The 72,089-nt window shown below is 45.2% G+C and overlaps 1 protein-coding gene across 1 annotated transcript; it reads right to left on the bottom strand.

Moving 5' to 3' along the window:
• Nucleotides 1–12,065: 12,065 nt before the first annotated feature.
• LOC109773689 (very-long-chain 3-oxoacyl-CoA reductase-like protein At1g24470) lies at nt 12,066–16,387 on the bottom strand. Its single transcript, XM_020332396.4, has 3 exons — nt 15,524–16,387; nt 12,842–12,911; nt 12,066–12,491 (listed from the first exon to the last, which is right to left on the bottom strand). Exons 1-3 carry the CDS (start codon nt 16,192–16,194, stop codon nt 12,234–12,236), a joined length of 999 nt encoding a protein of 332 aa, XP_020187985.1. The 5' UTR covers nt 16,195–16,387; the 3' UTR covers nt 12,066–12,233.
• Nucleotides 16,388–72,089: the final 55,702 nt, after the last annotated feature.

The raw sequence follows: 72,089 nt of genomic DNA, 5'->3' as shown, positions 1-72,089 counted from the left end.
CGCACACTTGACGTTCGCTTTACCGGAAACAAGTATGAAACTAGAAGTACTTTGTAGGTGTTTTTGGATAGGTTTGCAAGATAATAAAAAGCGTGTAAATAAAAAGTAGGGGCTATTTAGATAAAGACACAACTAAATTAGTTTCAGTAGAGAGCTTTTTGTTACGAGAAACTTATTTGTCCCTAGGCAATCGATAACTAGACCGGTAATCACTATTGCAATTTTATTTGAGGGAGAGGCATAAGCTAACATACTTTCTCTACTTGGATCATATGCACTTATGATTGGAACTCTAGCAAGCATCCGCAACTACCAAAGATCATTAAGGTAAAACCCAACCATAGCATTAAAGTATCAAGTCCTCTTTATTCCCATACGCAAACAACCTACTTACTCGGGTATATGCTTCTGTCACTCACGCCACCCACCATAAGCAAATCATGAACATATTGCAAACCCTACAGTGGGAATCCCTCACGCTTGCGCGACACAGAGAGCACCATAGGACAACACCAATAATAAAACATGCAACTCAAACCAATCACGATCATCAAAAAACCCATAGGACAAAACGGATCTACTGAAACATCATAGGATAGCCATACATCATTGGGAAATAATATATAGCGTTGAACACCATGTTTAAGTAGAGATTACGGCGGGTAAAAGAGGGATTACACCGCTGCATAGAGGGGGGAAGAGTTGGTGATGATGGCGGTGAAGTTGTTGGTGAAGATTGCGGTGATGATGATGGCCCCCGGTGGCACTTCGGCGCCACCTGAAGCGAGGGGGAGAGAGCCCCCCTCCTCCTTCTTCTTCTTCTTCCTTGGCCTTCTCCCTAGGTGGGAGAAGGGTTCTCCCTCTGGTCCTTGGTCTCCATGGCGTGGGAGGGGCGAGAGCCCCTCCGAGATTGGATCTGTCTCTCTCTCTCTGGTTCTGCGCTCTCGTATTCTGCCCTTTCACCGTTTCTTATATATCTGGAGATCCGTAACTCCGATTGGATTGAAACCTTCACCAAGATTTTTTTCTCTGGAAATTAGCTTTCTTGCGGCCAAAGAAGAGCAGCAAGCTCCTTACGGGGTGTCCACGAGGGTCAGGGGCGCGCCCCCTGCCTCGTGGCCCCTTCGGGCACCATCTCGCGTTGATTCATCTTCCCATATTTCACAAATATTTCAAAAATATTCTTTGTCCGTTTTTACCCCGTTTGGACTCCGTTTGATATGGGTTTTCTGCGAAACATAAAACATGCAACAAACAGGAACTGGCACTGGGCATTGGATCAATATGTTAGTCCCAAAAAATAATATAAAAAGTTGCCAAAAGTATATGAAAGTTGTATAATATTGGCATGGAACAATAAAAAATTATAGATATGACGGAGACGTATCAATGATCATCATCATTAGCTTCCTCACTAATTGGTGTAGGAGTCACAGGAACAGATTTCTGTGATGAACTACTTTCCAATAAGGGAGTAGGTACAGTTACCTCATCAAGTTCTACTTTCCTCCCACTCACTTCTTTCGAGAGAAACTCCTTCTCTAGAAAGGATCCATTCTTAGCAACGAATGTCTTGCCTTTGGATCTGTGATAGAAGGTGTACGCAACAGTCTCCTTTGGGTATCCTATGAAGACACATTTCTCCGATTTGGGTTCAATCTTATCAGGTTGAAGCTTTTTCACATAAGCATCGCAGCCCCAAACTTTAAGAAACGACAACTTTGGTTTCTTGCCAAACCACAGTTCATAAGGCGTCGTTTCAACGGATTTAGATGGTGCCCTATTTAACGTGAATGCAACCGTCTCTAAAGCATAACCCCAAAACGATAGCGGTAAATTAGTAAGAGACATCATAGATCGCACCATATCTAGTAAAGTACGATTACGACGTTCGGACACACCATTACGCTGTGGTGTTCTGGGTGGCGTGAGTTGCGAAACTATTCCGCATTGTTTCAAATGAAGACCAAACTCGTAACTCAAATATTCTCCTCCACGATCAGATCGTAGAAATTTTATTTTCTTGTTACGATGATTTTCCACTTCACTCTGAAATTCTTTGAACTTTTCAAATGTTTCAGACTTATGTTTCATTAAGTAGATATAACCATATCTTCTCAAATCATCTGTGAAGGTGAGAAAATAATGATATCCGCCGCGAGCCTCAATATTCATCGGACCACATACATCAGTATGTATGATTTCCCACAAATCTGTTGCTCGCCCCATTGTTCCGGGGAACGGCGTTTTAGTCATCTTGCCCATGAGGCATGGTTCGCAAGTACCAAGTTATTCATAATCAAGTGATTTCAAAAGTCCATCAGAATGGAGTTTCTTCATGCGCTTTACACCAATATGACCCAAACGGCAGTGCCACAAATAAGTTGCACTATCATTATCAACTCTGCATTTTTTGGCTTCAACATTATGAATATGTGTATCACTACTATCGAGATTCATAAAAAATAGACCACTCTTTAAGGGTGCATGACCGTAAAAGATATTACTCATATAAATAGAACAACCATTATTCTTAGATTTAAATGAGTAATCGTCTCGCATCAAACAAGATCCAGATATAATGTTCATGCTCAATGCTGGCTCCAAATAACAATTATTCAGGTCTAAGATTAATCCCGAAGGTAGATGTAGAGGTAGCGTGCCGACGGCGATCACATTGACTTTGGAACCATTTCCCATGCGCATCGTCACCTCATCCTTAGCCAATCTTCGCTTAATCCATAGTCCCTGTTTCAAGTTGCAAATATTAGCAACAGAACCAGTATCAAATACCTAGGTGCTACTGCGAGCTTTAGTAAGGTACACATCAATAACATGTATATCACATATACCTTTGCTCATCTTGCCATCCTTCTTATCCGCCAAATACTTGGGGCAGTTCCGCTTCCAGTGGCCAGTCCCTTTGCAGTAGAAGCACTCAGTCTCAGACTTAGGTCCAGAATTGGGTTTCTTCTCCTGAGCAGCAACTTGTTTGCCGTTCTTCTTGAAGTTCCCCTTCATCTTCCCTTTACCCTTTTTCTTGAAACTGGTGGTCTTGTTAACCATCAACACTTGATGCTCCTTTTTGATTTCTACCTCCGCAGCCTTTAGTATTGCGAAGAGCTCGGGAATTGTCTTATCCATCCCTTGCATGTTATAGTTCATCACGAAGCTTTTGTAGCTTGGTGGCAGTGATTGAAGAATTCTGTCAATGACACTATCATCCGGAAGATTAACTCCTAGTAGAATCAAGTGATTATTATACCCAAACATTTTGAGAATATGCTCACTGACAGAACTATTCTCCTCCACCTTGTAGCTGTAGAACTTATTGGAGACTTCATATCTCTCAATCCGGGCATTTGATTGAAATATTAACTTCAACTCCTGGAACATCTCATATGCTCCATGACGTTCAAAACGTCGTTGAAGTCCCGGTTCTAAGCCGTAAAGCATGGTACACTCAACTATCGAGTAGTCATCAGCTTTGCTCTGCCAGATGTTCATACCATCTGGCATTGCTCCTGCAGCGGGTTTGGAACCCAGCGGTGCTTCCAGGACGTAATTCTTCTGTGCAGCAATGAGGACAATCCTCAAGTTACGGACCCAGACCGTGTAATTGCTACCATCATCTTTCAACTTTGCTTTCTCAAGGAACGCATTAAAATTCAACGGAACAATAGCACGGGCCATCTATCTACAACAATATAGACATGCAAAATACTATCAGGTACTAAGTTCATGATAAATTGAAGTTCAATTAATCAAATTACTTAAGAACTCCCACTTAGATAGACATCCCTCTAATCATCTAAGTGATCATGTGATCCATATCAACTAAACCATGTCCGATCATCACGTGAGATGGAGTAGTTTTCAATGGTGAACATCACTATGTTGATCATATCTACTATATGATTCACGCTCGACCTTTCGGTCTCAGTGTTCCGAGACCATATCTGCATATGCTAGGCTCGTCAAGTTTAACCCGAGTATTTCTGCGTGTGCAAAACTGGCTTGCACCCGTTGTATATGAACGTAGAGCTTATCACACCCGATCATCACGTGGTGTCTCGGCACGACGAACTTTGGCAACAGTGCATACTCAGGGAGAACACTTGTACCTTGAAATTTAGTGAGAGATCATCTTATAATGCTACCGTCAATCAAAGCAGAATAAGATGCATAAAAGATAAACATCACATGCAATCAATATAAGTGATATGATATGGCCATCATCATCTTGTGCCTTTGATCTCCATCTCCAAAGCACCGTCATGATCACCATCGTCACCGGCGCGACACCTTGATCTCTATCGTAGCATCATTGTCGTCTCGCCAACTATTGCTTCTACGACTATCGCTACCAGTTAGTGATAAAGTAAAGCAATTACATGACGATTGCATTTCATACAATAAAGCGACAACCATATGGCTCCCGCCAGTTGCCGATAACTCGGTTACAAAACATGATCATCTCATACAATAAAATTTAGCATCATGTCTTGACTATATCACATCACAACATGCCGTGCAAAAACAAGTTAGACGTCCTCTACTTTGTTGTTGCAAGTTTTACGTGGCTGGTACGGTCTGAGCGAGAACTGTTCTTACCTACGCATCAAAACCACAACGATATTTCGTCAAGTTAGTGCTATTTTAACCTTCACAAGGACCGGGCGTAGCCACACTCGATTCAACTAAAGTTGGAGAAACTGACACCCACCAGCCACCTGTGTGCGAAGCACGTCGGTAGAACTAGTCTCGCGTAAGCGTACGCGTAATGTCGGTCCGGGCCGCTCCATCCAACAATACTGCCGAATCAAAGTACGACATGCTGGTAAGCAACATGACTTGTATCGCCCACAGCTCACTTGTGTTCTACTCGTGCATATAACATCTACGCATAAACCTGGCTCTAATACCACTGTTTGGGAACATCGTAATTTCAAAAAAATTCACGCACACGCAAGATCATGGTAATGCATAGCAACAAGAGGGGAGAGTGTCGTCCACGTACCCTCATAGACCGAAAGCGGAAGCGTTATGACAACGCGGTTGATGTAGTCGTACGTCTTCACGATCCGAGCGATTCAAGTACCGAACGTACGACACCTACGAGTTCAGCAGACGTTCAGCTCGATGACGTCCCACGAACTCCGATCCAGCAGAGCTTCACGGGAGAGTTCCCTCACCACGACGGCGTGATGATGTTGTTACCAACGCAGGGCTTCGCCTAAGCACCACTACGATATGACCGAGGTGGATTATGGTGGAGGCGGGCACCGCACACGGCTTGGAACAATCAACTTGTGTATCCTCGGGTGCCCCATGCCCTCGTATATAAAGGAGCAAGGGGGAGGGCCGGCCGGCCCTTGCAGGGTGCGCCAGGAGGAGTCCTCCTCCTAGTGGGAGTAGGACTCCCCTTTCCTAGTCCCACTAGGAGGGGGAAGGAAGGAGTGGGAGAGAGGAAAGGCAAGGGGGGCGCCGCCCCCCTTCCTTGTCCTATTTGGAATCAAGGGGAGGGGGCGCGCGGCCTGCCCTGGCCGGCCCCTCTCTCTCTCCACTAGGGCCCAACAAGGCCCATTTGTCCCCGGGGGGGGCGGGGGTGGTTCCGGTAACCCTTCGGCACTCCGGTTTTCTCCGAGATCGCCCGGAACACTTCCGGTGTCCGAATATAGCCGTCCAATATATCAATCTTTATGTCTCGACCATTTTGAGACTGCTTGTCATGTCCGTGATCACATCCGGGACTCCGAACTACCTTCGTTACATCAAAACACATAAACTCGTAATACCGATCGTTAAGCGTGCGGACCCTACGGGTTCGAGAACTATGTAGACATGACCGAGACACGTCCCCGGTCAATAACCAATAGCGGAACCTGGATGCTCATATTGGCTCCTACATATTCTATGAAGATCTTTATCGGTCAAACCGCATAACAACATACGTTGTTCCCTTTGTCATCGGTATGTTACTTGCCCGAGATTCGATCGTCGGTATCTCAATACCTAGCTCAATCTCGTTACCGGCAAGGCTCTTTACTCGTTCCGTAATGCATCATCCCACAACTAACTCATTAGTGTAATTGCTTGCAAGGCTTAGAGTGATGTGCATTACCGAGAGGTCCCAGAGATACCTCTCCGACAATCGGAGTGACAAATCCTAATCTCGATCTATGCCAACTCAACAAGTACCATCAGAGACACCTGTAGAGCACCTTTATAATCACCCAGTTACGTTGTGACGTTTGGTAGCACACAAAGTGTTCCTCCGATAATCGGGAGTTGCATAATCTCATAGTCATAGGAACATGTATAAGTCATGAAGAAAGCAATAGCAGTAAACTAAAATGATCAAGTGCTAAGCTAACGGAATGGGTCAAGTCAATCACATCATTCTCCTAATGATGTGATCCCGTTTATCAAATGATAACTCATGTCTATGGCTAGGAAACATAACCATCTTTAATCAACGAGCTAGTCAAGTAGAGGCATACTAGTGACACTCTGTTTGTCTATGTATTCACACATGTATTATGTTTCCGGTTAATACAATTCTAGCATGAATAATAAACATTTATCATGAAATAAGGAAATAAATAATAACTTTGTTATTGCCTCTAGGGCATATTTTCTTCAGCCGACCCCCCTTTCCTTCTCCCCCTCTTCCTCTTTCCTTCCCCTCCTAGTTGGACTAGGAAAGGGGGGAACCTACTCCTTGTAGGGGTAGGATTCCCCCCTTGGGGCGCGCCCCATGGGGCCGGCCGGCCCCCTCCTCCACTCCTTTATCTACGGGGGAGGGGGGCACCGCATAGACACACAAATTGATTTCTTAGCCGTGTGCGGTGTCCCCCTCCACAAATTTCTACCTCGGTCATATCGTCGTACTGCTTAGGCGAAGCCCTGCGCCGTTAACTTCATCATCACCGTCACCATGCCGTCGTGCTGATGGGACTCTCCCTCGGCCTCAGTTGGATCTAGAGTTCGAGGGACGTCACCGAGCTGAACGTGTGCAGATCGCGGAGGTGCCGTGCGTTCGGTACTTGATCGGTTGGATCGCGAAGACGTTCGACTACATAAACCGCGTTACTTAACGCTTCCGCTTTCGGTCTACGAGGGTAGGTGGACACACTCTCCCCGCTCGTTGCTATGCTTCTCCTAGATAGATCTTTCGTGATCGTAGGATTTTTTTGAATTACTACGTTCCCCAACAAAAGGAATTGGCGCCTTCAACGCTAAATATGAATTGGCCTCACTGAAAGAACATGCGGTGCCCCCATGTTTGGTTTTGGTAATTGATGACAATCTCTATGGACTAATGATTGCCTTGAGTTATATTTGAAGGATTTATCCATAGGTTTTTCTTGAAGTCCATTTGTTGGTTTCAAGGAGTTTATGAGTTGACCATGGTGCTATTAAGGAATTATCCAAAGATTGGTCATGTGAGTGTTGAGCTTATTGCAAGCATGTCTTGAAGAAGAAGATTGTGTGAGCATTCATGTTTACCTTCAAGACATCATCTTAATGGAGAAAGTTGGAAAGATTCAAGGTTGATCAAGACTACGTACAAAGAGTGATCCAAGTTGATCAACACACAAAGCGTAGAAGATGTACCGAGAGGGATCAAGCGATCCCATGGTATGATAAGCATTGTCAATTACACTTTGTGTACTAACCCATGGTCTTCGTGAGAGTTCCTTGTGCGGTTAGGTTGTGGTGTGCAAATTCAAGTGGAGCATCATGAAGATATCATGCTTGAAGCTTGCCGTCCATTGTGGCGACAATGGACTTGTGAAGATGTGCCAAAGGGTGGCTCACCCATAGTGGATTATGGGGGAGCAATCAACTAGTCTTCACCGAGCCAACGCAATCAAGAAAGGTGGTCCAACTTGAGGGAGTCAAGATCGTCATCATCTAGCTCAAGTGGACTATGTGCAAGGCAAAGGTTTGCCCTTGATAGGTTTTCTATTTTACCGGTCCCATGGTGGTAGTTGGGAGACCGAGTTATAGGATCGATTGTCATACCATCAAGGGGGGCTATCGATGAGTAGCTTGATCGTATCGTTCATTGATAGCTCAAACCATTGCATCCTTGCATCATCTATATTGGTTCTTGTTTGGTTCTTCTCCTTGTGAGATTTGGAGCTTATGGTCATCTTGATGACAAGCTCGAGTTCATCGAAAACGGAGTTCACATGCATCTTCTATGATGTTTTCGATGTTGGAGGTTATGCCAGTTCTTCTCTATTGGAAGTTTCACTCCTCTGTCGTTGTTGGATAGTATTTGTCATCTTCTATCCAACAAGCTTGAGTTTGCTCCATTCGGAGCTCATTTGCAGAAGTTGTGGCAGTTCTGGTTTTCCCGTGCTTATGTTTTTCTTGGAAGTAGCTTAAGGGACGCGCCAACGGTAGTACCGCTGGGCCGGAGCGGCAGTACCGCTTATAGCCACAAGCGGTAGTACGGCTCCGGTTCCGCGCTGGTACCGCCTCGACTCAAGACCTACGTGTCTCGTGTCGGGTTTAGCGGCAGTAACAGCGGCAGTAGGAGTGGTAGTACCGCCCATACCACCGCTGCTAGTGCCGCTTAGTGGCCCTCTCCTCTGTTCCTTCTCCCTTAGGCGTTGTGCGAGGTAGTACCGCTGGACCGAGTGGCAGTACCGCTGCGCCCAGCGGTAGTACTGCTCCCTAGAGCGGTAGTATCGCTCGCTGTGGGCTGAGAATGGGGATAACAGTTGGATTTCTCCCCCCTATAAAAGGGGGTCTTCTTCCCCATTGAGCCTTATCCTTTGAGCTCGTGTTCTCCCCCCATTGTTGACCTTCTTCGAGCTTGCTATTTCTCAATCCTCCATGGATTCTTGCTAGTTTTGGGGGGAAAAGAGAGAGGAGATCTGGATCCACATTTCCACCAATCACTTTCTCCTCTATGTGAGGGGAACCCCTTGGATCTAGATCTTGGAGTTCTTCGTGTTCTCTTCTTGTTCTTCCTCTCATTTTCCTCCCTAGCATTAGTTGCTTTGGTGGGATTTGGGAGAGAAGGACTTGGGCACTCTGTGTGCCCTTGCCATTGCATTTGGTGCATAAGTTTGAGTTCTCCACGTGATACGTGGAAGTTACAAGTTGAGAAGCTTATTACTCTTAGGTGCTTGGTACCCTTGAGCTTGTTCCTCTTGGGTGCTTGGGCGCCCTAGATGGTTGGTGGTGCTCGGAGCTCAATCATTGCGGTGTAAAGCTCCGGGCAAGCGTCGGGGTCTCCAATTAGGTTGTGGAGATCGCCCCGAGCAATTTGACGGGTACCGGTGACCGCCCCCAAGGGTTGCCAAAGTGTACGGGTTCGGTGACCGCCCCCAAGGGTTGCCATTTGTACGGGTTCGGTGACCGCCCTCAAGGGTCCCTTAGTGGAATCACGACATCTTGCATTGTGCGAGGGCGTGAGGAGATTACGGTGGCCCTAGTGGCTTCGTGGGGAGCATTGTGCCTCCACACCGCTCCAAACGGAGATTAGCATCCGCAAGGGTGTGAACTTCGGGATACATCGTCGTCTCCGCGTGCCTTGGTTATCTCTTACCCGAGCCCTTTACTTATGCACTTTACTTTATGATAGCCATATTGTTTCTTGCTATATATCTTGCTATCACCTAGTTGTTTATCTTGCTTAGCATAAGTTGTTGGTGCACATAGGTGAGCCTAGTTGTTGTAGGTTTTGTGCTTGACAAATTAACCGCTAGGTTTATTCCGCATTTGTTCAAGCCTAAACCGTAATTATTTTAAAGCGCCTATTCACGCCCCCCTCTAGGCGACATCCTCGATCTTTCACTCACAACACTAGTCGCGCCCGCTAAGCATACACACGCCTCCCATTTTTTTGCCTTTTGTTTTTTGGAGAAATTTCCTATTTTTTGCTAGTTGCAACCAATTGTTGTTAAAACCGAACAAAAGCGTCTATGGGCCGGCCCACTTTGAATGACTCGACGTAGCTAGCCACTTCTATCTTTTTTTATGTGGTCTCCTATTTGCATAGGACGCCTGCGAGAGCACGCATTCCTCCAGTGTGTTCGATCAGTGTTTGGGCTGGCCCATTTTAGGGTGTATTCCAAACCTTCCCTGGACCATTTTGTTTTTGTTTTTTCTTTAATTTTCTTTTACGTTTCGTCTCTTTTTTATTTACTTTTTCCTTAGTTTTCTATTTCTCTTTTCCTTCTTAGTTTTATTGGAAACATATTTCAAAATTTTGAATTTTTTTTCAGAAATCGCGAACATTTTTCAACTTTGTGAACATTTATTTTTTGAAATAATGTACATCTTTGAAATTTGTGAACTTTTTTTTTAAAATCATGAATATTTTCTAAATTTTTGAACATTTGTTTTTGATATTTTAAAACTCATGAGCAGTTTTAAGAAATTGTGAACATTTTTACGAACTCATGAACATCTTTTTAATCATAAACATTTCTAAAATCTTGCACAATTTTACTTAAACCATGAAATATTTTTTCTAATTCATGAATATTTTATGAAATTGCGAAAAATATTAAAATTGTGAATATTTTTTGAATTGGTGGAAAGTTATTGCATTTTGGAAGTTTTTTGAAATTCACGAAGATTTTTTTTATGAACAATGTTTTTCAAATGCATGAACATTTTTCTAACTGATGAAGTATTTTTCATGGGAACAATTTTGGAAATCTGCAAACATTTTTTCGTTCTCATGGACATTTAAAAAAAATCATGAACATTATTTGAATTCGTGAAATTTTGGTCAAATTGATGAACATTTTTTGAGTACGTGAACATTGTTCAAGATCTTGAACATTTTCTAAATCCGCAACCTAGAGGAGGCGGCCCCGCTCGACCGCTACTCGGGAGATGCTTGTGGGGAGAACGCTCTCGACAGAGGAGGGTGGTCGCCGGTGGAGTGGTTCCGTGATGGGGCCGGTAAGAGCCGGTGGCGTGGTTCGTGACCTCGGCGGCTGTGATGTGGGATGTTTGCGGTCGGCGGCGGCAGTCGTGGGGGTGGAGGGCAGTCTACAACAGGTGGGGTGGTTGGGGGCAGCGGGGTTGCGGTGGTGTGCGGCAATGGCAGTAGTGGTAGGGGTGGAGGGTGATCGGCGGCGGATGAGATCTCCTGAATGGGGTTGGTTCGGGGATGAAGTTGATTGAGGTCAGCTTCGTCCGTTCCTTTTTCGGGCCAAAAATTTGATACCTCATGAGTTTACCCCTCTCGTTAGTGCGCGCTTAGGCCTGATACTATTTACATCTCGCGTCAGATACAATCCTCGACAGATATTAAGGAGTGGTTAAGTTCTCCCAGCAGATAGTGGGCCCTAAAGGTTGGCCGTTATTACTAACAGTATGTGTGCCCTCGTTTCTACAGTTCTATCGGCACTTATCGTGCTGTTAGGTACTTGTATCGGCAGTTAAAAATGCCCTGACAGATTTTTTTAAACCTTTTTCAGGTATTTTTACCAGTAGTTAATTACCCCCAATTAAGTGTTGTGGCGTAGTGCACCCGCTTCCACGACGGCAACGGCAACCCAAGTGACCCCAATCCAGCTCGTCAACATTTTGACCCTAACACCGCCATGCTACCACAACCATCCCATGGTCAGTGGCGAATCTACAAAGAAAATGGAGGGTGGGCTGGGCTGCCTATGTCATGTGAATATACGTTGTGTTGGACCAACAAATGGCTGGATTGAGCCTTTAAACTAGTAGTAAAAACTATTTTACAAAGCTGGGGGGGGGGGGGGGCCCTTAAGCCTGTTAAAGCCCTCCTAGTAGATTCGCCACTGCCCATGGTTGTTGATGCTTCTCCATCTCCCTCTCACTCTGGGTTTGGGAACAAATAAGGGGAATGAGAGGAATCGCTTGGCGAGTGGGTGAGGGTCGTTGGGTGAACACATCAATGTTCACATGGTTCGCTTTGAGCAAACGGTTCCACACGTGTGTTGTGGCGCCAACCCTGCGCCGACATCCATGCCGCGCGATCAGACGGAGTATGTTGTAATCTTACAAAAATTCAATCACGGAAAATCTTCATCCAACATCACCCAACAAAGAAATTACACTTTTCATGAAAACATTGACAAGAGAACAAACGTTAATTACATACGATAGAAAACTCTGGAATAATCAACTTCTCGAACAAGCCTAAACATAAACCAAATGCCTATTCGAATCATTCTCCACAAAAATAAACAGATCGGTTTCTTTTCACACCCATAGGCTGTTCAGCTGAGTTCCTTCTCTCCGAGCAGAGCTCTCATCTCATTTCTCTTCCGGATACCAACCCGGAGACGCCACAGATTGAGAGCAGAGTCTGGCGCCAGAGACGCCAAGAACCACTGGACGGAGTGGCGCCAGTAGGGGACGCATCTCGGCTCGTAGCCAATGCAGCGAATGACAGCTTTGACGTACTCCTCGGGTGATGGTATGAACGGAGAGTCGCCCTTAACAGGCGACATCTTGGTGGCCACGTACAAAGGAATCTGCAGTGCACCACAGTAATCCATTACTAGGATATTTCAACTCAATTCCAAAGTACGTTGTTTGTCCTGTCTTCTGTGACACCGAGTACAAAATTACATGGAGATCCATGAAGTTTGTGTGCATTTCACTAGCAGACGCAAACTATTTTTGGGTTGGCCGGTGGTACCCATGTCATGTGGGTTGGGTTGTATCAGTTTTAGCCCGGTTTTTTCGACAATTGCATGGGCAATTCTCTTCTTCTTAATCAATGTAAATGGGAAATCTTTTGTCTTGTTACAAAAAAAAACCCAGCAGGCACAAACTATTTCTGGTTTTCTATGTAAAGATGAAGAGGAAACTGCATGCATACCTGGCATTGGACATCCACTCCGTAGTGTTTGTATTCCACGCTAAGACTCCGAGACAGTTGATCAATATACCTGTCAGGGTGACCAAATGTAGAAATTAGAAATAGCAACAGGTAATGCTCAAACTCATCTTCCTTGTACTAAAAACAAAGTTCATATTAGAGGCGTATCCAATAAAAACGGTGTGCATCACCATTGATTGTTCAACATCATCTGTTACCGATGCAGAGGCCGAAAGATTATCCTACATTTAAAGATAATTACTGTATGGAAATTCTCGATTTTGGAACTATGAGTTCAGAGTATTTATTTCAGGAGCGAGAAACTGGATTTACTGTATGGAAATGATAGTATTTAATTCGAATACTATTTTTATCCTTTTGCTCCACTGATTAGCGGTGCGTTATTTATTGAAAGAACCATAATCTTCCCATCATCCATGGCCATATTAGGCATGCATTAATATGCGTTGTGTGCTTGGACCCGGTGGTAGATGTAGCAAACATTGTACTTTAAAAAAAATCCATACATAGTACTATTGGCTGATTCACTATTATCCAAGCTGCTTTTATTCGACTAATCGGTAGTGCAAATAGGATGGTACTATGTTTAGCATAGGACTACCATGCACTGAACCCTTTTTTCTTTTTTCTTTTTTCTCGGAGAGCCCCAAACTTGACTTAGTTTCACCAAAGGTTACCAGCACACAAAAGAATGTAGTTTAAAAGGTGTCTACCAAACAATGTATTCCTTCCGTTTCTAAATATAAGTCTGTTTAGAGATTTCAATATAGACTACATACAGAGCAAAATGAGTGAATCTACACTCTAAAATAGGTCTATAGACACAGATATGTAGTCTGTATTGAAATCTATAAAAAAAACTTATATTTAAAAACGGAGGGAGTAGATTTGAAGGAAACATGTGTGGTACGTAAGACAAAAAATACCGAAGTCCAGGAAGTTGATTTTTTTTGAAACAAAATGAAACAATCGTAATTCACACATGTATCAATAAAAGCACAATTTAAGTTATGCAAAAATAGTGACATGTATATAATCTACATATAAAGATAGGAGAAACAGTGGAGATTCATCATAATATTTTAAAAAAATAAAGTTATGGTTTTTCGAAGTCTCAATCGACTGAGATTTTCTTCTCAATCAATTTAATAAAAATGCAACTCCACTAAACTGAATTTGTGTTTTTCTAAATCAATCGAGACTTCAGAAATTCTCAACAAAGACATAGACTTGCAAAGTTAATCAATAAGATATTTTACTGGTGTTATGAACAGTTGTCATTTAATATGATTTGATTACTTGAAGTATTTTTAAAACTAATGATCAGATGAACTGTAGAAATGGAATTAATTGATTCCGTCGATTAAGTAGGCCACGTGGACAGAAGATTAGAGACCCAAAAAACAAAACAAAATGGGGACGCATGTTGGAGCCCTGTAGCCGGAAACATATTCAACATGGCATTATACTGACAACAAACAGTATCCAAGCATTTTGTAAAACGAAAACACTAACCAAGCAATACTGTTCGGACATGATGGTGGCTACCGTACAGCCTGCATGGAAGTTTTTACTAATATATCATTAAAACTGAGATCACAAGAGCAACTCCAACGGTGTGCATCAAAACGCCTCTAAACCTCCTGATCTTACTGGTTGGGACACTTTTTGCCCTTTAACGCTTTGCATCAAACGTCTGCAGATCGGTTCGGACACCCGAATTTTCACAAATCTGAACTAAACCTGAGGAACTTTGGGGTGTCTAGACAATCCGCTTGACTCATTATCAGTTGGACCATGGGGCTGTTTGGTTTTCAGCCACATATTGCCACACTTTGTCACACCTCATCTTAGGCAAGTTTGATCAAATTAGATGTGGGTGTTTGGTTCTAGCCACACCTAAGGCAAGAAAATTTTTATGAGCAGTGAACTACATATGTCCTCACAATTTGTTTTTTTAGCTCTGTCCGACTCACCCTACTATTGGGATTTGATGCCTATTTAATGTGTTCAGCTGGATGACCCTATCATATCACACATATACTGTACATCCTTCTACTTCTCTGCTGCCTCAAAATTTTATCAAAAATGCTACACCTACGGGGACTATTTTGCGGATCGCCGGCTACGGACAGACGTGGGCTAATCACATTAACCTCCCCCTGATTTCAAGTGGTGGGGACTATACCTGGCCATGGGCCGGGCAGGGCCGGGCCTTAAAAAGCCCACGGCAGAAAACTGAGACCCAGGCCCTACCATCCTCGTAGGCCCGATGGTAGGGCCTGGGAGGGCCTGGGCCCCAGTTTTCTGCCATGGGCTTTTTAGGCCCTGCCCAAGCCCGGCCCATGGCCAGGTATAGTGGGGACCCCTCCTAATTCAATCAGATAAGCCCACCTTGGATCCGTAGCTGCATTCCGTAAGTTGCTCCCGTAAGTGTAGCAAAACTGATATTTTATATGTCTCGTCGGAATGGCACACTACAGTGCCGAGCAATTGTAGCCGGCAAGGCAACGGTTGAACGGAGGGGCAGCGCAAGCACGATCGGGGCCTCGCAGGCCGCCGTCGCCAAGTGGAGAGGTAGAGGTATCACCACCACACACATGTGTGGATCCAAAACCTATACTACGCAAGATGTATGCATGAGTCATACGTAGTACTTACGCTTTGCTTGCCGCGTACACGGCGTAGAGCGGGAACGCCGGCACCACCACGGACGAACCGGACCCGACGTTGACGATGGCGCCCCTCCCCTTTCCAGCCATCGCGGGCACGACGGCGCGCGAGATCCGCGTGGCCGCCTCCACGTTCACCCGCACCACGGCCTCCCACACCGGGGTCTCCACCTCGTGGAAGTAGGCCGCGCAAGGGTACGTCGCGCCGGCGTTGTTCACCAGGAGGCCCACGTCGAGCCCCTTCACGGCCGCCGCCACCCTCGCCGCGCCCAGCGACAGCTCCGTCGCGTCACCGGCGAGGTCGAACACCACGCTCTTCACCATGCAGGACGGCGCCGCATCCTTGGCCTCCTTGCTGACGCGGGACAGCTTGGCGGGGTTCCGGCCGACGAGGACGAGGTCTAGCCCCCTGCGCGCGAGCTCGAGCGCCAGAGCGCGGCCGATGCCGTCGGTGGCGCCGGTGACCACAGCCCACGCGCCGTAGCGCAGGCCCAGGTCCTGGCCCCGCCGGAGGAATGCGCGGTACAGCCACGCGAGGAAGGTCGCGGCGGATACAACAACGGCGTGGAGGCCGAGGGCGAGGAAGACCAGAAACCACAGCGGCGGTGGTGGCGAGCCTGCCCCGCCGGCCGTCGAGACAATCTCTTCCAACTGAGGCATGGACTCGGGTAGCTCGCGAGCAGATCGAAGCACAAGAAAGGAACAAAGATGCAGTACTAAGCCAGTTGTGCTGCCATTAACTACAAGCCCGCAACAGCTAAGCCCCTGCTCGAGTCGGGAGACAGATCAGGCAGCCATGAAGCACTAGCTCGGGGCTTGTACCGACCCGGCTTTGCTATTTTCAGAGCATACCATAGCACGTAGGTAGGACCTTTAAATGGCTCGATTGAATGCAAAGGCGCCGTGGTGCCCAGCAGAGCCCACGAAGCGGTTGGGCATTATCGCCGCTGTGGAGAAGTCAGGAATTTTGCATGCATGGATGCTTGTACACTTGTCAAGCAACAGTATAATGGAGCTGGCGACGAGATGAGACGATCCGGCGGATCCATCTGACCACCCCACCGCGGTCAACAAGCACTGAGCTCTCAAACCCTGAAAACTCCACTAACCTTAGAGCATCTACAGCTGGACTTCGCAAATCCGCTCCCCTATATGTCCACAGACGCGTCCGGGCATGCCCACAAACGCATCCGGACGGACACTCATATTTCGCTCTTGGCATCCACATATCTCAAATCTGAACTCTCAAATCCACGAACATCGATCATATAGGCCATTGTTACACTTAAAGGCAAATGTTTGGTGCCGAACATAAATAGTGTTTACAAAAAATATATTTTAAGTGCAAAACTCAAACATCAGTTTTTTGGTTTCCATTGTGGGTCCATATATGCTTCGCAAGATTACTGAGTAGTTGCACGTGCACCTGATGATCTCGAAGGTTCTGATGCATCTGCAGAAAGTTCATGAGCTGAGTTGCATCTTGATCTTCTGGGATTTCAACTTGTTCTGCTGGTGTTTCGAAATCATTGGTTTGGGCTACACCATCACCCTCATCCTCGACAATCATATTGTGCAAAATAACACAACAAGTCATGAGTTACCACAAAGTCTCCGATTCCCACGTCATTGCAGCGCCACGAACAATTCCCCAACGAGTTTGAAGCACAACAAATGCCCTCTCCACATCCTTCCTAGCAGCTTCCTGCATTGTTGCAAAGTGGCTCTGTTTATTGCCACGCGGTTCGGATATGGTCTTCACAAACACCGCCCATTGAGGATAGATGCCGTCGGCAAGATAGTATCCCATGTTGTAGTTCTGGCCGTTGACGGTGTAGTTGCATGGCGATGATTCCCCATTGCAAAGTCACCTGAACATCGGAGATCGTTGAAGCACGTTGATGAGAACCTGACATTCCAAAGAAAGCATGCCAAATCGATAAGTCATGTGATGCCACTGCTTCTATTATGATGGTGGCCTCTTTGGTGTGACCTTGATACATTCCCTGCAAACTTTTGGGGCAGTTCTTTCATTGCCAATGCATGCAATCAATTGATCTGAGCATTTCTGGAAACCCCGTGGCCTCTCCAATAGCCAACAACTTCTCCGTGTCCTGCACATTTGGTTCGCTGAGATACTCAGCTCCAAACACCTCCACCACGACGCGAGCAAACTTGATAGTAGTCTTCAGGAACGTGCTCTCCCCCATCCTGACCATCTCACCAACGACATCTGTGAAATTGTAACTAATCCCCGGGTGGTTTTGGTAATTCATAACAACAAATAGCTCATTGAACTAATGTCTATTCAAGATAAATATTTCAGGATGTTCAATGATTAGCATGGCAAGGACTAGAGATGTGGACCCCTCAAAATGCTAAGGAAATAGATTGGCAAAAAGCTCAAGACTCTTTATTTTTGTTTAAGTGATCCAAGATCACATTGAGTCAATAGGAAAGCCAATACTATTAAAAGGGATGAGGTATTGCTTAATGATCTTGTTGCTCAAGTGCTTAGTCGTCGTGGATTTGTCACAACAGATGTCCTAGTGTGACGACTTAGTCGTGAGGCCAACGCATCTATGTGGTAGCTTGAGAGGGATTGATCGGGATGAGAGACGCGAGGCAGATCAACACACAAGACAAAGATTTAGACAGCTTCGGGCCCCGGGAAACATCATCCGGAAATAGCCCTACATGCTGTTTGTGGCTAGGTCTTATTATGCTCATGAGGGAGTCGCCGCATAAACCGACTCTCCTGATTGTGTCTAACCTTCAAGATTATCTCTCTTTCGGGGTGCCCTGCCCCTCCTTATATAAGTTGAAGGGACGGGTTACATGTAGAGTCTTAATCGGATTAAGACTTAAACTATTCTGACTTCTCATCACGGGCTTCTCTCCATGGGCTTCTTAACGTCTCGGGCTTATTAACCCCAGGCGACTCTGTCTGTCGGTTTATAACTATTTGCCGGCTTACCACTGTCTGCCGGCTCACCACTATCTGCCGGCTTATCTCTATCTGCCGGCTTACCATTGTCTGCCGGCTTACCACTGTCTGTCGGCTTATCACTGTCTGCCGGCTCACCAATGGGTAACCAGGCTCGGCCGGGTCATCAGTGAATTGTCAGTCCTCGGGCGGTTTACCAATGAAATACCAAGTCCCGGCCGGGTCATACCGCGGGGTATATCCCCGACATTAGCCCCCAGTTTAATTTGGATTTATCCATGTCAAACTGATCCTGTAAAACAAACACAAGAACAAATTTGACAGATTGTGCTCCGGGTTAAGAATTCTTGTAAGCCGGCACCTGATCATCCTTAATTCATTGTCATTTCCTTCTTCTAGAAAATCTGGGTCAATAGGCCAGCTTCATACTCAATTTGCTGATGTTGGTTTCTCACAGAAATATTGTGAAGAATAATTCATTTGACTCAGCTCCCAATGATTAACAAAAATATTGGTCATTGAAATACTCATCTGATCTTCAGCCGACTTGAAGATGTAAAACTTGCCGGTTTATCCAAAATTGCCGGCTTGTAAATATTGATGGCACCGGTCATAATTGTTGCTAATCATCAAGATTGAAAATATACCTCCCTTATATGCATATCACTTGTAGCCCCCAAGTCTTAAGAAGGGAGCGTAGTAACCGCTTAAGACTTGCTTCAATATAAATGTTACAACCTTGAAGAAATTCAAGTTGTTCATCTCAGTCACTAGTCAAAACTGAATATTCCACATATGTAGCCCCCAAGTGCCGGGTTGTCATACTTGCAGCAACCTGGGACTTGTAATTGCCTTATGCTCATAAAAACTTCAACCAGTGTAGCCCCCAAGGGTCGGGTCATTATGCAATAATGAGCAGGGACTTCGTAGATATGATTATTGAAAATAACATCATATGATGTAGCCTTCATCGCAGGGCTTGAACCCACGTCCACAAGGTTAAGAGCCTTGTGCTTTACCAACTGAGCAATGGGCCCTTCAATATAATAGATTTAACTTGTGTACCTTGAATTTTTAACAGGAGCAATTGGTAGCCCCCAAGGGTCGGCTCATTACGATGTGATGAGTCGGGTCTTCAATAAGGCAAGTAAAAATGACTTTGCATTAGCCCCCAAGTGCCATGGTGCATGCTGGCATTGACATGGGACTTGCATATTTGATGTAATCTCAACTTGAATAATGTAGCCCCCAAGTGCCGGGTCGTAAGCCTACAGCGACTCGGGACTATTCCTTATATTGTAGAATAAATCATATCCATTGATAAAATAATAGCCAGTGCGCTAAAGCGACTTTGAAAACCTCAATCATAATACTGGTTATTGATAACCATAATAAAAATCCAGCCATGTTGGCTATTCAAGATTTGAATAATATAACCCGTTGCGGGTATTGACTCGTAGGCATGCAATATCATGATTTTGATTGCTCAAGGCAAAGATATCCTGGTAACTTAACGCCCTCTATCAGGACGGGTTATCAAAACCCCAAATATGCTCAAATATGAGTAATAAAGATTAAGGCTACATGGCCTGAATTGTTTTACACCATATGTTAATATGGAACAAGGATATGAATCAAAACAATGTTCAGAGAAAATAACAAATCAGAAAAAACAAGGCTTTCATAGGCCGCCAAGCCGAAATTTCAAGTGCTTTCATGGGCCGCAGATCCACTGAGTTAATCCTTCATTCAAACCCTGTAAGCCGGGCCTCACATGACCAATCGCTGTTTTAACTTTGACAAGTTCAGGGTCTTTATAAGATTGACTGTCAAAAGTACAGCGGGTCATTCCAGGATTACCTGGGCGGAGTGGCAGACATACAAAGGCAGGATAACCCGGATTTTTTGATGAATACACCTGGCATTCCAAGCCAATTAAAAGGTTATGTCCTCTTTGGTGAATACACCTATGTTTGAACAAGATAACCCGGAAACTTTGGTGAATACACCTGGTGTTCCAAGCCAATTAAAAGGTTATGTCCTCTTTGATGAATACACCTGGTGTTCCAAGCCTATCAAGAGGGTAGTAACGCTATGTTCTCTTTGGTGAATACACCTATGTTTGAACAGGAAGCCCCCAAGTGATTTTTACAGCCCAGCCTATAAGCCAGATCAAAGGGCAGTCATAGCTATGCTCAGTGAGCAGGAAGCTCCCATGTAATTTGTAACAGGGTGTATAAGCCAATAAGGCAGGATAACCATGTTTGAACCGCGCATCATGGCAGCAAGTTCTCTTTGCCAACCTTTATTTTTTCTGAGAACTCGAACTTGCGAGAGATGGATTCTTTTGAGCCAGAATTTTAAACCGGATATTGAAAGCTTCAAAGCTTCGTGAGAGACAGATTTTAAACCGGAATCCTTCATTTTAAGCCGGAAATTTTCTGACGGCCTTCAAATTTTCATCAATATAATAGCAGTCTCCGGGACCGGGTTATCTTTCCCTCCAATGACCCGGAGTTATTGAACTCACTGAAACTGGCCAATCCAGCCGAGTCATGTCATTGTAGCCCCCGAGTCTTAAGACGACTCGAGGAGTTGGCTTGAGACTCTCCATACTTGACCGTCATATGAATCGACATATAGTTGAACAACGGATTGCTGGAATATGTTGAACCTCGACGGGTTATAAATGACCCTGTCCATTAATCCATCCGGTGTAAGCAAGGGCCATAGCTTGATGGTCGCTTTTGTAATGATGAATTGTTCTGCATAAGAAATTTCACAGACGAGAGTAATTTGTTCTCAAATAAAAATATATCAATAGAAACTTGACAGGATGGATTTCACCTGATATATTTTATCAAGAATTATCAGCCGTAGGGTTCCAGCAATGATGACAGAGGTGGCAGCTTTAAGTGCGGCACCGGGCAACTCAGAAGGGATCCTCCGGATCATGTTTGACCGTTGTTTTTTAAAATCTCCTTTACATCTTCTTTGTCTTTCTTTCGTCCGGCTGAGCTGCAGGGGCACAGGAGGCCGACCGCAGTACAGAATGAGGTGAGGCGCGAGGGAGGCCAGGCGGCTCACGACACGGGAAGGCTCTCGGACGACGGCTCAACGTGGGGCGCCCCGGAGGCGCGAGCTACCGGGCGGCTGATGGCGCGGGCGACTCTCCACAAGGCAGCTTAGCACGGCCACAGATGGCGACTTAGGCGGGCGGCAGCTCGGCCCCGTTGCGTTTGAGATGGATGGGTAGCTGAAGACAGTGAGGGTGATCTGCCGTGGTGGTGATGTCTACTACACAACCTTCTTCTTGTAGACGTTGTTGGGCCTCCAAGTGCAGAGGTTTGTAGGACAGTAGCAAATTTCCCTAAAGTGGATGGCCTAAGGTTTATCAATCCATGGGAGGCGTAGGATGAAGATGATCTCTCTCAAACAACCCTGCAACCAAATAACAAAGAGTCTCTTGTGTCCCCAACACACCCAATACAATGGTAAATTATATAGGTGCACTAGTTCGGCGAAGAGATGGTGATACAAGTGCAATATGGATGGTAGATATGGGTATTTGTAATCTGAAAATATAAAAACAGCAAGGTAGCAAGCGATAAAAGTGAGCAGAAACGGTATTGCAAAGCTTCGAAACAAGGCCTAGGATTCATACTTTCACTAGTGCAAGTTCTCTCAACAATGATAACATAATTAGATCATATAACAATCCCTCAACATGCAACAAAGAGTCACTCCAAAGTCACTAATAGCGGAGAACAAATGAATAGATTATTGTAGGGTACGAAACCACCTCAAAGTTATTCTTTCCGATCAATCCATTGGGCTATTCCTATAAGTGTCACAAACAGCCCTAGAGTTCGTAGTAAAATAACACCTTAAGACACACATAAACCAAAACCCTAATGTCATCTAGACACTCCAATGTCACCTCAAGTATCCGTGGATATGATTATATGATATGCATCACACAATCTCAGATTCATCTATTCAACCAACACAAAGAACTTCAAAGAGTGCCCCAAAGTTTCTACCGGAGAGTCAAGACGAAAACGTGTGCCAACCCCTATGCATAGATTCCCAAGGTCACGGAACCCGCAAGTTGATCACCAAAACATACATCAAGGGGATCAATAGAATACCCTATTGTCACCACGGGTATCCCACGCAAGACATACGTCAAGTGTTCTCAAGTCCTTAAAAGACTCAATCCGATAAGATAACTTCAAAGGGAAAACCCAATCCATTATAAGAAGATAGAGGGGGAGAAACATCATAAGATCCAACTATAGTAGCAAAGCTCGCGGTACATCAAGATCGTGACAAATCAAGAACACGAGAGAGAGAGAGAGATCAAACACATAGCTACTGGTACATACCCTCAGCCCCGAGGGTGAACTACTCCCTCCTCGTCATGGAGAGCGCCGGGATGATGAAAATGGCCACCGGTGATGATTCCCCCCTCCGGCAGGGCGCCGGAACAGTGTCCCAATTGGTTTTTGGTGGCTACAGAGGCTTGCGGCGGCGGAACTCCCGATCTAGGTTTCTTTCTGGGGGTTTCTGTATTTATAAGAATTTTTGGCGTCGGTCTCATGTTAGGGGGGGTCTCCGAGTCATCCACGAGATAGGGGGCGCGCCCAGGGGGGTAGGGCGCGCCCTCTACCCTCGTAGATGGCTCGGGACTCTTCTGGCCGAACTCTTTTTACTCCGGGGGCTTCTTTTGGTCCATAAAAAATCATCAAAAATTGGCACGTCAATTGGACTCCGTTTGGTATTCCTTTTCTGTAGAACTCAAAAACAAGGAAAAAAACAGAAACTGGCACTGGGCTCTAGGTTAATAGGCTAGTCCCAAAAATCATATAAAACATCCAAGATGGATAATATAATAGCATGGAACAATAAAATTATAGATACGTTGGAGACGTATCAGGTGGCTCTCGCAGAGACGAGGCAGTACGCGCGGGCGGGTCATTGGGCGTCGGCGACTCAGCAAAACAGCGATGACGAGGCGGCTCAGCGGCGAGCTGAGGCAGGCAGGCGGAGGCAGCGGCTTCGAGGTCGGGGCAAGGTGCAGCGGCCTGAGGCGGAGGCGGATCCGCCGTGGCACGGCGGCCGAAAGCAGAGGCGGATCCCGGGTGCGGGTGGCTTATGGTGGCGGCTTAGCGTGGTGTGAAGGCGGCGGGTGGCGACTTGTGAGGCCGTGGCAGCGCTGCGGAAGACGAAGAGCGAGGCGGCTGGCGGCTTGCGAGGAGGGCCGTAGTAGCGAGCCGACGATGGTGGTTCGAAAGCAGGGGAGTAAGCCAGCAGCGGGTTGAAGCATCGGAGTCCGCAACAGCAGGGGCAGTTCACTACAAGGCCGCAGAAACAAAGTCGCGGCCGAGGCGGCTTGGCGCAGGCAGGTCGTGGCACTCAGCGGTGTGCGGAGGCGGAGGAGCCAGCAGTCGATGCAGGGTGGTTTGAGCAAGGGATGCGTGACGACGGCTTGGTAGCTCGAGGCGACGAGGCGCAAGGCGGGTCTCGGTAGTAGTCGTGTGTTTGAGTTGGCGGGCGGCTAAAGCGAAGCCGCAGCCGCGGGGCCCAGCGGAGTCCGTGCGATGAAGGCCGGAGGTGGTGGGGAGGCGGGTCGAGGCCCGGAGCAGAGGCGGCTCATGTAGGCAGCGGGGTGTATGCCACGACAACGGAGTCTGGGCGGTCGATGCGGCGCCAGTGGGTCGAAGTAGCGGCGAGTTAAAGTGAGGGCACGACCGGCCCATCCTCGACGCGGCGGGTCAAGTGCAACACGGCGGGTCAAGCCCGAGGCGGCTCAGATGCAAGACGGCGGCGATTTGCAAGGGCACAAGGCCGGCTTGGGGTTATCACCGCTGCAGTAGACTTAGTCAGCGGCTGATTAGGTCCTGGCGATGGCGGAGGTGACTCGCCAGCGACGGCGACTTGCGGAAACCGCGGCAGAAGCGGCGCGAGGCCGTGGCGGGTTACCGCAGGCCACAGAGGCGAGTGACGGCCGCAGTGGGGCGATTTATAGTAGAGCAGAGGCGAGGGCGCAACGCTCGTGTCCAACTCTGAGGCGGGTCCTTCCTCCGCGGCGGCTCGAGGTGGGAAGGCCCGGAGGCGCGGGGCGGCTCTCTGCAGCGTGGTGAGACCCGGAGGTGAGAGACAAAAGGCGCGAGCAGCGGTGATACGTCTCCAACGTATCTATAATTTTTGATTGTTCCATGCTATTATATTATCTGTTTTGGATGTTTAATGGGCTTTAATATGCTCTTTTAAATTATTTTTGGGACTAACCTATTAACCGGAGGCCTAGTGACAGTTTCTGTTTTTTTGCCTATTTTAGAGTTTTGCAGAAAAGGAATACCAAACGGAGTCCAAATGGAATGAAACCTTCACGATGATCTTTCTTGGACTGAAAGCAATCCAGAAGACTTGGAGTCGCAGTCTGGAACTCCACGAGGAGGCCACGAGGCAGGAGGGCGTGCCCAGGGGGTAGGTGCGCCCCCACCCTCGTGGGCCCCTCGTAGCTTCACCGACGTACTTCTTTCGCCTATATATGTACTCTTTTACCCTAGAAACATCAGGGAGAGCCACGAAACCACTTTTCCACCGTCGCAACCTTCTGTACCCATGAGATCCCATCTTGGGGCCTTTTTCGGCGATCTGCCCGAGGGGGAATCGATCACGGAGGGCTTCTACATCAACACCATTGCCTCTCCGATGAAGCGTGAGTAGTTTACCATAGACCTTCGGGTCCATAGTTATTATCTAGATGGCTTCTTCTCTCTCTTTGATTCTCAATACAAAGTTCTCCTCGATGTTCTTGGAGATCTATTCGATGTAATACTCTTTTGCGGTGTGTTTGCCGAGATCCGATGAATTGTGGATTTATGAACAAGATTATCTATGAATATTATTTGGTTCTTCTCTGAATTCTTATATGCATGATTTGATATCTTTGCAAGTCTCTTCGAATTATCGGTTTAGTTTGGCCTACTAGATTGATCTTTCTTGCAATGGGAGAAGTGCTTAGCTTTGGGTTCAATCTTGCGGTGTCCTTTCCCAGCGACAGTAGGGGCAGCAAGGCACGTATTGTATTGTTGCCATCGAGGATAAAAAGATGGGGTTTATATCATATTGCTTGAGTTTATTCCTCTACATCATGTCATCTTGCTTAATGCGTTACTTCGTTCTTATGAACTTAATACTCTATATGCATGCTGGATAGCGGTCGATGTGTGGAGTAATAGTAGTAGATGCAGAATCATTTCGGTCTACTTGACATAGACGTGATGCCTATATTCATGATCATTGCCTTAGATATCTTCATAACTATGCGCTTTTCTATCAATTGCTCGGCAGTAATTTGTTCACCCACCGTAATACATGCTATCTTGAGAGAAGCCACTAGTGAAACCTATGGCCCCCAGGTCTCTTTCCTATTATATTGAATCTCTTTTATTTACATTGCATCTCGTTTACTATTTTGCAATCTTTACTTTCCAATCTATACAACAAAAATACTAAAAATATTTACTTTACTATCTCCATTAGATCTCACTTTTGCGAGTGACCGTGAAGGGATTGACAACCCCTTTATCGCGTTGGTTGCAAGGTTCTTGATTGTTTGTGCAGGTACTAGGTGACTTGTGCGTTGTCTCCTACTGGATTGATACCTTGGTTCTTAAAACTGAGGGAAATACTTACGCTACTTTGCTGCATCACCCTTTCCTCTTCAAGGGAAAACCAACGCATGCTCAAGAGGTAGTAGGCGGCCAGCGCACGGGAGAAGAACCGGAACAACGGCTTGCTGGTGGCGAGGCGGGGATAGAGGCAACCTGGTAGGGCGCACAGCCGGCTTGCGGGAGCAGCGGCGGCGACTCTGAACGAGGCAGTAGCGGAGGCTGCTTGATGACCCCGGGGATGCAGGACCTCAACGACGGTGGAAACGGCAGACCGACGCAAGGTACAGCGACGGCGGGTCGGTGAGGTACATCCGTGCCGACTTAGCGTCAGACGTCGGTGATACGTCTCCAACGTATCTATAATTTATGAAGAATTCATGCCATGTTTACAATAGTTTTATATGATTTTGGTATGATTTGATTAGAACTAACCCGGATTGACGCTGTTTTCAGCAGAACTACCGTGGTGTTGTTTTTGTGCAGAAATAAAAGTTCTCGGAATGCGCTGAAAATCAACGGAGATTTTTTCTGGAAAATATAAAAAATACTGGAACGAAGAGTTACCGGAGGGGAGTCCCGTGGGCCCCAGGAGGGTGGAGGGCGCGCCCCTGTGCCTTGTGGACTCCTCGTGGGGCCCCCTGACTTGTTCTCGACGCCAACCTCTCCTATAAATCCCCAAACCTCCAGAAAATAACCTAGATCGGAAGTTCCGCCGCCGCAAGCCTCTGTAGCCACGAGAAATCAATCTAGGCCCTCTCTAGCACCCTGCCGGAGGGGGCCATCATCACCAGAGTCCATGGAGGAGGATCCAGGAGGGGCCATCATCGCCATGAAGGCCAAGGACCAGAGGAAGAACCTCTCCCCATCTAGGGGGGAGGCCATGGAGGAGGAAGCACAAGGGGGAGAACCTCTCCTCCTCTCTCTCGATGGCGCCGGAGTGCCATCGGGAGGGGAATCATCGCAGCGGTGATCGTCTTCATCAACATCACCATTCTCATCTCTTTTATGTGGTCCACTCTCCCGCACCCCGCTGTAATCCCTACTTGAACATGGTGCTTTATGCCACATATTATGATCCAATGATGTGTTGCCATCCTATGATGTTTTGAGTAGATATCCTTTGTCTTTGGGTTGATTGATGATCTAGATTGGTATGAGTTGTATGTTTTATTTTGGTGCTGTCCTATTGTGCCCTCCGTGTCGTGCAAGCATGAGGGATTCCCGCTGTAGGGTGTTGCAATACGTTCATGATTCGCTTATAGTGGGTTGCTTGAGTGACAGAAGCATAAACCCGAGTAAGGGGGTTGTTGCGTATGGGATAAAGGGGACTTGATGCTTTAATGCTATGGTTGGGTTTTACCTTAATGATCTTTAGTAGTTGCGGATGCTTGCTAGAGTTCCAATCATAAGTGCGTATGATCCAAGAACAGAAAGTATGTTAGCTTATGCCTCTCCCTCATATGAAATTGCAATGACGACTACCGGTCTTGTTAACGATTGCCTAGGATAATTCCGCACACCGATCCATCATTATTCCACACTCGATATTTATAATATTTAGTAATATATTCTAACTTTATGATAACAGCACCTACTTTTATGTTTTAGCTCTCCGATATCATGCAAAGTTATCCTCTTCATACCCACAACGTAGTTTTATTTCTCGTTTCAAGTTGGAAGGGAACGTTCGGTGCACGTAGAGTCGTATCAGTGGCAGATAGGACTTGATAGAATATTGATCTTACCTTTAGCTGCTTGTGGGTGCGACACTCCATACTTATCACTTCCACCATTGGGAATTGCTACGATGATTCCCTGCACTTGGGGATTATCAAGCTCTTTTCTGGCGCCGTTGCCGGGGAGCAATAGCGTGGGGTTGATATTTCCGTGTGTGCTTGTTTGCTTTATTCATTAAGTAGATTTTGTTTTTCCTTTTTGTTTCTGTTTAGTTGTGGGTGAAACATACAATTTTTTTAAAAGAATGAAAATGCAAAAAAAAAATACTTGCCTCTCATGCCTAAAAAGTTTTCCAATAAGAGAAGTGATTGGAAGGTTATGCATTGGAGAAGTGAGGATCGACCTTGAAAACTTGTGTTTATGCTCATGGAAACAATGTAAAACATTTCATGGAATCTTCTCTGAAAATAATTATCCCCTTGTATATATCATTGTATTATAAAAATAATGTGCCAAGCTTTGGTTTTAGGATGATTAGATTGCTTGTTTACTTTGTGCAGTACAAAAACAGAAACTTTGGCTGTAGCGCATGAATTTACATTTTTTTACTGGAAACTCAATCGGTCTGAAACTTTTTGCACATTACTTCTGTACAAATTGTTTAAATTTTCATATATTTTTAGAATTTTTTGGAGTTACAGAAATTTATTAAATTTCCAGATTACTACAGACTGTCCTGTTTTTGACAGATTCTGTTTTCTATGTGTTGATCGCTTATTTTGATGAATCTATGGGTAGTATCGGGGGGTATGAACCATGGTGAAGTTAGAATACAGTAGATAAAGTGCTAATATGAAATTGGAATGAGTTTGCAACAGTACCTAAAGGTAGAGATTTGCTTTAGTATACTAACGGATCTCACAAAGTATTTGTTAAGTTTTTGTGGATGAAGTGTTCGAAGAACGAGGAGTTACCGATGTGAGAAGAATAAAGAGAGGCAAGAGTTCAAGCTTGGGGATGCCCAAGGCACCCCAAGTAAATATTCCAAGGATACTCAAGCATCTAAGCTTGGGGATGCCCCGGTTGGCATCCCATCTTTCTTCTTCAACAATTATCGGTATACCTCGGTTTTGTTTTGTTCACATGATTTGTGTCCTTTGTGTTTTTCTTTTACTTTAAGAACCATGCTAGTATGAGATATACCTTCATCGATTTATAGAATGCTTCATGTGCTTCACGTATATCTTTTGAGTATGACCTTATAGAATGCTCTTTGTGCTTCTCTTAAATCTTTTTGAGTATGGTTTTATAGAATGCTTCGTGTGCTTCACTTATATATTTTGAGCTTGGATATTGGTTAGTCTTTATTAATTGTAGAATGCTCCATAAACTTCACTTATATCTTTTGGAGTATGAATAATACTATCATCTAAAGTGGATTTGGAAGAGTGTCGACTTTAGTTAGTAATGATTCCACTATTTCGGAAGAGGTTCCAATTAATTATGAGAACAAAGTTGCTATCTAGGATAATTATTGTGATGACATGTATGCTATAAAGAATAATTCTAACCATGAAACTTGTCATCATGATTTTAATTTTCAATTGGATTATGCCTCACATGATAGTTATTTTGTTGAGTTTGCTCCCACTATTCTGAATGAGAAGAATTTTGCTTGTGTGGAGAGTAGTAAAATTTCTATGCTTGTAGATCATGAAAAGAATGCTTTATGTGTGGTTATATTGTTGAACTCATTCATGATGCTACTGAAAATTATATTGAGGGAGGAATTAATACATGCTTGTAGGGATTGCAATAATATCAAGTTTCCTCTATATGTGCTTACAGTTTTGAAGTTATACTTGTTTTGTCTTGCTATGCTAGTTGATTCTTGTTCCTATAAATTATGTGCTCAAAAAATCCCTAGGCATAGGAAGTGGGTTATATTTAAATGTGCTAGTCATATTCATCATGATGCTCTCTTATGTTTCAATTCTTATCTTTTATGTGAGCATCATTGAAATCATCATGCCTAGCTAAAAGGCACTAAAGAAAAGCGCTTGTTGGGACACAACCCAATATTTACCCTTACTGTTTTTGTGCATTTACATGATTAAGCTACTATAGTAATCATGTTCTATAGCTTTAGTTTCAATAAAGTGCCAAGTAAGACCTTTGGGAAGACTTGGGTGAAAGTTAATGTGATCTTGCTGTAAAAAACAGAAACCTTGCGCTCACGAGATTAGCTGTCATTTTTTACAGAAGAGTTATTTTGAGTTAATTATTTTTTCAGAATATTAATAGACAAATTCCTCACGTCCACCAATTTATTTCATAATTTTTGGAGTAGTAGAAGTATGGTTGCTGTTCAGATCATTACAGACTGTTCTGTTTCGGACAGATTCTGTTTTCATTGCATAGTTTGCTTGTTTTCTAGTTTCTATGGCTTATATTTCTCAATATAAATTGTAGAAATGATATGGTACAGTAGGCATTGTGTGAGAACAATTATGAACCTTGTCTTTGACAGTACCAAAGTGAATGGTTTACTCTTTATCATACTAACCTATCTCACGAAGTTCCGTTAAGTTTTGTGTGATTGAAGTTTTCAAGCTTTGGGTGAGATATCAATATGAGGAGAATAAGGAGTGGAAAGGCCCTAAGCTTGGGGATGCCCAAGGCACCCCAAGGTAATATTCAAGGAAGACTCAAGCGCCTAAGCTTGGGGATGCCCCGGGAGGCATCCCCTCTTTCGTCTTCAAAACTATCGGTATACCTTACTCTGAGCTATATTTTTATTCGTCACATGATATGTGTTTTGCTTGGAGCGTATTTTCAATTTTACTTGCTGTTTTGAATAAAATCATTGGATCTGAAATCTTGAATGAAAAAGAACCCTCCCATGGCTAGTTAATTATTTGACTACTCAGTGTTCTTCACAGTTTGTCATTTACTCATGTGCTTCAAATATATCCTATGAGTAAATGGTTGAATGAATTGAATATCATAAATCTAAATTTATATATGTTTCATATGCTTATACCATGGGGAGTAATGACTTCACACATAATAAGTATAGGTGTTAAATTTATTGAAAGTTAGGAAACACAGAATTGGTCACTTGAACAATTCATGAAATAATATTAAAGGAAGAGAGATTTCACATATAAATACACTATCTTGGACATCTTTTGTAATTGTGAGCACTCATTAAAATATGACATGCTAAAAGGTTGATGTTGGACAAGGAAGACAACTTAATGGGTTATGTTTTCCTATATCCGAAACATCATATTGTCTTGGATCATCCAACATGTTGAGCTTGCCTTTCCCTCTCATGCTAGCCAAATTCTTTGCACCAAGTAGAAATACTACTTGTGCTTCCAAACATCCCTTAAACCAGTTTTGCCATGAGAGTCCACCATACCTACCTATTGATTGAATAAGATCCTTCAAGTAAGTTGTCATCGGTGCATGCAATAAAAAATTGCTCTCTAAATATGTATGATCTATTAGTGCGAAGAAAATAAGCTTTATATGAACTTGTGATAGGGAAGAAATAAAAGTGACGAACTGCATAATAAAGGTCTTTATCACAAGCGGCAATATAAAGTGACGTTCTTTTGCATTAAGATTTTGTGCATCCAACCATAAAAGCGCATGACAACCTCTACTTCCCTCTGTGAAGGGCCTATCTTTTACTTTTATCTTCTACCCTTATACAAGAGTCATGGTGATCATCACTTTTCCCTTTTACACTTTTTTCTTTGGCAAGCACTTTGTGTTGGAGTGATCCGGATATATATATATATATATACATATATATATATATATCCACTTGGATGTAGGTTTTCATAAAGTACTATTGTTGACATTACCCTTTAGGTAAAAGGTTGGGAGGCGAAACTATAAGCCCCTATCTTTCTCTATGTCCGATTAAAACTTTGAACCCACAAATATCATGTGAGTGTTAGCAATTGTGAAAGATTAAATGATAGTTGAGTATGTGGAGTTTGCTGAATCAAAGCTCTTACATAGACCCTTCCCGAAAATAAGATGAATTGCAATTGTTTGATGACTAAGAGCACGATTTGTTAGTTTTCAAGAAATTTTATGATCTATGAATAGCTTGTTACTTGATCATGAGAAGTTTTATGAGTTGAGCTACTGTTATGATATATAATGATGCTAGAAAAAGTGATTGAAACTATCATTGATCAAACTTAAGCACTTGCTAGCATTCACACTTCATAAATTATTTCTTTTATCATTTACCTACTCGAGGACGAGCAGGAATTAAGCTTGGGGATGCTGATACGTCTCCAACGTATCTATAATTTACGAAATATTCATGCCATGTTTACAATAGTTTTATATGATTTTGGTATGATTTGATTAGAACTAACCCGGACCGACGCTGTTTTCGGCAGAACTACCGTGGTGTTGTTTTTGTGCAGAAACAAAAGTTCTCGGAATGCGCTAAAAATCAGCGGAGATTTTTTCTGGAAAATATAAGAAATACTGGAATGAAGAGTTACTGGAGGGGAGTCCCGTGGGCCCCATGAGGGTGGAGGGTCCTTGTGGACTCCCCGTGGGGCCCCCTGACATGTTCTCGACCCAACCTCTCCTATAAATCCCCAAACCTCCAGAAAATAACCTAGATCGGAAGTTCTGCCGCCGCAAGCCTCTGTAGCCATGAGAAATCAATCTAGGCCCTCTCTGGCACCCTGCCGAAGGGGGCCATCATCACCGGAGGCCATGGAGGAGTATCCAGGAGGGGCCATCATCGCCATGAAGGCCAAGGACCAGAGGGAGAACCTCTCCCCATCTAGGGGGAGGCCATGGAGGAGGAAGCACAAGGGGGAGAACCTCTCCTCCTCTCTCTCGGTGGCGCTGGAGTGCCATCGGGAGGGGAATCATCACCGCGGTGATCGTCTTCATCAACATCACCATCATCATCACCATCCTCATCTCTTTTACGCGGTCCACTCTCCCGCACCCCGCTGTAATCCCTACTTGAACATGGTGCTTTATGCCACATATTATGATCCAACGATGTGTTGCCATCCTATGATGTTTTGAGTAGATATCCTTTGTCTTTGGGTTGATTGATGATCTATATTGGTATGAGTTGTATGTTTTATTTTGGTTCTATCCTATTGTGCCCTCCGTGTCGCGCAAGCGTGAGGGATTCCCATTGTAGGGTGTTGCAATACATTCATGATTCGCTTATAGTGGGTTGCTTGAGTGATAGAAGCATAAACCCGAGTAAGGGGGTTGTTGCGTATGGGATAAAGGGGACTTGATGCTTTAATGCTATGGTTAGGTTTTACCTTAATGATCTTTAGTAGTTGCGGATGCTTGCTAGAGTTCAATCATAAGTGCATATGATCCAAGAAGAGAAAGTATGTTAGCTTATGGCTCTCCCTCATATGAAATTGCAATGACGACTACCGGTCTTGTTAACGATTTCCTAGGATAATCCCGCACACCGATCCATCATTATTCCACACTCGATATTTATAATATTTAGTAATCTATTCTAACTTTATGATAACAACACCTACTTTTATGTTTTAGCTCTCCGATATCATGCAAAGTTATCCTCTTCATACCCACAACGTAGTTTTATTTCCCGTTTCAAGTTGGAAGCGAACGTTTGGTGCACGTTGAGTCGTATCAGTGGCAGATAGGACTTGAGAGAATATTGATCTTACCTTTAGCTCCTTGTGGGTTCGACACTCCATACTTATCACTTCCACCATTGGGAATTGATACGATGATTCCATGCACTTGGGGATTATCAGTCGGCGGCCCAACGCGATGGCAACGGCGGCGGCTCGCAGCCGGGGGCGGCCCGGAGCGACAGTCGCAGCGGAGTTGGGTTGGAAGCAGAGGCAGAACGAGGCACATCCGGGTCATATCTGACTCTGTTTTTGGCTCAGTTTTCACATGGTGGTTTCACTCTCCCTGGAGAGGCGTCTCAGAGATGGTGACGATGCGCGAGACCTGGACGACGGCTCTCACTTAGCAGTTTTGCCGCATTGGGGTTCCTGATGCCCTATTCGATTTGTTTTTGGTCTCCAACGGGAGTAGTTTTCCATCAAATACAAACTTGATGTGTAGCCGCTGTCCGTGTTGCTTTTGGTTTGACTGCAATTTAACAGACTACACAGCCGGTGGCGACGGCTCAGCAGCAACCCTAACTTCAATGATGATGAATTTGCCAATTCTTTCCAATGTTGGTCTTCTTCTCCTGGACAATCGCGAGCTTCTCGACCCCTGAGAGAAATCCCTCCAAGAACTCAACACCACCGTGCGCAGGCCCCACAGTGGGCGCCAACTGTCGTGGATTTTTCACGGCAGATGTCCTAGTGTGAGGAGTTAGTTGTGAGGCCAACGCATCTATGTGGTAGCTTGAGAGGGGTTGATCGGGATGAGAGTGTTGGGGAACGTAGCAATAATTCAAAAAATTTCCTACGTGTCACCAAGATCAATATAGGAGATGCTAGCAACGAGAGAGAGGGAGTGCATCTTCATACCCTTGAAGATCGTTAAGCGGAAGCGTTACAAGAACGCGGTTGATGGAGTCGTACTTGCGGCGATTCAAATCGCGGAAGATCCGATCTAGCGCCGAACGGACGGCGCCTCCGCGTTCAACACACGTACAGCCCGGGGACGTCTCCTCCTTCTTGATCCAGCAAGGGGAGAGGAGAAATTGAGGGAGAACTCCAGCAGCACGACGGCGTGGTGTCGATGGAGCTCGTGGTTCTCCGGCAGAGCTTCGCTAAGCACTACGGAGGAGGAGGAGGAGCTGTATGAGGAGGGAGGGCTGCGCCAGGGAAGAGGTGCGGCTGCCCTCCCACCCCTCCACTATATATAGGGGCAAGGGGAGAGGGGGAGGCGCCCTAGGGTTTCCCCTAGGGGGCGGCGGCCAAGCAGATTGGATCTCCCTAGGGAAAATCCTAGGGAGACTTGCCCCCCAAGCCAAGCAGGTGGAGGCTTGCCTCCCAAGCCAGGTGGAGGCGCCCCACCTCCCCAAGTAAAGTGGGAAAGGGTGTGGGGGGCGCGCCACCCCTTAGTGGGCTGGTTTGCCCCTTCCCCTTTGACCCATGAGGCCCTCCAACACTTGCTGGGGCTCCCAAAACACCTTTCGGTCATGCTGGCCATAGCCTGGTACCCCCGGAACACTTCCGGACTCCAATACCCTTCGTCCAATATATCGATCTTCACCGCCGGACCATTCCGGAACTCCTCGTGATGTCCGGGATCTCATCCGGGACTCCAAACAACCTTCGGTAACCACATACTATTTCCCGTAACAACTCTAGCATCACCGAACCTTAAGTGTGTAGACCCTACGGGTTCGGGAACCATGCAGACATGACCGAGACACCTCTCCGGCCAATAGCCAATAGCGGGATCTGGATACCCATATTGACTCCCACATGTTCCATGATGATCTCATCGGATGAGCCACGATGTCGAGGATTCAGTCAATCCCGTATACAATTCTCTTTGTCAATCGGTATGTTACTTGCCCGAGATTCGATCGTCGGTATCCCAATACCTCGTTCAACCTCGTTACCGGCAAGTCACTTTACTCGTTCCGTAATGCATGATCCCATGACTAACTACTTAGTCACATTGAGCTCATTATGATGATGCATTACCGAGTGGGCCCAGAGATACCTCTCCATCATATGGAGTGACAAATCCCAGTCTCGATTCGTGCCAACCCAACAGACACTTTCGGAGATACCTGTAGTGCACCTTTATAGCCACCCGGTTACGTTGTGACGTTTGGTACACCCAAAGCATTCCTACGGTATCCGGGAGTTGCACAATCTCATGGTCTAAGGAAACGATACTTGACATTAGAAAAGCTCTTAGCAAACGAACTACACGATCTTGTGCTATGCTTAGGATTGGGTCTTGTCCATCACATCATTCTCCTAATGATGTGATCCCGTTATCAATGACATCCAATGTCCATGGTCAGGAAACCATAACCATCTATTGATCAACGAGCTAGTCAACTAGAGGCTTTCTAGGGACATGTTGTGGTCTATGTATTCACACATGTATTACGGTTTCCAGTTAATACAATTATAGCATGAACAATAGACAATTATCATGAACAAGGAAATATAATAATAACCATTTTATTATTGCCTCTAGGGCATATTTCCAACAGTCTCCCACTTGCACTAGAGTCAATAATCTAGTTCACATCACTATGTGATTGTAATGAATCCAACACCCATGGGGTTTGTTCATATCTTGCTTGTGAGAGAGGTTATTAGTCAACGGGTCTGAACCTTTCGGATCCGTGTGTGCTTTACAAATCTCTGTGTCATCTTGTAGATGCAGCTACCACGCGCTACTTGGAGCTATTCCAAATAACTGCTCTACTATACGAAACCGGTTTACTACTCAGAGTCATCCGGATTAGTGTCAAAGTTTGCATCGACGTAACCCTTTACGACGAACTCTTTTACCACCTCCATAATCAAGAAAATTCCTTAGTCCACTAGTTACTAAGGATAAGTTCGACCGTTGTCATGTGATTCATTCCTGGATCACTATTGTACCCCTTGACTAACTCATGGCAAGGCACACTTCAGGTGCGGTACACAGCATAGCATACTGTAGAGCCTACGTCTAAAGCATAGGGGACAACCTTCGTCCTTTCTCTCTCTTCTGCCGTGGTCATGTTTTGAGTCTTACTCAATACTCACACCTCCTAACACAGCCAAGAACTCCGTCTTTGCTGATCTATTTTGAACTCCTTCAAAATCTTGTCACGGTATGTATTCATTTGAAAGTACAATTAAGCGTTTTTGATCTATCCTTATAGATCTTGATGCTCAATGTTCAAGTAGCTTAATCCAGGTTTTCCATTGAAAAACACTTTCAAATAACCCTGTATGCTTTCCAGAAATTCGACATCATTTCTGATCAACAATATGTCAACAACATATACTCATCAAAAATTCTGTAGTGCTCCCACTCACTTCTTTGGAAATACAAGTTTCTCATAAACTTGTATAAACCCAAAATCTTTGATCATCTCATCAAAGCGTACATTCCAACTCCGAGATGCTTACTCCAGTCCTTAGAAGGATTGCTGGAGCTTTGCATACTTGTTAGCATCTTTCAGGACTGACAAAACCTTCTGGTTGTATCACATACAACCTTTCCTCAAGAAAATCGTCGAGGAAACAATGTTTTGGCATCCTATCTGCAAGATTTCATAAATAATGCAGTAACTGCTAATATAATTCCAACATACTCTTAGCATCGCTATGAGTGAGAAAGTCTCATCGCAGTCAACTCCTTGAACTTGCCGGAAAACATCTTAACGACAAGTCGAGCTTTCTTAATGGTGACACTTACCATCATTGTCTGTCTTCCTTTTAAAATCCATCTGCACCCAACAGCCTTACGACCATCAAGTAGTTCTTCCAAAGTCTACACTTTGTTTTTATACATGGATCCTCTCTCGGATTTTATGGCCTCGAGCCATTCGTCGGAATCCGGGCCCATCATCGCTTCTCCATAGCTCGTAGGTTCATTGTTGTCTAGCAACATGACTTCCAAGACAGGATTACGTACCACTCTGAAGTAGCATGCATCCCTGTCGTCCTACGAGGTTTGGTAGTGACTTGATCCGAAGTTTCATGATCACTATCATAAGCTTCCACTTCAATTGGTGTAGGTGTCACAGGAACAACTTCCTGCGCCCTGCTACACACTAGTTGAAGTCATGGTTCAATAACCTCATCAAGTCTCCACCATCCTCCCACTCAATTCTTTCGAGAGAAACTTTTCCTCGAGAAAGGACCCGTTTCTAGAAACAATCGCTTTTGCTTCCAGATCTGAAATAGGAGGTATACCCAACTGTTTTGGGTATTCTATGAAAATGCATTTATCCGCTTTGGGTTCGAGCTTATCAGCCTGAAACTTTTTCACATAAGCGTCGCAGCCCCAAACTTTTAAGAAACGACAGCTTAGGTTTCTCTAAACCATAGGTCATACGGTGTCGTCTCAACGGAATTGCGTGGTGCCCTATTTAAAGTGAATGCAGTTGTCTTTAATGCCTAACCCGTAAACGATAGTGGTAATTCGATAAGAGACATCATGGTATGCACCATATCCAATAGGGTGCAGTTATGATGTTCGGACACACCATCACACTATGGTGTTCCAGGCGGTATTAGTTGTGAAACAATTTCCACAATGTCTTAATTGTGTGCCAAACTCGTAACTCAGATATTCATCTCTATAATCATATCATAGACATTTTATCCTCTTGTCACGACGATCTTCAACTTCACTTTGAAATTACTTAAACCTTTGAATAATTCAGACTTGTGTTTCATCAAGTAAATATACTCGGCATCTACTCAAATCATCTGTGAAGCAAGAAAGTAATGATATCCACTGCATGCCTCAACACTCATTGGACTGCACACATCAAAATGTATTACTTCCAACAAGTTGCTTTCTTGTTCCATCTTACTGAAAACGAGGCCTTTCAGTCATCTTGCCCATGTGGTATGATTTGCATGTCTCAAGTGATTCAAAATCAAGTGAGTCCAAACGATCCATCTGTATGGACTTTCTTCATGCATATATACTAATAGACATGGTTCGCATGTCTCAATCTTTTCAAAAACGAGTGAGTCCAAAGATCCATCAACATGGAGCTTCTTCATGCGTTTTATACCAATATGACTCAAGTGGCAGTGCCACAAGTATGTTGTACTATCATTACTATCTTATATCTTTTGGCATGAACATGTGTATCACTACGATCGAGATTCAATAAACCATTCATTTTAGGTGCAAGACCATTGAAGGTATTATTCAAATAAACAGAGTAACCATTATTTTCCTTTAATGAATAACCGTATTGCGATAAACATAATCCAATCATGTCTATGCTCAACGCAAACACCAAATAACAATTATTTAGGTTTAACACCAATCTCGATGGTAGAGGGAGCATGCGATGCTTGATCACATCAACCTTGGAAACACTTCCAACACATATCGTCATCTCACCTTTAGCTAGTCTCCGTTTATTCCGTAGCCTTTTATTTCGAGTTACCAACACTTAGCAACCGAACCAGTATCTAATACCCTGGTGCTACTAGGAGTACTAGTAAAGTACACATTAATATAATGTATATCCAATATACTTCTGTCGACCTTGCCTGCCTTCTCATCTACCAAGTATCTAGGGTAGTTCTGCTTCAGTGACCGTTCCCCTCATTACAGAAGCACTTAGTCTCGGGTTTGGGTTCAACCTTGGGTTTCTTCACTAGAGCAGCAACTGATTTGCCGTTTCATGAAGTATCCCTTCTTTCCCTTGCCCTTCTTGAAACTAGTGGTGTTACCAACCGTCAACAAGTGATGCTCCTACTTGATTTCTACTTTCGCGGTGTCAAACATCGCGAGTTGCTCAAGGATCATCATGTCTATCCCTGATATGTTATAGTTCATCACGAAGCTCTAATAGCTTGGTGGCAGTGACTATGGAGAACCATCACTATCTCATCTGGAAGATTAACTCCCACTCGATTCAAGCGATTGTAGTACTCAGACAATCTGAGCACATGCTCAACGATTGAGCTTTTCTCCCTTAGTTTGCAGGCTTAAGAAACTTGTCAGAGGTCTCATACCTCTTGACGTGGGCACTAGTCTGAAATCCCAATTTCAGTCTTTGGAACATCTCATATGTTCTGCGACGTTTCAAAAACGTCTTTGGCGCCTCAATTCTAAACCGTTAGCATTACGCACTGAACTATCACGTAGTCATCAAAACGTGTATGTCAGATGTTCGCAACATCCACAGACGACGCTCGAGGTTCACACACCGAGCGGTGCATTAAGGACATAAGCCTTCTGCGCAGCAATGAGGATAATCCTCAGTTTACGGACCCAGTCCGCATAATTTCTACTATCAACTTTCAACTAAATTTTCTCTAGGAACATATCTTAAACAGTAGAACTAAAGCGTAAGCTATGACATAATTTGCAAAGACCTTTTGACTATGTTCATGATAATTAAGTTCATCTGATTATTTAATGAACTCCCACTTAGATAGACATCCCTCTAGTCATCTAAGTGATACATGATCCGAATCGACTAGACCGTGTCCGATCATCACGTGAGACGGACTAGTCATCAACGGTGAACATCTCCATGTTGATCGTATCTACTATACGACTCATGTTCGACCTTTCGGTCTCTTGTGTTCCGAGGCCATGTCTGTACATGCTAGGCTCGTCAAGTCAACCTAAGTGTTTCGCATGTGTAAATCTGGCTTACACCCGTTGTATGCGAACGTTAGAATCTATCACACCCGATCATCACGTGGTGCTTCGAAACAACGAACCTTCGCAACGGTGCACAGTTAGGGGGAACACATCTCTTGAAATTTTAGTGAGGGATCATCTTATTTATGCTACCGTCGTTCTAAGCAAATAAGATGTAAACATGACAAACATCACATGCAAATCATAAAGTGACATGATATGGCCAATATCATCTTGTGCCTTTGATCTCCATCTTCGAGGCGCGGCATGATCACCTTCGTCACCGGCATGACACCATGATCTCCATCATCATGATCTCCATCATCGTGTCTTCATGAAGTTGTCTCGCCAACTATTACTTCTACTACTATGGCTAACGGTTAGCAATAAAGTAAAGTAATTACATGGCGTTTTTCATTGACACGGAGGTCATACAATAAATTAAGACAACTCCTATGGCTCCTGCCGGTTGTCATAATCATCGACATGCAAGTCGTGATTCCTATTACAAGAACATGATCAATCTCATACATCATATATATATATAATTCATCACATCCTTTTGGCCATATCACATCACATAGCATACCCTTCAAAAACAAGTTAGACGTCCTCTAATTGTTGTTGCATGTTTTACGTGGCTACTATGGGTTTCTAGCAAGAACGTTTCTTACCTACGCAAAAGCCACAACGGTGATATGCCAATTGCTATTTACCCTTCATAAGGACCCTCTTCATCAAATCCGATCCGACTAAAATGGGAGAGACAGACACCCGCTAGCCACCTTATGCATCAAGTGCACGTAAGTCGGTGGAACCTGTCTCACGTAAGAGTACGTGTAAGGTCGGTCCGGGCCGCTTCATCCCACAATGCCGCCGAATCAAGATAAGACTAGTAACGGTAAGCAAATTGAATAAATCATCGCCCACAACTACTTTGTGTTCTACTCGTGCATAGAATCTACGCATAGACCTAGCTCATGATGCCACTGTTGGGGAACGTAGCAATAATTCAAAAAAATTCCTACGTGTCACCAAGATCAATCTAGGAGATGCTAGCAACGAGAGAGAGGGAGTGCATCTTCATACCCTTGAAGATCGTTAAGCGGAAGCGTTACAAGAACGCGGTTGATGGAGTCGTACTTGCGGCGATTCAAATCGTGGAAGATCTGATCTAGTGCCGAACGGACGGCGCCTCCGCGTTCAACACACGTACAGCCCGGGGACGTCTCCTCCTTCTTGATCCAGCAAGGGGAGAGGAGAAGTGTAACGCCCACGATGCGGCTATATCTCCCACGTGTCGAGGCACGACTTAGAGGCATAACCGCATAGTGGTTTTGTCGCAAGAAGGGTCATCTTCACACAATCCCATGTAATGAACAAGAATGGGATAAAGAGTTGGCTTACAATCGCCACTTCACACAATACATAAATATTATTCATACATCATCCAAAATACAAACATATAGACCGACTACGGTTAAAAATCCAGATGAAAATAAGACAACCCCAAATGCTAGATCCCCGATCGTCCCAACTGGGCTCCACTACTGATCATCAGGAAAAGACACATAATAACGACCACGTTCCTCGTCGAACTCCCACTTGAGATCGACCCCATCATCTGCACTGGCATCGTCGGCACCTGCAACTGTTTTGGTAGAAACTGTGAGTCACGGGGACTCAGCAATCTCACACCCGCGAGATCAAGACTATTTAAGCTTATAGGAAAGGAAGGTGTAGAGTGGTGGCTAACATACGCAAGAGAGAGCGAGAAGAGAAGCAACGGAATGGTCGTCATCTAGCAATGACCAAGAAATGATCCTGAACACCTACTTACGTCATACATAACTCAAACCGTGTTCACTTCCCGGACTCCGCCGAGAAGAGACCGTCACGGCTACACACACAGTTGATGTATTTTAATTGGGTCAAGTGACAAGTTATCTACAACCGGACATTAACAAATTCCCATCTGCCTCATAACCGCGGGCACGGCTTTCGAAAGATAATACCCTGCAGGGGTGTCCCAACTTAGCCCATCATAAGCTCTCACGGTCAACGAAGGATAAACCTTCTCCCGGAAAGACCCGGTCAGTCTCGGAATCCCGGTTTACAAGACATTTCGACAATGGTAAAACAAGACCAGCAAAGCAGCCCGAATGTGCCGACAAATCCCGATAGGAGCTGCACATATCTCGTTCTCAGGGCACACCGGATAAGCGAAGCGTACAGGTACCAACATAACCCAAGTTGCCAAGGGACGGTCCCGCACGGTGCTCTAGTTTGGACCAGCACTCAGAGGAACACTGGCCTGGGGGTTAAAATAAGATGACCCTCGGGCTCGCGAAAACCCGGGGGAAAAAGGCTTAGGCGGCAAATGGTAAAACCAAAGTTGGGCCTTGCTGGAGGAGTTTTATTCAAGGCGAACTGTCAAGGGGGTCCCATAAATCACCCGACCGCGTAAGGAACGGAAACTCAAGGAACATAATCCCAGTATAACAGTAATTAGGGCGGCAAGAGTGGAACAAAACACCAGGCATAAGGCCAAGCCTTCCACCCTTTACCAAATATATATAGATGCATTAATTAAATAAGAGATATTGTGATATCCCAACATATCCATGTTCCAACATGGAACAAACTTCAACTTCACCTGCAACTAGCAACGCTATAAGAGGGGCTGAGCAAAAGCGGTAACATAGCCAAACAAAGGTTTGCTAGGAAAGGATGGTTAGAGGCTGACATGGCAAAATGGGAGACATGATATAGCAAGTGATAGGTAGCGCAGCATGGCAATAGAGCGAACAACTAGCAAAGCAAAGATAGAAGTGATTTCGAGGGGTGGTCATCTTGCCTGCAAGGTTCTCAGAGTAGTCGAGAGCTTGATCCTCGTATGCGTACTCAACAGGTTCCTCGTTCACGAGCTCGTCTCCCGGCTCTACCCAAGACAAGAACACAAACAAACGGAACCACAATCAACCACGAGAAATGCACAAGCAACATGATGCAAAACATGTATGATATGCGATGCATATGCGTGCTCCGGAAGGAAAAAGATGAACATGGCAGTAACTTGGCAAACCAAGCATGCCACTGGAAAGATGAGATGATTTCGGTAGAAATCGATATAAAGATCACCGGAATCGGATGCACGGTTTGCAAATGGCAAGCAAAACAAGAATGACGCGAATCTGCGATAAACAGCATGATAGCACTTAAAATGCAACAAACAACAATGCTACAGCACTCCAACATAGCAACAAAGCACATGGCAGTAATCTACAGGATATGCTTGACAAAAGATGAACACTGAGCTACGGCTAGATCACAACATATCAAGCTCAAACAAGCATGGCAAAAGTGCAAAAGATAACAGGATCACAGACTTGGAGAAAAACTGGACATGGCAGTAAATAGCATCAGGTAGCAATGTTCAGAGCACGAAATCAACATGCTACAGGAAATTAACATAGCAAAACAAGGCATGGCAGTGTTGTACTAAATGCATTTGACAAAAGTACCTTACTTGCCATAAGCCAAAAAGGACCAGAAGATATGATGGCAAGCATGTAAACATAGCAAGTTTCGTTATCAGGTTTCAGACTTAGCAGAAAACAGAGCATGGCAGAAATAATAATATGTAGGCCTCTTTGTGAGCTTGATGCACTCACTACAAACCAAGCACACCTACAGCAAGATGGCATGTTTATGAAGCAATCCATGGCAAGAACAATTGCATAGCATGTATGGATCAACTACAATAAGCTTGGCAAAATTGCATATCATGTTAAGAATCTGCCAGAAATATTTTATAGCAAAAGTAGAGCAAGATTGAGTCATGCTATGGCACTCTATAATTGCAAACAAGGGCAGGAATGGATCAATTACAACTATAGCTACAAAACATCCTTAATGAACATCTCCAAAATATGCATGGATCTCTCTGTAGCATCAAGTTTACATGGCAACAAAATAGCAGCAAACAAAGACGAGAGAAATCGCTAAGTCCCTGAAATCAGAAATATTACGGAGCCTACTTTGCATGCTTGTGCTAGTCACCAAAGAGATCCCAAAAATACATGGCATACACCCTTGGAAAGATGGCATGGCATACTTCAAAACACATGTAGAGCTCATGCCCATAAGATGCACAGATTAAATGATACAAAAATGACAAATCTCCAAGTTCTGATAAGAACCAGAGGATAACAGCAAGTAGCCCTCTTCCAACAGAGATTCGGGCATCAAGGTGACCTCTAATGAGCATGGTGCAATTTAACAAAATGAAGAGCATCACGAGACGAACAATTTGACATATTACACGCGCAAATCAGAGCTACATGCAAGGAGTTACGCACTGAGGAACATGAGCATATGCTGTAGAAGATTGAGGACTGGGAATTTTCGGGGTCGCGAGAAAGTCAACCTGCTACAGGAACCGATCCAGATCTGGCCGGGCCGGGCCTCGAGCTCGCCGGAGCTAGGCGACGGGGCGGCGGAGGAAGCGGTGGCCGGCCGGAGGGGAGGAGGCCGACGGGCGCGGGGGAAGAGGCGGCGCCGGCGGAGGCGGTGCGGGGCCGGCGACGAGGTGGCGTGGACGGCGGCGAGTGGCGGCGGAGCACAGCGGGTGGCGGGCGGCCGTGGCGGCGCCGGCGAGGCGCAAGGGCGGCGGCGCGGTGAGGAGGCGAGCGCGCGGCGGCGGGGGCAGGCGCGCGGCAGCGGCCGGGCCGGGAGGACCGGCGTTGGGCCCGCGGGCTCCGGCGGCGGCGGCGACGGGCTTGCCACGTGGCATCCGCGGGTTGGCCGCGGGGGCGGCGGCGACTTGTCCGGCCGGAGCGGACGCGTCCGGCGCGGCGCGGAGGGATTTTAGGGTTACGGGAGACTGCGAATGTTATTTCGGGAAGCCCACATATTTATAGGTAGAGGGAGCTAGGAGGCTCCAAATGAGGTGCGGTTTTCGCCCACACGATCGTGATCGAACGACCTAGAGCATGGAAGAGAGTTTGGTGGGTTTTGGGCTGATTTTCAGGGGGGTTTTGCTGGACACTCAAATGGACATTGCGGATGCCCGGTTAACCGTTGGAGTACCAAACGACCTCCAAATTGAACGAAACTTGACCGGTGGTCTCCGGGTGGTATAATAAGGCCACTTGACAAGCCTCGGTCCATTCCGAGAAAGTTGGACACCCGCACACGAAAGAAAACAGGAGGGATGCGCCGGAGGAGATAGGAGCGCCGGATTGCAAAACGGACAACGGGGAAAATGTTCGGATGCATGAGACGAACACGTATGCAAATGCAATGCGCATGATGACATGATATGAAAATGCATGACATGACAAAATGCAAAACAAAAGACAAAACCCAACCACAGAGGGAATATCATATCACAAATCCAAAAATGGCAAGAGTCGGAGTTACAAATATGGCAAGTTACTTGCGGGGTGTTACAAGAAGTTGAGGGAGAACTCCAGCAACACGACGACGTGGTGGCGATGGAGCTCGTGGTTCTCCGGCAGAGCTTCGCTAAGCACTACGGAGGGGGAGGAGGAGGTGTATGAGGAGGGAGGGCTACGCCAGGGAAGAGGTGCGGCTGCCCTCCCACCCCTCCACTATATATAGGGGCAAGGGGAGAGGGGGAGGCGCCCTAGGGTTTCCCCTAGGGGGCGGCGGCCAAGCAGATTGGATCTCCCTAGGGAAAATCCTAGGGAGACTTGCCCCCCAAGCCAAGCAGGTGGAGGCTTGCCTCCCAAGCCAGGTGGAGGCGCCCCACCTCCCCAAGTAACGTGGGAAAGGGTGTGGGGGGCGCACCACCCCTTAGTGGGCTGGTTTGCCCCTTCCCCTTTGGCCCATGAGGCCCTCCAACACTTGCCGGGGCTCCCGAAACAAATTTCGGTCATGCTGGCCATAGCCTGGTACCCCCGGAACACTTCCAGACTCCAATACCCTTCGTCCAATATATCGATCTTCACCGCCGGACCATTCCGGAACTCCTCGTGATGTCCGGGATCTCATCCGGGACTCCGAACAACCTTCGGTAACCACATACTATTTCCCATAACAACTCTAGCGTCACCGAACCTTAAGTGTCTAGACCCTACGGGTTCGGGAACCATGCAGACATGACCGAGACACCTCTCTGGCCAATAACCAATAGCGGGATCTGGATACCCATATTGACTCCCACATGTTCCACGATGATCTCATCGGATGAACCACAATGTCGAGGATTCAGTCAATCCCGTATACAATTCCCTTTATCAATCGGTATGTTACTTGCCCGAGATTCGATGGTCGGTATCCCAATACCTCATTCAATCTCGTTACCGGCAAGTCACTTTACTCGTTCCGTAATGCATGATCCCGTGACTAACTACTTAGTCACATTGAGCTCATTATGATGATGCATTACCGAGTGGCCCAGAGATACCTCTCCGTCATACGGAGTGACAAATCCCAGTCTCGATTCGTGCCAACCCAACAGACACTTTCGGAGATACCTGTAGTGCACCTTTATAGCCACCCAGTTATGTTGTGACGTTTGGTACACCCAAAGCATTCCTACGGTATCCGGGAGTTGCACAATCTCATGGTCTAAGGAAACGATACTTGACATTAGAAAAGCTCTTAGCAAACAAACTACACGATCTTGTGCTATGCTTAGGATTGGGTCTTGTCCATCACATCATTCTCCTAATGATGTGATCCCGTTATCAATGACATCCAATGTCCATGGTCAGGAAACCATAACCATCTATTGATCAACGAGCTAGTCAACTAGAGGCTTACTAGGGACATGTTGTGGTCTATGTATTCACACATGTATTACGGTTTCCAGTTAATACAATTATAGCATGAACAATAGACAATTATCATGAACAAGGAAATATAATAATAACCATTTTATTATTGCCTCTAGGGCATATTTCCAACAGAGAGATGCGAGACGGATCAACATACAAGACAAGGATTTAGACAGCTTCGGGCCCCGGGAAACATCATCCGGAAATAGCCCTACATGCTGTTTGTGGCTAGGTCTTATTATGCTCATGAGGGAGTCGCCGCATAAACCGGCTCTCCTGATTGTGTCTAACCTTCAAGATTATCTCTCTCTTGGGGTGCCCTGCCCCTCCTTATATAAGTTGAAGGGGCGGGTTACATGTAGAGTCCTAATCGGATTAAGACTTAAAATATTCCGACTTCTCATCACGGGCTTCTCTCCATGGGATTCTTAACGTCTTGGGCTTCTTAACGTCTCAGGCTTATTAACCCCAGGCGACTCTTTCTGCCGGGTTATAACTATTTGCCGACTTACCACTGTCTGTCGGCTCACCACTATCTGCCGGCTTATCTCCATCTGCCAGCTTACCACTGTCTGCCGGCTTACCACTGTCTGCCGGCTTATCACTGTCTGCCGGCTCACCAATGGGTCACCAGGCTCGGCTGGGTCATCAGTGAATTGTCAGTCCTCGGGCGGTTTACCAATGAAATACCAAGTCCCTGCCGGGTCATAACTCCAGCCGGGTCGTACCACGGGGTATATCACCGACATTAGTGATATTGCTTCAAATTGCTCAGCCGCTTTCTCTATCCAAATATGTCCAAAACCTAAACTCCAACTCAGCCCCACCAATATTGCCGATCCGGAGCCACCGAGTTCATCTAGACTTAGCCACTGCCAAAACCCTAATAAGTCGGATCCACCGATATGGATCTCGGTCCCACCAAGATGGCCTTGCCAGCTCCCTGTTACTTGTTGCAATTATTTCAGTTTCACCGAGAATTGCAATCGGTCTCAGCGAGATGGCTTGACCAACTCTTTGTTGCTTATTGCTTCACTTCATTCTCACCGAGATGATGCAATCGACGCCATCGAGATGAGGTTTGCACTAAGCCCTTGCACATCGGTCCTCCGAGTTGTTCTAGTCGGTCCGACCGAGATTCCTAACGTTCATATCTTTACACAGATCGGTGCCACCGAGTTTACTGATCGGTGCCACCGAGATGGGTCAAAGAAGTGTAACGGTTGGATTTTGTGTGGAGGCTATATATACCCCTCCAGCCCTTCTTCTCTATAGAGAGAGCCATCAGAACATGCCTACACTTCCACCATTCATTTTCTGAGAGAGAACCACCTACTCATGTGTTGAGATAAAGACATTCCATTCCTACCATTTGAACCTTGGTTTCTGGCCTTCCCCAAGTTGCTTTCCACTCAAATCCCTCATCCACCATAGCTAAATCTGTGAGAGAGAGTTGAGTGTTGGGGAGACTATCATTTGAAGCAGAAGAGCAAGGAGTTCATCATCAACACACTGTCTATTACCTTTTAGAGAGTGGTGTCTCCTAGATTGGTTAGGTGTCGCTTGGGAGCCTCCGACATGATGTGGAGTTGAACCAAGAAGTTTGTAAGGGCAAGGAGATTGCCTACTTCGTGAAGATCTACCTGAGTGAGGCAAGTCCTTCATGGACGATGGCCATGGTGGGATAGACAAGGTTGCTTCTTTGTGGACCCCTCTGATGGAAATATGCCCTAGAGGCAATAATAAAGTTGTTATTATTATATTTCCTTATTCATGATGAAGGTTTATTATTCATGCTAGAATTGTATTGATCGGAAACTTAAATACATGTGTGGAAACATAAAAAAAATACCATGTCCCTAGTGAGCCTCTATTAGACTAGCTCGTTGATCAAAGATGGTTAAGGTTTCCTAATCATAGACATGAGTTGTCATTTGATAACAGGATCACATCATTTGGAGAATAATGTGATGGACAAGACCCACCATTAGCATAGGATATGATCGTTCAGTTTATTGCTAGTGCTTTCTTAATGTCAAATACATGTTTCTCCAACCATGAGATCATGCGACTCCTGGATACCGGAGGAATACCATGTCTGCTATCAAACGTCACAACATAACTGGGTGATCATAAAGATGCTCTACAGGTATCTCCGAAGGTATCTGTTGGGTTGGCATGGATTGAGACTAGGATTTGTCACTCTGTGTTATGGAGAGGTATCTCTGGGCCCTCTCGGTATACAACATCACAAGAAGCTTGCAAGCAAAGTGACTAAGGAGTTAGTTGCAAGATGATGTATTACAGAACGAGTAAAGAGACTTGCCGGTAATGAGATTGAACTAGGTATGGAGATAGCGACGATCGAATCTCGGGCAAGTAACATACCATCAAACAAAGGGAATTACGTATGTTGTCTTAAAGGTTTGACCGATTAAGATCTTCGTAGAATATGTAGGAACCAATATGGGTATCCAGGTCCCGCTATTGGTCATTGACCAGAGAAGCCTCCCGGTCATGTCTACATCATTCTCGAACCCGTAGGGTCCGCATGCTTAACGTTCGTTGACGATATAGTGCTATAGGAGTTATGTGAGTTGGTGACCGAATGTTGTTCGGAGTCTCGGATGTGATCACAGACATGATGAGGAGCTTCGGAATGGTCCGTAGGTAAATATTGATATATAGGACGATACTATTTGGTGTCCGGAAAGGTTTCAGAATGCATCGGGTATTCATCGGATCACCGGAAGGACTTCCGGGAGGCCACGAGAAGTTACTGGGCCTAACGGGCCAAGGGGAGGGGAGCACACCAGCCCACAAGGGGCTGGCACGCCCCCAACCTGGCCGCCGGCCTTGTAAAGGAAAGGGAGGGGCTGGCCCCCTCCCGCCTTTCTCCACGGAAGAGAGAAAGGGAAAGGGGGGGGGCGCCCTAAGGCAGGCAGCCCCCTTTCCTTTCCCTCATGCGCCGAAGAAGGAAGGGGGGCGTGGCCAGGGCTGGCCGCCGGCCCCCTTGGGGGCGCCCTAGGCTGCCCCTCCCCCCACCTATATATGAGAGGAGGGAGAGGGGCAACACACACCACGATTCCCAAGCCGTGTGCGGCGCCCCTCCCCCTCTAGTTCGTCGTCGGTCATATTTTCGTAGTGCTCGGCGAAGCCCTGCGGAGATAGTTGCATCACCACCGTCACCACGCCCTCGTGCTGCCGAAACTCATCTACTACTTCGCCTGTCTTCCTGGATCAAGAAGGCGAGGACGTCATCGAGCTGAACGTGTGCTGAACGCGGAGGTGCTGTACGTTGGGTACTTGATCGGTTGGATCGTGTAGGTGTTCGACTAGATCAACTACGTTGATAAACGCTTCCGCTTAATGGTCTATGAGGGTACATAGACACATTCTCCCCTCTCGTAGCTATGAATCTCCATGGATAGATCTTGCGTGTGCGTTGATTTTTTTGTTTTCCATGCAACGTTCCCCAACAGTGGCATCATGAGCTAGGTCTATGCGTAGATGATATGCACGAGTAGAACACAAAGGAGTTGTGGGCGATGATGTTCATACTGCATACCACCAAAGTCTTATTTTGATTCAGCGGCATTGTGGGATGAAGCGGCCCGGACCAACCTTACATGTACGTACATGAGACCGGTTCCACCGACTGACATGCAACTTGTTTTGCATAAAGGTGACTAGCGGGTGTCTGTTTCTCCTACTTTAGTTGAATCGAATTTGACTACGGCCGGTCCTTGAAGAAGGTTAAAACAACGAACTTGATAAATTACCGTTGTGGTTTTGCGTAGGTAAGAACGGTTCTTGCTAGTTGCCCGTAGCATCCACGAAAAACTTGCAACAACAAAGTACATGACGTCTAACTTGTTTTTGCAGGGCATGTTGTGATGTGATATGGTCAAGATATGATGTGATATATGTTGATGTATGAGATGATCATGTTTTGTAATAAGTTCACGGCTTGCATGTCGATGAGTACGACAACCGGCAGGAGCCTTAGGGTTGTCTTTAATTATTGTATGATCTGTGTGTCAATCACTAAGCGCAATGTAATTGCTTTACTTTGTCGCTATGCGTTAGCAATAGTTGTAGAAGCAATAGTTGGCGAGACGACCCCGACGCTACGATGGAGATCAATGTGTCGTATCGGTGACGATGGAGATCATGCCGATGCTTTGGAGATGTAGATCAAAAGCACAAGATGATGATGGTCATATCATGTCACATATTTTTTTATGATTGCATGTGATGTTTATCCTTTATGCATCTTACTTTGCTTAGAACGACGGTAGCATTATAAGATGATCCCTTCACTTAATTTAAGGATAAAAGTGGTCTCCTCGAGTATGCACCATTTCTAAAATTCGTCGTTTCGAAGCACCTCGTGATGATCGGGTGTGATAGACTCTACGTTCACATACAACGGGTGTAAGCCAGTTTTTGCACAAGCAGAATATTTGGGTTAAACTTGACAAGCCTAGCTGTTGGGGAACGCAGTATTTCAAAAATTTACCTACGATGATGCAAGATCTATCTATGTGATGCATAACAACAAGTGGGGAGAGTGTGTCCACGTACCCTCGTAGACCGAAAGCGGAAGAGTTTAGTAACGCGGTTGATGTAGTCGAACGTCTTCGCGATCCAACCGATCCAAGTACTGAACGTACGGCACCTTCGCGTTCAGCACACGTTAGCTCGAGGACGTCCGTCGAACTCTTGATCCAATTAAGGCCGAGGGAGAGTTCCGCCAGCACGGCGGCGTGGCGACGGTAATGATGAAGTTACCGGCGCAGGGCTTCGCCTAAGCACTACGACGATATGACCGAGGTGTGTAACTGTGGAGGGGGGCACCGCACACGGCTAAGACAAATCTTGGAGTGCATTTGGGGTGCCCCCTGCCCACGTATATAAAGGAGGGAGGAAGAGGAGGCCTGCCCTAGAAGTGGCACGTCAAGGGGGGGGGTCCTACTTGGACTCCCGGTCCAAGTAGGATTCGGCCCCCCTTTCCTATTCCAACTAGGAGAAGGAAGGGAAGGAGGAAGAGGGGAGAAGGAAGGAGGGGGCGCCTCCCCCTCCTAGTCCAATTTGGACCAGCCCATGGGGGGGGGGGCGCGGGGCCACCCCTTGAGGCCCTTCTCTCCTTTCCCGTATGGCCCACTAAGGCCTACTACTTCCCCCGGCGAATTCCCGTAACTCTCCGGTACTCCGAAAAATACCCGAATCACTCGGAACCTTTCCGATGTCTGAATATAGCCTTCCAATATATCGATCTTTACCTCTTGACCATTTTGAAACTCCTCATCATGTCCGTGATCTCATCCGGGACTCCGAACAAACTTCGGTCATCAAATCACATAACTCATAAAATACAAATCGTCATCGAACGTTAAGCGTGCGGACCCTACGGGTTCGAGAACTATGTAGACATGACCGAGACACATCTCCGGTCGATAACCAATAGCGGAACCTAGATGCTCATATTGGCTCCTACATATTCTACGAAGATCTTTATCGGTCAAACCACATAACAACATACGTTGTTCCCTTTGTCATCGGTATGTTACTTGCCCGAGATTCGATCGTCGTTATCATCATACCTAGTTCAATCTCGTTACCGGCAAGTCTCTTTACTCGTTCTGTAATACTTCATCCCGCAACTAACTCATTAGTTACATTGCTTGCAAGGCTTATAGTGATGAGCATTACCGAGAGGGCCCAGAGATACCTCTCCGAAACACGGAGTGACAAATCCTAATCTCGATCTATGCGAACCCAACAAATACCTTCGGAGACACCTGTAGAGCATCTTTATAATCACCCATTTACGTTGTGACGTTTGATAGCACACAAAGTGTTCCTCCGGTATTCGGGAGTTGCATAATCTCATAGTCTAAGGAACATGTATAAGTCATGAAGAAAGCAGTAGCAATGAAACTGTAACGATCATAATGCTAAGCTAACGAATGGGTCTTGTCCATCACATCATTCTCTGATGATGTGATCCCATTCATCAAATGACAACACATGTCTATGGCTAGGAAACTTAGCCATCTTTGATTAATGAGTTAGTCAAGTAGAGGCATACTAGGGACACTCTGTTTGTCTATGTATTCACACATGTACTAAGTTTCCGGTTAATACAGTTCTAGCATGAATAATAAACATTTATCATGATATAAGGAAATATAAATAATAATTTATTATTGCCTCTAGGGTATATTTCCTTCAGTCTCCCACTTGCACTAGAGTCAATAATCTAGTTCACACAGCCATGTGATTTAACACCAATAGTTCACATCGTCATGTGACCAACACCCAAAGGGTTTACTAGAATCAATACTCTAGTTCACATTGCTATGTGATTAACACCCAAAGAGGACTAAGGTGTGATCATGTTTTGCTTGTGAGAGAAGTGTAGTCAACGGGTCTGCCACATTCGGATCCGTATGTATTTTGCAAATTTCTATGTCTACAATGCTCTGCACGGAGCTACTCTAGCTAATTGCTCCGACTTTCAATATGTATCCAGATAGAGATTTAGAGTCATCCGGATCAGTGTCAAAACTTGCATCGACGTAACCCTTTACGACGAACTTTTTGTCACCTCCATAACCGAGAAACATATCCTTATTCCAGTAAGGATAATTTTGACCGCTGTCTGGTGATCCACTCCTGGATCACTATTGTACTCCCTTGCCAAACTCAGGGCATGGTATACAATAGGTCTGGTATATGGCATGGCATACTTTATAGAACCTATGGCTGAGGCATAGGGAATGACTTTCATTCTCTCTTTATCTTCTGCTGTGGTCGGGCTTTGAGTCTTACTCAACTTCACACCTAGCAACACAGGCAAGAACTCCTTTTTTTACTGTTCCATTTTGAACTACTTCAAAATCTTGTCAAGGTATGTACTCATTGAAAAAACTTATCAAGCATCTTGATCTATCTCTATAGATCTTGATGCTCAATATGTAAGCAACTTCACCGAGGTCTTTCTTTGAAAAACTCCTTTCAAATACTCCTTTATGCTTCTAGAAAATTCTACATTATTTCCGATCAACAATATGTCATCCACATATACTTATCAGAAAGGCTGTAGTGCTCCCACTCACCTTTTGTAAATACAGGTTTCACCGCAAGTCTGTATAAAACTATATGCATTGATCAACTCATCAAAGCGTATATTCGAACTCCGAGATGCTTGCACCAGTCCATAGATGGATCGTTGGAGCTTTGCACACTTTGTTAGCACCTTTAGGATCGACAAAACCTTCTGGTTGCATCATATACAACTCTTCTTTAAGAAATCCATTAAGGAATGCGGTATTGACATCCATTTGCCAAATTTCATAAAATGCGGCAATTGCTAACATGATTCGGACAAACTTTTAAGCATCGATACAAGTGAGAAAATCTCATTGTAGTCAACACCTTGAACCTTTCAAAAACATTTTTGCGACAATTCGAGCTTTGTAGATAGTAACACTACTATTAGAGTCCGTCTTCCTCTTGAAAATCCATTTTATTCTCTATGGCTTACCAATCATCGGGCAAGTCAACCAAAGTCCATACATTGTTCTCATATATGGATCCCATCTCAGATTTCATGGCCTCAAGCCATTTCGCGGAATCTGGGCTCATCATCGCTTCCTCATAGTTCGTAGGTTCGTCATGGTCTAGTAACATGACTTCCAGAACAGGATTAACGTACCACTCTGGTGCGGAACGTACTCTGGTTGACCTACGAGGTTCGGTAGTAACTTGATCTGAAGTTTCATGATCATTATCATTAGCTTCCTCACTTAGTTGGTGTAGGCATCACTGGAACTGATTTCTGTGATGAACTACTTTCCAATTCGGGAGAAGGTACAGTTACCTTATCAAGTTCTACATTCCTCCCACTCACTTCTTTCGAGAGAAACTCCTTCTGTAGAATGGATCCATTCTTAGCAACAAATATCTTGCCTTTGGATCTGTGATAGAAGGTGTACCCAACAGTCTCCTTTGGGTATCCTATGAAGGCACATTTCTCCTATTTGGGTTCGAGCTTATCAGGTTGAACCTTTTTCACATAAGCATCGCAGCCCCAAACTTTAAGAAAAGACAACTTAGGTTTCTTGCCAAACCACAGTTCATACAGTGTCGTCTCAACAGATTTAGATGGTGCCCTATTTAGCGTGAAAGCAGCTGTCTCTAATGCATAACCCCAAAACGATAGTGGTAAAATCAGTAAGAGACATCATAGATCGCACCATATCTAATAAGGTACGGTTACAATGTTCGGACACACCATTACGCTGTGGTGTTCCAGGTGGCGTGAGTTGCGAAACTATTCCGCATTGTTTCAAATGAAGACCAAACTCATAACTCAAATATTCACCTCTACGATCAGATCGTAGAAACTTTATTTTCTTGTTATGATGATTTTCCACTCCACTCTGAAATTCTTTGAACTTTTCAAATGTTTCAGACTTATGTTTCATCAAGTAGATATACCCATATCTCCTCAAATCATCCGTGAAGGTCAGAAAATAACAATACCCGCCGTGAGCCTCATCACTCATCGGACTGCATACATCAGTATGTATTATTTCCAATAATTCAGTTGCTCGCTCCATTGTTCCAGAGAACGGAGTCTTAGTCATCTTGCCCATGAGGCATGGTTCGCAAGCATCAAGTGATTCATAATCAAGTGATTCCAAAAGTCCATCAGCATGGAGTTTCTTCATGCGCTTTACAACAATATGACCTAAACGGCAGTGCCACAAATAAGTTGCACTATCATTATTAACTTTGCATCTTTTGGCTTCAATATGTATATCACTACGATCGGGATTCAATAAACCATTTATATTGAGTGTATGACCATAGAAGGTTTTATTCATGTAAATAGAACAACAATTATTCTTTGACTTAAATGAATAACCGTATTGCAACAAACATAATCAAATCATATTCATGCTCAACGCAAACACCAAATAACACTTATTTAGTTTCAACACTAATCCCAAAAGTATAGGGAGTGTGCAATGATGATCATATCAATCTTGGAACTACTTCCAACACACATCGTCACCTCGCCTTTTACTAGTCTCTGTTTATTCTGCAACTCCCGTTTCGAGTTACTACTCTTAGCAACTGAACCAGTATCAAATGCCAAGGGGTTGCTATAAACACTAGTAAAGTACACATCAATAACATGTATATCCAATATATCTTTGTTCACTTTGCCATTGTTCTTATCCGCCAAATACTTGGGGCAGTTCCGCTTCCAGTGACCAGTCCCTTTGCAGTAGAAGCACTTAGTCTCAGGCTTAGGTCCAGACTTGGGCTTCTTCACTTGAGCAGCAACTTGCTTGCCGTTCTTCTTGAAGTTCCCCTTCTTCCCTTTGGCCCTTTTCTTGAAACTAGTGGTCTTGTCAACCATCAACACTTGATGCTTTTCTTGATTTCTACCTTCACCGATTTTAGCATCGCGAAGAGCTTGGGAATTGTTTTCGTCATCCCTTGCATATTATAGTTTATCACGAAGTTCTGGTAACTTGGTGATAGTGACTAGAGAACTTTGTCAATTACTATCTTATCTGGAAGATTAACTCCCACTTGATTCAAGCAATTGTAGTACCCAGACAATCTGAGCACATACTCACTGGTTGAGCTATTCTCCTCCATCTTGTAGGCAAAGTACTGTTAGAGGTCTCATACCTCTTGACACGGGCATGAGTACAGAATACCAATTTCAACTCTTGGAACATCTTATATGCTCCGTGGCGTTCAAAACATTTTTGAAGTCCCGGTTCTAAGCCGTAAAGCATGGTGCACTAAACTATCAAGTAGTCATCATACCGAGCTTGTCAAAACGTTCATAACGTCTGCATCTGCTCCTGCAATAGTTTTGTCATCTAGCGGTGCATCAAGGACATAATTTTTCTGTGCAGCAATGAGGAAAATCCTCAGATCACGGACCAAGTCCGCATCATTGCTACTAGCATCTTTCAACTTATATTTCTCTATGAACATATAAAAAATAAATGGGGAGCTACAACGCGAGCTATTGATCTACAACATAATTTGAAAATATTATCAAGACTAAGTTCATGATAAATTAAAGTTCAATTAATCATATTACTTAAGAACTCCCACTTAGATAGACATCCCTCTAATCATCTAAGTGATCACGTCATCCAAATCAACTAAACCATGTCCGATCATCACGTGAGATGGAGTAGCTTTCAATGGTGAACATCACTATGTTGATCATATCTACTATATGATTCACGTTCGACCTTTCGGTCTCCGTGTTCCGAGGGCATATCTGTATATGCTAGGCTCGTCAAGTTTAACCCGAGTATTCTGCGTGTGCAAAACTGGCTTGCACCCGTTGTATGTGAACGTAGAGCTTATCACACCCGATCATCACGTGGTGTCTCGGCACGAGGAACTGTCGCAACGGTGCATACTCAGGGAGAACACTTATACCTTGAAATTTTAGTAAGGGATCATCTTATAAAGCTACCGCCGAACTAAGCAAAATAAGATGTATAAAAGATAAACATCACATGCAATCAAAATATGTGACATAATATGGCCATCATCATCTTGTGCCTTTGATCTCCATCTCCAAAGTACTGTCATGATCTCCATCGTCACCGGCATGACACCATGATCTCCATCATCTTGATCTCTATCAACGTGTCGTCACATGGTCGTCTCGCCAACTATTGCTATCGCATAGCGATAAAGTAAAGCAATTATATGGCGCTTGCATCTTATGCAATAAAGGGACAACCATAAGGCTCCTGCCAGTTGCCGATAACTTTAACAAAACATGATCATCTCATACAACAATTTATATCTCATCACGTCTTGACCATATCACATCACAACATGCCCTGCAAAACAAGTTAGACATCCTCTACTTTGTTGTTGCAAGTTTTATGTGGCTGCTACGGGCATAGCAAGAACCATTCTTACCTATGCATCAAAACCACCAAGATTTTTTGCCAAGTGTGCTGTTTTAACCTTCAACAAGGACCGGGCGTACCCACACTTGATTCAACTAAAGCTGGAGAAACAGACACCCACTAGCCACCTGTGTGCGAAGCACGTCGGTAGAACCAGTCTCATGAACGCAGTCATGTAATGTCGGTCTGGGCCGCTTCATCCAACAATACCGCCGAATCAAAGTATGACATGCTGGTAAGCAGTATGACTATTATCGCCCATAACTCTTTGTATTCTACTCGTGCATATAACATCTACGCATAAACCTGGCTCGCATGCCACTGTTGGGGAACGCAGTATTTCAAAAATTTACCTACGATCACGCAAGATCTATCTATGTGATGCATAGCAACGAGCGGGGAGAGTGTGTCCACGTACCCTTGTAGACCGAAAGCGGAAGCGTTTACTAACGCGGTTGATGTAGTCGAATGTCTTCGCAATCCAACCGATCCAAGTACCGAACGTACAACACCTCCGCGTTTAGCACACGTTCAGCTCGATGACGTACCTCGAACTCTTGATCCAGTTGAGGCCGAGGAAGAGTTCCGTCAGCACGACGGCGTGGCGACGGTGATGATGAAGTTACCGGCGCAGGGCTTCGCCTAAGCACTACGACGATATGACCGAGTTGTGTAACTGTGGAGGGGGGCACCGCACACGGCTAAGACAAATATTGGAGTGCATTTGGGGTGCCCCCTGCCCATGTATATAAAGGAGGGAGGAAGAGGAGGCCGGCCCTAGAAGGGGCGCGCCGAGGGGGGGGGAGTCCTACTTGGACTCCCGGTCCAAGTAGGATTCGGCCCCCCTTTCCTATTCCAACTAGGAAAAGGAAGGGAAGGAGGAAGAGGGGAGAAGGAAGGAGGGGGGCGCCGCCCCCTCCTAGTCCAATTCGGACCAGACCATGGGGGGGGGGGGGCGGCCACCCCTTGAGGCCCTTCTCTCCTTTCCCGTATGGCCCATTAAGGCCCACTACTTCCCTCGGCGAATTCCCGTAACTCTCCGGTACTCCGAAAAATACCCGAATCACCCGGAACCTTCCCGATGTCCGAATATAGCCTTCCAATATATCGATCTTTACCTCTCGACCATTTCGAGACTCCTCGTCATGTCCGTGATCTCATCCGGGACTCCGAACAAACTTCGGTCATCAAATCACATAACTCATAATACAAATCGTCTTCGAACGTTAAGCGTGCGGACCCTACGGGTTCGAGAACTATGTAGACATGACCGAGACACATCTCCGGTCAATAACCAATAGCGGAACCTGGATGCTCATATTGGCTCCTACATATTCTACAAAGATCTTTATCGGTCAAACCGCATAACGACATACATTGTTCCCTTTGTCATCGGTATGTTACTTGCCCGAGATTCGATCGTCGGTATCATCATACCTAGTTCAATCTCGTTACCGGCATGTCTCTTTACTCGTGCCGTAATACTTCATCTCGCAACTAACTCATTAGTTACATTGCTTGCAAGGCTTATAGTGATGAGCATTACCGAGAGGGCCCAGAGATACCTCTCCGAAACACGGAGTGACAAATCCTAATCTCGATCTATGCCAACCCAACAAATACCTTCGGAGACACTTGTAGAACATCTTTATAATCACCCATTTACGTTTGTGATGTTTGATAGCACAGAAAGTGTTCCTCCGGTATTCGAGAGTTGCATAATCTCAAAGTCTGAGGAACATGTATAAGTCATGAAGAAAGCAGTAGCAATGAAACTGTAACGATCATAATGCTAAGCTAACGATTGGGTCTTGTCCATCACATCATTCTCTAATGATGTGATCCCGTTCATCAAATGACAACACATCTCTATGGTTAGGAAACTTAGCCATCTTTGATTAACGAGCTAGTCAAGTAGAGGCATACTAGGGATACTCTGTTTGTCTATGTATTCACACATGTACTAAGTTTTCGGTTAATACAATTCTAGGATGAATAATAAACATTTACCATGATATAAGGAAATATAAATAACAACTTTATTATTGCCTCTAGGGCATATTTCCTTCACTAGCATATACAGACATGGTCTCGGAACACTGGAGACTGAAAGGTCGAATGTGAGTCATATAGTAGATATGATCAACATAGAGATGTTCACCATTGATGACTACCCCATCTCATGTGATGATCGGACATGGGTTAGTTGATTTGGATCATGTATCACTTAGACAACTTGAGGGATGTTGATTTAAGTGGGAGTTCATTAGTAATTTGATTATTTGAACAGCAAAATCATGAACGTAGTCTTAATAGTTTTTGCATATCTATGTTGTGGATCAATGGCCCGTGCTACCGTTCCCTTGAATTTTAATGCGTTCCTAGAGAAAGCTAAGTTGAAAGATGCTAGTAGCAACTACACATACTGGGTCTGTAACTTGAGGATTATCCTCATTGCTGCACAGACGAATTATATTCTTGATGCACTGCTAGGTAACCAACCCGTTCCCGCTAATCCAATCGTTGTGAACGCCTGGCAAACATGAACTGATGACTACTCGATAGTTCAGCGTGCCATGCTTTACGGCTTAGAACCGGGATTTCAAAGACGTTTTGAACGCCACAGAGCATATGAGATGTTCCAAGAGCTGAAGTTGATATTTCAAGCTAATGCCCGAGTTGAGAGATATGAAGTCTCCAACAAGTTCTATAGCTGCAAGATGGAGGAGAACAGTTCTGTCAGTGAACACATACTCAATCATAAAAAAAATGTGACATGATATGGCCGTCATCATGTTGTGCCTTTGATCTCCATCTCCAAAGCACCGTCATGGTCTCCATCATCACCGGCTTGACACCTTGATCTCCATCGTAGCGTCATTGTCGTCTCGCCAACTATTGCTTCTACAACTATCGCTAACGCATAGTGATAAAGTAAAGCAATTACATGGCGTGTGCATATCATACAATAAAGCGAGAACCATAAGGCTCCTGCCAGTTGCCGATAACTTTTACAAAACATGATCATCTCATACAACAACGTATATCACATCATGTCTTGACCATATCACATCACAACAAGCCCTGCAAAAACAAGTTAGACGTCCTCTAATTTGTTGTTGCAAGTTTTACGTGGCTGCTACGGGCTTCTAGTAAGAACCGTTCTTACCTACACACCACAACGATTTTTCGTGAAGTGTGCTGTTTTAACCTAAAACAAGGACCGGCCATAGTCAAATTCGATTCAACTAAAGTTGGAGAAACAGACACCCACCAGCCACCTTTATGCAAAATAAGTTGCATGTCTATCGGTGGAACCGGTCTCATGAACGTGATCATGTAAGGTTGGTCCAGGCCGCTTCATCCAACAATACCGCCGAATCAAAATAAGATGTTGGTGGTAAGCAGTATGACTATTATCGCCCACAACTCTTTGTGTTCTACTCGTGCATATCATCTACGCATAGACCTGGCTCGGATGCCACTGTTGGGGAACGTAGCATGCAATTTCAAAAATTTCTTACGATCACGCAAGATCTATCTAGGAGATGCATAGCAATGAGAGGGGAGAGTGTGTCCACGTACCCTCGTAGACCGAAAGCGGAAGCATTAGTTTAACGCGGTTGATGTAGTCAAACGTCTTCATGATCCAACCGATCATGCGCCGAACGTATGGCACCTCCGAGTTCTGCACATGTTCAGCTCGATGACGTCCCTCGAACTCTTGATCCAACATAGGGTCGAGGGAGAGTATTGTCAGCACGATGGCATGGTGACGGTGATGGTGATGTGATCCGCGCAGGGCTACGCCTAAGCACTACGTGAATATGACCGAAGGAGTAAACCGTGGAGGGAGACGCCGCACACGGCTTGGAACAATTGGTGTGTCTCCAAGGGGTGCCCTCCCCGCGTATATGAAGGAGGGAGAGGAGGAGGCCGGCCACCAGGGGCGCGCCAAGAGAGGGGAGTCCTACTAGGACTCCATTCCTAGTAGGATTTGGTCCCCCCCTTTTTCCCTTCTTCCGGAAGGGGAAGGGGGGAAAGGAGAGGGAGTAGGAGAAGGAAAGGGGGGCGCCGCCCCCTTCCCTAATCCAATTCGGCCTCCTCCCTTGTGGGGGGGGGGGTGCCAGACCCTTGTGGGCTGGTTAGCCCCCCCTCCTATGGCCCATATGGCCCATATCTTTCCCGGGGGTTCCGGTAACCCCTCCGGTACTCCGGTATGTACCCGATACACTCCGGAACCCTTCCGGTGTCTGTATACTACCTTCCAGTATATCAATATTTACCTCTCAACCATTTCGAGACACCTCATCATGTCCGTGATCTCATCTGGGACTCCGAACAACCTTCGGTCACCAAAACACATAACTCATATAATACAAATTGTCATCGAACGTTAAGCGTGCGGACCCTACAGGTTCGAGAACTATGTAGACATGACCGGGACACCTCTCCGGTCAATAACCAATAGCGGAACCTGGATGCTCATATTGGTTCCCACATATTCTACGAAGATCTTTATTGGTCGAACCGTTATGACAACATACGTTATTCCCTTTGTCATCGGCATGTTACTTGCCCGAGATTCGATCGTCGGTATCTACATACCTAGTTCAATATCATTACCGGCAAGTCTCTTTACTCGTTCCGTAACACATCATCCCGTAACTAACTCATTCACTACGGCAGGATGCTGCTGACGCGACACTACGATCAGCGACCCTTCGACGAAACTGTGTGCGATGCAATAATCGCAAACGGTGGTGTAAAAGAATCGTCAAAATAGGTGCAAAAGGTTTGCGATTGTAACATCCCAATTTTCAATTTGGATGTTATACAGAGGTCATCATATGCATATCATATTTTATTTGCATTTTGGTTGTGATGCTAGAGATCCTAAGCAACTCAAGGACCCACGGAGAGAGTTGGGGATTTCATTCATTTTCATATTTGAAAAGAGGATCAATTTGGTTTTAATATTTTTCTCTCCCAATATTTCTAATATTAAAAATAAAAGAGAGAAGATAATATGACTTCTTAAAAAAAGGAATATTGGAGGAAAATTTTTAAAATCAAATAAATAATTTTATTTGGATTTTTATTGCTATTTTATTTGAATTAGAAAAATATGCATTTTTGAAAATTGCATTTTTAGGCTAGAAAACTGTTCACTTCGTTCTAAATATTTTATTTAGGCGGTGAAAATTGTTTTTGGCATTTTTAGAATTTTTTTATTTTTTATTAGGATTTTTCTTCGGCGGAATTTATTCTTTTTTTTTTAAAAGTTCCGGACCGACTGGGCCGAAACCCAGCCGGCCCACTCCCGCGCGTCGCCTTCCTCCCGCCGCCGCCGTGCATGGCACGGACGCCGAGGAGGAGTCCGAGCCGGACTCCACCCCGCGCTGGCCCCCTCCCCAAGCCGCCGCCCCTAGCCTTTAAATAGCCGCCGCCCCGCCGCCTCTCCTGCACCCCGCAAGCCCGCAGCCACCCCGCCGCCCGCAGCCGCTCGCCGCCGCCGCAAGCCCGCACTGTCGCCGCTTCTTGCTGCCGCCGCCGCCTGCTGCCGCCGCTGCCATGCGCCGCTGCTGCCGCACCCCGCGCCCACGCCGCCGACGCCCCGCCGTCGCCGCTCGCCGGACTCACCGGATCTCGCCGCTGCCCGACCTTCCGGTTTTTTTGTTGAACCGGTAAAACCGCCAAACCGCCGCCGTTTTTTTGGGTCTTCGATTTAGATTGATTTTTCTTTTTTTAGGGTTTCTATTTAGCGAACGTTCACTCGAACGTCTCTGTTCGCGAACGTTTTCGTTCGTTTGTCTACGATAGCGAACGTTCGTTCGTTAGCGTTTTTCTTTTTATTTTATTTCGGCCAGGGACCTATCCATGATTATTCTTGTCGCAGATTAGCCCCTGATCTTCAAACCGTCGCAACTTTTTGCTCGCTTATCCAAATCCAGTGAAACCAACGCCAAAATCTTCGTGCCGAACCCCTCTTTACAGTTAATCAACTTGAACATGATTTTGATAATTCAAACAGTTGGTTTCAAGCAGATTTGAATTCAAACTTCTTTTGATCGTAGTTTGAGTTTCGTAGCTCCGATTTGATTGTTTCTTTTTGCAAATCGAAGGTCTTCAGTTGAATTTTTAGTTTGGACATTCTTATCTGAGTTTTACCCTTGGATCTATGCTTGAGTGCTTATGTATGCTATTGTTTGTTTGCGATAGAGTTTCCAGAGTGCGAAGCGTGCTAATACGAGTCACTAGGGTTTTCAGATCATCAGCAAGGCAAGTAACACTTTGATCATACCTCTTTATTACCCAGTTTTTATGCATTAGTTATACCCCTCCAACATTGCATGGTTAGGATTTGTTAACATGTGGGTTTTGGGAAGTAGCTGATGAGGTAGAACCTAGTGTCCTTTACTTCAAACCTTGGGAGTTACTTCTACGTTATACCTATATTGCTATGATATGCTCGTAGACGTGGATTGGTTGAGTGTATCCATGACAAATGTGAGAGTTATTAATTACTGGTTAACTTAAGGTGGCTACTTTAATACACATCTGGGTGGATTGTTTGTGGGCACCTGGGGAATCCAGTGCTGTCCAAGGAGATCCCGGGGAATCCGTGTGATCATCCTATGGTTTGCCACCCAGGCTCAAAGGGATCATAAGATTATTATGCTAGAAACTTCCGTGTGCAGCCACAAGCCATTATGGGCTCTGGCATAGTTGAGTAAGTTGTGGGAAACCTTTCCATGATGGGCTAGCAGATGTAGGGGATTGTAGGTGTACCGGCCTATCTATCGGTTAAGGGGACCTCTTCGGAAAGACCGTGTCTCGGTCATCCGTTTCTCAACCACCATGCAGTGCGAGAAATACAACGGAGGAGATTGAGTCTTGTGGGGAAAAGTGCGCAAACCTCTGCAGAGTGTACAAACTAATCATGGTTAGCCGTGTCCCCGGTTATGGACATCTTGAGTATCTGGCTCTTGAATTCTTGATTTGATCTCATCAGTCTTAATTAATTTTGTTGGGTTGTTAATTACTGTACTAATTGGGATTGAGATGGGGTTTCCATTCTCAATGTTTGTCAACCAATTTGTTAGTTAAATAAAAATATACTCCTTTGCAGTAGGGAAAAATTGGCTTTACGCAAAAATGATAACCATAAAGCCTCCACCAGCCATATATGCATGTAGTGATAGTAGTTATCTTGTTCATTGCTCTACAGTGTTATTTTTCCAGCATATTCCATGTGCTGACCCGTTTCGGGCTGCAACATATTATGTTGCAGACTTTTCAGACGAAGAGTAAGGTGCGCTAGGTTGTTGTCATGCACTCAGCTATGCCGTTGGAGTTGATGGACTCATTTACCTTCAATGCTTCCGCAGTAATCTTATTTAGATGGTCTTAAGCCATATTATTGTAATAAGTTCTCTTTTGGAGACATTCGATGTAACAAGTGTGTGATTGCACTCTGTTATAAATCCTTCAAGTACTGTGTGTGTCAGCATTACCGATCCAGGTATGACACTTATACACAGAGATTTGACCGTCTGAGGTCGGATCGCTACAAGATAATATCAGAGCAGACGCTGACTGTAGGACGCGACCACTAAGATAAGCTATAGGTCACTCTTCTCTACTCATTTATGACTCCTCTCCATTTTCCACTCTATAGATGGCGGACCTAAGGAACAAGTTTGCTCAACCGAATGAAGACACTCCATTTGGACGACACTTGAAGGAAGTCACTAGGTACCTGAACATCGGAATACCAAGCTTCACCGGGACCTACACCGCCACTTTACCAGAAGAGGAGCGTTGGATGATTCGAGTTCTTGTTCCAGGAAGGACATTCACGCCAGTTACTGAGCCCATAGAGTTTTCCTTTGATGCACCAACCTGGAGTCTAGGAAAGAGCATGGCAGCCCACATCGCCATGGGACGAATCGGCGAAGGTTACAACAAAGATCTTAAGGACACCATCTACCAGATATGTGGGCACCGAGATGAGCAATGGGAGATGATCAGCACCAGGAGGGACAAGTCCATTGCAGCCTACATCCAGGAGTTAAACCGGCACATTCGTTGTTAGGAGAACCAGATGTGCACCAGCATGATTGATCTGAATAAGGTGATGACCAGGAATATGGAGCTTGAAGAGGAACTCAAGTCTACACGCGATGGATATGAGGAGGAAATTGTAGTACTACTGGAGAAGAATGAAGACCTGAAGAAGAAGCTAGGAGTATCCATGGGAGATGCCGCACCCGAGGAGGACATCCGTTCTGAAGACTACATCATCATCGATGACACCGACTCCGATCCTGACAGTAGTGATGATGATTACGAAGACGAAGCTAGAGCGGATATCATGGAGTCTTCCACCGATCAAAATTTCTAGATGACCACCATATTATTAGTAGTATTCCCCCATGTATATAGTAGTAGTCCGAGTATTTTGTAACGGTAGCTAGATCGATTGTATGCCCTTGCTTGAATTGAGTGGTGTGATGTGAATGTGTTTGTCTCATGTGCATACGGGTAGTGATTTCTCTTTAGAACTCACTCTATTTTAATCTCTCCCCTCTAAACCCATCAGATGCCTCCGAGACGTGACCCCGGATTTGTCTTCCCACCGGAGCTCACTCAGTTGATCCAACAGCAGAATGCCTTGATGCAGTTGCTAGTCCAGAACCAAGGCAACAACAACAACAATAACCCACCGCCACCACCTCCAGTTGACAACTTAGCCCGTTTTTTAAGGTTGAATCCGCCGGTGTTTTCCAGTAGCACCGAGCCGATTGTTGCTGATGAATGGCTCCGCAGGATTGGAAGGGAGTTGACCACCGCTGGTTGCACAGATGCTGAGAAGGTGCACTTTGCCACACACCAACTGGATGGACCCGCAACCTCATGGTGGGAGAATTACACAGCCACTTTCCCCATAGCCAATGTCACTTGGGATCAATTTCAGCAAGCTTTCCGCACTGCACATGTCTCAACTGGAGCTATGAGCATGAAGAAGCGTGAGTTTCGCAACCTACGCCAGGGAAATCATACTGTGAGGCAGTATGTGGATGAGTTCAGTAAGTTAGTTCGCTACGCCCCAGATGATGTGGCCACAGATGCCGCGAAGCAGGAGAAGTTTATGGAAGGACTGAATGATGAGCTGAGTATGCAGTTGATGGTGGCAACATTTGCTAACTACTAGGAGTTGGTAGATAGGGCTCTTATGATTGAAGGGAAGCAGCAACAGATAGAGAGCCGCAAAAGGAAGTATGGACAAGGGAAGTATAATTCTGGAGCTCAGTTGAAGCCTCGTTTTACCCCGAACTCGGGAGGATATACCCATAACCATGGTGGCCACACTCACAATGGGGGAAGTTCACATAATCATAGTGGCCCCAAGAATGGAAATGGGAATGGAGCAAGCAGCAACCAGAACCGTTCCAACCCAGCAACACCCGCTAAGAAGGATCCGAGTCATGTCACCTGTTACAATTGCGGGAAGACTGGGCACTACACCAATGATTGTTCTGAGCTGAAGAATGGCAATGGAAATGGAAGCTATGGGAAGAAGCCCAACCCTTTCAACATGGGACAGGTGAACCACGTTAACGTGGAGGAGGTTGAAGAGCAGCCAGATGCAGTTATAGGTACGTTTTTGATTAAGTCATTTACTGCAATCATTCTTTTTGATACTGGTGCATCACATTCGTACATTTTGAGGGGGTTTGTGGATAAGTATAAGTTTCCCACCAAAGTTCTTAAGACACCTTTGTTAGTAAGCTCGCCAGGAGTGGAGTATATGGCAAGCAGAGCATGTTTTCAGATGCCATTGACCATAGGTAGGCATGTTTTCCCCTCAGACCTAATAATTCTGGAGTCACAAGGATTGGATGTGATACTAGGCATGGATTGGCTATCGATGTATGGAGGAAATATCAATTGCGCCAGTAAGTCAATTCTGCTCACCACCCCAGAGGGTAAACGGATCAAGTATGTGTCTCGGCATGCGCCAAAGAGGACCCAAGTCATCTCGCTCTCAGGAGTTGTTCAAGAGGAAGTGCCTGTTGTGAAGGATTACCCGGATGTATTTCCAGAGGAACTACCAGGCATGCCACCAGATCGAGATATAGAGTTTTTGATAGAGCTGTTGCCAGGCACCAGACCAATATCGAAGAGGTCGTACCAGATGCCCGCCAATGATCTGGAGGAAATTAAGAAGCATATTAAGGTGTTATTGGAGAAAGGTTACATTCGACCAAGTTCGTCACCGTGGGGAGCCCCAGTGCTCTTAGTTGAGAAGAAGGATGGATCTTTAAGAATGGTTGTTGATATCGTGCATTGAATGAAGTGACGATCAAGAACAAGTACCCACTACCGATGATCAACGATTTGTTTGACCAGCTGCAAGGAGCTAAAGTATTCTCCAAGATCGATCTGCGATCAGGATACCACCAGCTGAAGATCCGAGAACAGGATATACCCAAGACAGCCTTTACCACAAGGTACGGGCTATATGAGTACACGGTTATGTCATTTGGATTGACTAATGCCCTGCCTATTTCATGAGTATGATGAATAAGGTGTTCATGGAGTTCTTGGACAAGTTCGTTGTGGTGTTCATTGATGATATTTTGGTATACCCGAAGAATGAAGAGGAACACAAGGAGCATTTGCGTTTAGTTCTCGAGAAACTCAGGGAACATCAGTTGTACGTCAAATTCAGCAAATGTGAGTTTTGGTTGAAGGAAGTTGGGTTCCTTGGACATGTTATATCAGGAGAAGGTATAGCAGTAGACCCTACCAAGGTTAAGTCAGTCACTGAGTGGTTGGCACCCACTTGAGTTGGAGAGATCCGCAATTTTCTAGGACTCGCGGGATATTACCAGAGATTCATTGAGAAATTTTCCAAGATTGCGAAGCCCATGACGGAGTTGTTGAAAAAGGACACCAAGTTCAAATGGACGGAAGAATGTGAGGCCAGTTTTCAGGAGTTGAAGAAACGTTTGGTTACAGCCCCAGTGCAAACTCTTCCGGATATACGCAAGGATTTCAAAGTGTATTGCAACGCTTCTCGCCAAGGACTTGGAGGTGTACTTATGCAAGATGGAAGAGTTGTTTCATATGCCTCACAACAGCTTCGACCGCATAAGTTGAATTATGCCACACATGATTTGGAGTGAGCGGACGTAGTGCAAGCGCTCAAGACCTGGAGACATTTTCTTATTGGAAACCATTGTGATGTGTACACGGATCATAAGAGTTTGAAGTACATTTTCACTCAGAAGGAGTTAAATCTCAAGCAAAAGAGATGGTTGGAGCTTATAAAAGATTATAATATGAAGCTGCACTATCATCCAGGAAAGGCCAATGTCGTAGCAGATGCTTTGAGCCGGAAGAGTTAATTCAATACCCTAGTAAGCAGAGGACTACCACAGCAAATAGTTGACGATCTCAAGGAACTTCGTTTGGAGATAGTTCCAAGAGGTTTTGTTGCAGCAATGGAGGTTCAGTCAACATTATTGGGAAAGATTCGAGAAGCTCAGAAGGATGACAAAGAAATTGCTGAGATAAAGGAGAAGATGAGCAAAGGAAAAGCCAAGGGTTTTTGAGAGGATGAGCACGAAACCCTATGGTTTGAGGACCGTGTATATGTAGCAAATAATGCAGAGATCAGGAAGTTAATACTTCAGGAGGCTCACGATTCGCCATACTCGATACACCCCGGAAACACCAAGATGTATTTGGATTTGTAGGAGCGTTTCTGGTGGACAGGTATGAAGAAGGATATTGCCGAGTATGTAGCCGTATGTGATGTATGTCAGAATGTGAAGGCAGAACATCACAAGCTAGCAGGATTACTGCAGCCTATGCCGATACCTGAATGGAAGTGGGACAAGCTTGGCATGGATTTCATTACCGGATTACCCAGGACTCGGTCAGGATATGATTCTATCTGGGTAGTAGTGGATCATTTGACCAAAATGGCTCATTTTATCCCAGTGAAAACCACCTACACAAGTGCGAAGTTGGCCAAGATATATATGACCAGGATTGTATGTCTGCACGGAGTTCTGAGGACCATCGTATCAGACAGAGGAACACAGTTCACTTCAAAGTTTTGGCATCAGTTGCATCAGACCCTGGGTACCAGGCTAGAGTTTAGTACAGCCTTCCATCCGCAGACAGATGGACAGACCGAGAGAGTCAATCAGATTCTGGAGGATATGTTGAGAGCTTGCGCATTAGATTATGGATCCAGTTGGGATGATAATTTTCCCTACGCAGAGTTCTCATACAACAACAGTTATCAAGCTAGTTTGAAGATGGCACCTTTCAAAGCTTTGTATGGGAGAAGGTGTAGGACACCGTTGATGTGGGATGAAGTTGGAGACCGTCAGTTGTTTGGACCGGATCTAATTAAGGAGTCTAAAGAGAAGGTTAAGTTGATTCGCGACAGACTAAAGGTAGCTCAGTCCAGGCAGAAGAGTTATGCAGACTCCAAACGCAAGGAGGTAGTCTACGAAGTAGGAGACAGAGCATATCTTCGTGTGTCACCGCTCCGAGGAGTTAAACATTTTGTAGTTAAGGGAAAGTTAGCCCCGAGATTTGTAGGACCATACCGAGTTTTGGAACGAATGGGAGAAGTGGCCTACAAGTTGGAGTTACCCGAAGGACTGTCAGGAGTTCATGATGTGTTTCACGTTTCCCAGTTGAAGAAGTGCCATGTAGAGATGACCGATATTCCTCTGAGAGATACAGTGCCCCTGGAAGCAATTCAGTTGGATAGTGATCTAACCTACGAGGAGAAACCCGTCAAGATTCTCGAGTTTGCCAGCTGAGTTACACGCAACAAGGTTATCAAGTTTTGCAAAGTTCAGTGGAGCCACCATACCGAGGATGAAGCCACCTGGGAACGAGAAGAAGACCTACGGAAAGACCACCCACACCTATTTTCTAGCCAACCCGAATCTCGAGGGCGAGATTCATCTTCAGGGGGGTAGGTTTGTAACATCCCAATTTTCAATTTGGATGTTATACAGAGGTCATCATATGCATATCATATTTTTATTTGCATTTTGGTTGTGATCCTAGAGATCCTAAGCAACTCAAGGACCCACGGAGAGAGTTGGGGATTTCATTTATTATCATATTTGAATTTTTCTCACATTTGAAAAGGGGATCAATTTGGTTTTAATATTTTTCCCTCCCAATAATTCTAATATTAAAAAGAAAAGAGAGAAGATAATATGACTTCTTCAAAAAAAGAGGAATGTTGGAGGAAATTTTTTAAAATCAAATAAATATTTCTATTTGGATTTTTATTGCTGTTTTATTAGAATTAGAAAAATATGCATTTTTGAAAATTGCATTTTTACGCCATAAAAATGTTCACTTCGTTCTAAATATTTTATTTAGACGGTGAAAATTGTTGTTGGAATTTTTAGAACTTTTTATTTTTTATTAGGATTTTTCTTTGGCGGAATTTATTTTAAAAAAAGTTCTGGACCGACTGGGCCGAAACCAAGCCGGCCCACTCCCGCGCGCCTCCTTGCTCCCGCCGCGGCCGTGCATGGCACGGACGCTGAGGAGCAGTCCGAGCCTTACTCCACCCCGCGCCAGCCCCCTCCACAAGCAGCCGCCCCGCCGCCTCTCCTCCACCCCGCAAGCCCACAGCCACCCCGCCGCCCGCAGCCGCTCGCCGCCGCCGCAAGCCCGCGCCGTCGCCGCTTCATGCCGCCGCCTACGCTGTCGTGCGCCGCCGCCGCCGCACCCCGCGCCCATGCCGCCATCGCCCCGCGCCGCCGTCGCCGCTCGCCGGACTCGCCGGATCTCGCTATCGCCCGACCCGCCAGTTTTTTTTGTTGAATCGATAAAACCGCAGAACCGCCGCCTTTTTTTTTCACCTTTCGATTTAGATTGGTTTTTATTTTTTTAGCGTTTCTATTTAGCGAACGTTCACTCGAACGTCTCTGTTCATGAACGTTTTCGTTCGTTTTTCTCCGATAGCGAACGTTCGTTCGTTACCGTTTTTCTTTTTATTTTATTTTCGGCCAGGGACCTATCCGTGATTATTTTTGTCGCTGATTAGCCCCTGATCTTCAAACCCTCGGAACTTTTTGCT

This window comes from Aegilops tauschii, chromosome 1, assembly GCF_002575655.3.
Source record: "Aegilops tauschii subsp. strangulata cultivar AL8/78 chromosome 1, Aet v6.0, whole genome shotgun sequence".
Lineage (NCBI taxonomy): Eukaryota > Viridiplantae > Streptophyta > Magnoliopsida > Poales > Poaceae > Aegilops > Aegilops tauschii.
Note: the sequence above shows the minus strand (reverse complement) of the source record. Positions and strands in the feature narration are given on the sequence as shown.

Bases quoted from the DNA above. Each gene is read 5' to 3' on its own strand.
- LOC109773689 (XM_020332396.4), bottom strand. From the start codon at position 16,194: ATGCCTCAGTTGGAAGAGATTGTCTCGACGGCCGGCGGGGCAGGCTCG. The intron at 12,912-15,523 runs GTAAGTACTACG...TCACCCTGACAG, and splicing joins GTGTACGCGGCAAGCAAAGC to GTATATTGATCAACTGTCTC. The intron at 12,492-12,841 runs GTATGCATGCAG...GGTGCACTGCAG, and splicing joins GAGTGGATGTCCAATGCCAG to ATTCCTTTGTACGTGGCCAC.